The sequence below is a fragment of the Nerophis ophidion genome, linkage group LG21 (assembly GCF_033978795.1).
Source record: "Nerophis ophidion isolate RoL-2023_Sa linkage group LG21, RoL_Noph_v1.0, whole genome shotgun sequence".
Taxonomy (NCBI): domain Eukaryota; kingdom Metazoa; phylum Chordata; class Actinopteri; order Syngnathiformes; family Syngnathidae; genus Nerophis; species Nerophis ophidion.
In genome coordinates, this window is record NC_084631.1 from 19,532,134 (window position 1) to 19,604,222 (window position 72,089).

General features: G+C 38.7%; 4 protein-coding genes across 8 annotated transcripts in view; 1 reads left to right on the forward strand and 3 right to left on the reverse strand.

The window, feature by feature from the left end:
- Positions 1–5,974, reverse strand: part of LOC133539859 (tetranectin-like) — a 10,040-nt gene extending 4,066 nt beyond the window's left edge. Inside the window, exons 1-2 of the mRNA XM_061882112.1 lie at positions 5,815–5,974; positions 5,608–5,700 (exon numbers count right to left, since the gene is read on the reverse strand). Coding sequence (XP_061738096.1) covers positions 5,608–5,700; positions 5,815–5,911 — 190 coding nt within the window. The 5' untranslated portion in view covers positions 5,912–5,974. The remainder of the gene's footprint in view (positions 1–5,607; positions 5,701–5,814) is intronic.
- A 15,098-nt stretch (positions 5,975–21,072) lies between these two features.
- Positions 21,073–28,356, reverse strand: exosc7 (exosome component 7). Its single transcript, XM_061882116.1, has 8 exons — positions 28,201–28,356; positions 28,008–28,109; positions 27,807–27,901; positions 25,651–25,816; positions 25,492–25,562; positions 23,502–23,625; positions 23,259–23,414; positions 21,073–22,052 (listed from the first exon to the last, which is right to left on the reverse strand). Exons 1-8 carry the CDS (start codon positions 28,255–28,257, stop codon positions 21,948–21,950), a joined length of 876 nt encoding a protein of 291 aa, XP_061738100.1. The 5' UTR covers positions 28,258–28,356; the 3' UTR covers positions 21,073–21,947.
- A 2,993-nt stretch (positions 28,357–31,349) lies between these two features.
- LOC133539860 (palmitoyltransferase ZDHHC3-like) lies at positions 31,350–48,428 on the forward strand. 2 transcript variants are annotated; one of them, XM_061882113.1, is made up of 7 exons: positions 31,350–31,703; positions 33,245–33,576; positions 41,116–41,240; positions 41,793–41,889; positions 42,243–42,324; positions 42,408–42,538; positions 46,511–48,428. In XM_061882113.1, the coding sequence occupies exons 2-7, from the start codon at positions 33,274–33,276 to the stop codon at positions 46,667–46,669; spliced, it is 897 nt and encodes a 298-aa protein (XP_061738097.1). In that variant the 5' UTR covers positions 31,350–31,703; positions 33,245–33,273; the 3' UTR covers positions 46,670–48,428. The 2 variants fall into 2 exon arrangements, with proteins under 2 accessions (XP_061738097.1, XP_061738098.1); XM_061882114.1 differs by lacking the exon at positions 31,350–31,703 and adding an exon at positions 31,761–32,367.
- A 12,522-nt stretch (positions 48,429–60,950) lies between these two features.
- LOC133539862 (transmembrane protein 42) lies at positions 60,951–70,192 on the reverse strand. 4 transcript variants are annotated; one of them, XM_061882118.1, is made up of 4 exons: positions 69,838–70,190; positions 67,026–67,172; positions 65,115–65,259; positions 60,951–62,582 (listed from the first exon to the last, which is right to left on the reverse strand). In XM_061882118.1, exons 1-3 carry the CDS (start codon positions 70,093–70,095, stop codon positions 65,119–65,121), a joined length of 546 nt encoding a protein of 181 aa, XP_061738102.1. In that variant the 5' UTR covers positions 70,096–70,190; the 3' UTR covers positions 60,951–62,582; positions 65,115–65,118. The 4 variants fall into 4 exon arrangements, with proteins under 4 accessions (XP_061738102.1, XP_061738101.1, XP_061738104.1 ...); XM_061882119.1 differs by lacking the exon at positions 60,951–62,582 and adding an exon at positions 66,202–66,266 and having other exon boundaries at positions 65,118–65,259; positions 69,838–70,192; XM_061882117.1 differs by having other exon boundaries at positions 60,951–65,259.
- Positions 70,193–72,089: the final 1,897 nt, after the last annotated feature.

Below are 72,089 nucleotides of genomic sequence, written 5' to 3' on the forward strand. Positions count from 1 at the left end.
CAAAGTAGTTGGGAAAGGGCATGTTCACCACTGTGTTATATCACCTTTTCTTTTGACAACACTCAATAAACGTTTGGGAACTGAGGAAACTAATTGTTGAAGCTTTGAAAGTGGAATTCTTTACCATTCTTGCTTGATGTACAGCTTAAGTTGTTCAACGGTCCGGGGTATTTTACGCTTCATAATGCGCCGCACATGTTCGATGGGAGACATGTCTGGACTGCAGGCGGGCCAGGAAAGTACCCGCACTCTTTTACTACGAAGCCACGCTGTTGTAACACGTGGCTTGGCATTGTCTTGCTGAAATAAGCAGGGGCGTCCATGATAACGTTGCTTGGATGACAACATATGTTGCTCCAAAACCTGTATGTACCTTTCAGCATTAATGATGCCTTCACAGATGTGTAAGTTACCCATGCCTTGGACACTAATACACCCCCATACCATCACAGATGCTGGCTTTTGAACTTTGCGCCTATAACAATCCGGATTGTTATATTCCTTTTTTTTCCTGAAGACACCACGTCCACAGTTTCCAAATATAATTTGAAATGTGGACTCGTCAGACCACAGATCACTTTTCCACTTTGCATCAGTCCATCTTAGATGAGGTCGGGCCCAGAGAAGCCGGCGGCGTTCCTGTGTGTTGTTGATAAATGGCTTTTGCTTTGCATTGTAGAGTTTTAACTTGCTCTTACAGATGTAGCAACCAACTGTAGTTACCGACAGTGGTTTTATTAAGTGTTCCTGAGCCCATGTGGTGATATCCTTTACACACTGATGTCGGTTTTTGATGCAGTACCGCCTGAGGGATCAAAGGTCCGTAATATCATCGCTTATGTGCAGTGATTTCTCCAGATTCTTTGAACCTTTTGATGATTTTACGGACTGTAGATGGTAAATTCCCTAAATTTCCTGCAATAGCTCGTTGAAAAATGTTGTTCTAAAACTGTTCGACAATTTGCTTACAAATTGGTGACCCTCACCCCATCCTTGTTTGTGAATTACTTAGCATTTCATGGAAGCTGCTTTTATACCCAATCATGGCACCCACCTGTTCCCAATTAGCCTGCACACCTGTGGAATGTTCCAAATAAGTGTTTGATGAGCATTCCTCATGTTTATCAGTATTTATTGCCACCTTTCCCAACTTTTTTGTCACGTGTTGCTGGCATTAAATTCTAAAATTAATGATTATTTGCAACAACAAAAAAGGTTTATCAGTTTGAACATCAAATATGTTTTCTTTGTAGCATATTCAACTGAATATGGGTTGAAAATAATTTACAAATCATTGTATTTCGTTTATATTTACATCTAACACAATTTCCCAACTCATGGAAACGGGGTTTGTATGTGTATATATGTGTGTGTGTATATATATGTATATATATATATATATATATATATATATATATATATATATATATATATAATATGTGAGTGTGTGTGTATATATATATATATATATATGTGTGTGTGTGTGTGTATCTATCTATATATATATATATATATATATATATATATACATATACATACATACATATATATGTATATGTGTTATATATATATATATATATATATATATATATATGCACATAAATATACATATATGTATAGGTGTGTGTATATACAGTATTTATACATGTATAAATATGTATGTAACTATGAAAAAATTTAAAAATCAATAACGTAGTTTTAATTTAAAGTGCGTTCTGTATATAAGAGAGCATTGAAGTACAGAACAGTTAAAAATTAATGAAATTTTTTTTTTTTATAAACTAAATTGTGATTTATTTTTTTTAATCTGTTACGGTCCTTCCAGCATTTTGCAGGCTTTTTTTGTGATTGTTGCGAACTAAAATGTCTGAATTTGCAACAGCTTCTTCTGAAAGTTACGGCAAAATCTATATATTTTTTTAACTTATAACATAAAATCAACCTTTGATTTCAGGAAATATTTAAGTTTTAGATGTTCCTTGTAACCTTAACTTCATGACACACAGGGTTGCAACAACAATTGGAAAACAAATACTGCATTGATGATGATTGATAATGAAAAATTATAATTAGGCTTCTTTATTGTTCGCTATCTGCTCTGTTGTCTACATGTTGCAGACATTCTCCATGTTTATTTTATGCTTAAAGTTATTGTCCATCTTAAACATAACAAATTCACCCCCACACGGTTAGAACATTTATGAACAGTTGAGTGCAATCCATAGCGGTAATTTATGTTGGTAAATGAGAGATGATGAGAGATTATCATCACATGTCAACTACTCCTAACATGTAAATGCTTCCTCTTTGCTAGGTCAGCATTGTAAATGAGAATATGTTCTTAATGGTCTTACTCTGGGTAAATAAAGGTTAAATAAATACCTAAATACATGTAAGTAAGAAGTCAGGACGCTGGCTTTTGGCTAAAATGTTTATATACTACATTACCCAGGAGGCTTAGCGCCATACTTGCCAAACCTCCTGGATTTTCCCGAGACTCCCGAAATTCAGCGCCTCTCCCGAAAATCTCCCGAAATTCAGGCGGAGCTGGAGACCACACCCCTTCCAGCTCCATGCAGACCTGAGTGACGTGTATAAAGAGCGTGTCTCCCCAATGACGTTAGAACTGGAGAATGATCGAGGGCGAGTTCTTGGTTTCTTATGTGGGTTTATTGTTAGGCAGTTTCATTAACGTCGTCCCAGCGCAGTAAAACAACACACAACAACAGCAGTCCGTTTTTGTCTACCGTAAAGCAGTTCGTCTGCCAAACAGCAATGTTGTGAGGCTCTTAAACAGGACAATACTGCCATCTACTGTACATGCATATGGTTAGAAAAACAATGATGGACAATTCAACCCTTAACTCAACAATGAGTAGATGAGTGTTATGTGTGTGTAAATGTGTAAATAAAAGAACACTGAAATTCAAGTATTTATTTTATATACATATATAATAAATAAATACATATATATATCTATAAATATATATATATATATATATATTTATATATATATATATATATATATATATATATAGTTAGAATTCACTAAAAGTCAAGTATTTCTAATATATATATATATATATATATATGAACACTCGACTTGGTGAATCTATGAATCTAGCGGTAAATATACTCATCCCCTCTTAACAATGTCCCCAACCACGACCCGCACCCCCCACCCCCACCTCCCGAAATCGGAGGTCTCAAGGTTGGCAAGTATGCTTAGCGCTGTAAACGGGTACTAGAAGTCAGTCTAATGCTTCATTCCACTACGATGACAGGGGATGCAAAACAATAACAGTGCAATAGTTTTCCATAACATGGTCACTACTGCCTAGTTTCTCTTGTTATATTCTTATTTTACTGTTATATTTTTATTCTCATTGTTGCTTTTTATTCTTATTGGAATATATTTCCATTTTGTTTCCATTTATGCCCCCATTATTTACTTTTTACTTTTTAAATTGATCTCAGCTCTGTACGCTGCTGCTGGAATTTTAATTTTCCTGAAGGAATCAGTAAAGTACTATCTATCCATCTATCTATCTATCTATCCATCCATCCATCCATCCATCTATCTATCTATCTATCTATCTATCTATCTATCTATCTATCTATCTATCTATCTATCTATCTATCTATCTATCTATCTATCTATCTATCTATCTATCTATCTATCTATCTATCTATCTATCTATCTATCTATCTATCTATCTATCTATCTATCTATCTATCTATCTATCTATCTATCTATCTATCTATCTATCTATCTATCTATCTATCTATCTATCTATCTATCTATCTATCTATCTATCTATCTATCTATCTATCTATCTATCTATCTATCTATCTATCTATCTATCTATCCATCTATCTATCTATCTATCTATAATTTGCAGGGATTAGGGTAGTACGATATACCGGTATTAGTATAGTACAGCAATGCTAATGGATTATATCCAATAGTATACCGCCTCTAAAAAGTACCGGTACCAAAATATTGGTATCAGGACAACACTAGCAGGGATTGGATGATTTTACGTAAATTGCAGACGTTGCAAATTCCTGGACAGACGTCTGTTTTCATTGTCGTGTTTTGCTCTTTAATCTAAAGGTATTTTGACTCGCTTCTGCTACACATTCATTAGGATTGGACAACTTCCAAATAGTAGGATACATATTTTATTAAACCTTTCTCACTTTTCGGTTTTTAAAGGTTACACATTGTCAGTAGTTAGAGAACCATACCTTAAAATCCTATCTTTAAAGGCCTACTGAAATGAGATTTTCTTATTTAAACGGGGATAGCAGGTCCATTCTATGTATCATACTTGATCATTTCGCGATATTGCCATATTTTTTCTGAAAGGATTTAGTAGAGAACATTGACGATAAAGTTCGCAACTTTTGGTCGTTAATAAAAAAGCCTTGCCTTTACCGGAAGTATGTGCGCGTGACGTCACCGGTGTGAGGGCTCCTCACATCCTCACATTGTTTATAATGTGAGCCTCCAGCTTCAAGAGCTATTCGGACCGAGAAAGCGACATTTCCCCATTAATTTGAGCGAGGATGAAAGATTTGTGGATAAGGAAATTTAGAGTGAAAGACTACAAAAAATAAAATTTAATAAAAAATAAAGTAAAAAAAAAAAAAAAGAGGCGATTGCATTGGGAGCGATTCAGATGTTTTTAGACACATTTACTAGGATAATTCTGGGAAATCCCTTATCTTTCTATTGTGTTGCTAGTGTTTTAGTGAGATTTTATGGTACCTATAGTCGGAGGGGTGTGTCCACGGGTGTTTTGACGCCAGTCTCTGAGGGAAGTCGACGGCAGCTGCATGGACGGCGCAAGCTCAGCTGATCTCCGGTAAGAGGCGACTTTTTAACCACAATTTTCTCACCGAAACCTGCCAGTTGACAAGTGGTCGGGAACCATGTTCGCTTGACCGCTCTGATCCATAGTAAAGCTTCACCTCCGGGAATTTTAAACAAGGAAACACCGTGTGTTTGTGTGGCTAAAGGCTAAAGCTTCCCACCTCCATCTTTCTACTTTGACTTCTCCATTATTAATTGAACAAATTGCAAAAGATTCAGCAACACAGATGTCCAAAATACTGTGTAATTGCGCGATGAAAAGAGACGACTTTTAGCCTCAAACCAATAACGTCACAAACACGCGTCATCGTTCCGCGACGTTTTCACCAGGAAACTCCGCGGGAAATTTCAAATTGTAATTTAGTAACCTAAAAAGGCCGTATTGGCATGTGTTGCAAGGTTAATATTTCATCATTGATATATAAACTATCAGACTGCGTGGTGGGTAGTAGTGGGTTTCAGTAGGCCTTTAACTTTAACGAACTAAATGGGCCACACAAGCAACAAGTAAGATCCGTGTCAGTAGACCAGACTCCCCCTTTTTTTTTTGTTACATTAAATCAGCAAGCACTTTATTGCATGTCTGAAACTAATATAACATTTGGATTCGATTGTGCAACAAAAGGTAATGACACTATTAATTAAGATGTATATGTAGTCATGTGACCTATTACTCTCCGACTGTCAATGTAACACATCACAATGTCAAATGTAAATATATTCTTTACCTCTTTGCAAAGCCTGTTCTTCTTTCAGGCGGTCGAGGTCCTGCACAATGTCATTGATCTGTCTCTGCAGCTCCTCGATGGCCGCATCCTTTTCTAATCCAAAACACACAATATTCATAAACAGTCTGTAGCTTCAGTGGTGTTGCTTGGATTAGACCGAAAAGAGGGTGATCAACATTAAAGAAAAGGTAAATAAAAATGGTGTACCTTTTCGTACCGGCTTCTTCTTGGCTGGCGTCTGCTGGAGCGAACAGGTCACCATCATTAAGACGAGCATCAGCGTGCGCACACCTTTGCACTCCATGGTTGGACTTACTGGACTGATGACGGTCCAGCGTGCAGCCTTGCTATTTATTTTCTGCCTCAGAACCCTCCCCCTTGTGTGTGTGTGTGTGTGTGTGTGTGTGTGTGTGTGTGTGTGTGTGTGTGTGTGTGTGTGTGTGTGTGTGCGTGTGTATAAAATTACAAGATGGTGTAAACCTTGCTCAGTGCTTCAAACTGATGACATAACCATGTGCGGTTTTCATCTGCATATAAGAACAAATGTTTTACGATGCGTTCTCAAGAACCCAGACCTATTTGTGCTTTAAAAGGGTCATATTACGCAATACAAAACCCACTTTTTTGCCTCTTGGCACCAGTTTTTGTCTATTTGGGATCCCCATTAGCACACGAAATGTGAATTCCAACCATGGAGTAAAACAATTGAACATTGTACCCAACAAAGTATTGTATTTTTCAGACTATAAGGTGCACTTAAAATCCCTTAATTTTCTCAAAAATAGATAGTGCGCCTTATAACCTGGTGCGCCTAATGCAGTGGGTTCTCAAATGGGGGTACGCGTACCCCTGGGGGTACTTGAAGGTATGCCGAGGGGTACGTGAGATTTTTAAGAATATTCTAAAAATATCAACAATTCAAAAATCTTTTATAAATGTATTTATTGAACAATACTTCAACAAAATCTGATTGTAAGTTCATAAACTGTGAAAAGAAATGCAACAATGCAATATTCAGTGTTGACAGCTAGATTTTTTGTGGACATCCATCCATCCATTTTCTACCACTTATTCCCTTTTGGGGTAGCAGGGGGCGCTGGCGCCTATCTCAGCAACAATCTCACCTCATTGCAGGGCCAACAGAGATAGACAGACAACCTTCACACTCACATTCACATCCTTAATAAATATATTTATTGGATAATACTTCAACAAAATGTGAATGTAAGTTCATAAACTGCGAAAAGAAATGCAACAATGCAATATTCAGTGTTGACAGCTAGATTTTTTGTGGACATGTTCCATAAATATTGTTTATGTTTACATACTTTTTTTTTTGTGAAGAAATGTTTAGAATGAAGTTGATGAATCAAGATCAATCTCTATTACAATCCCCAAAGAGGGCACTTTAAGTTGATGATTACTTCTATATGTAGAAATCTTTAGTTATAATTGAATCACTTGTTTATTTTTCAACAAGTTTTTAGTTACTTTTATATCTTTTTTTCCAAATAGTTCAAGAAAGACCACTACAAATGAGCAATATTTTGAACTGTTATACAACTGAATAAATCAGAAACTGATGACATAGTGCTGTATTTTACTTCTTTGTCTCTTTTTTTTTCAACCAAAAATGATTTGCTCTGATTAGGGGGTACTTGAATTTAAAAAATGTTCACAGGAGGTACAGCACTGAAAAAAGGTTGAGAACCACTGGCCTAATGTACGGAATAATTCTGGTTGTGCTTACTGACCTCGAATCAATTTTATTTGGTACATGGTGCAATGATACGTAGATAAATACTTTAAAATGTATTATCGTAAATTATCGGTTTCAAGATTATCTGTAGCTGTTTCAAAAAGTTAAATTTATCACTTTTTAAAACGCCGGTATGTACACGGATGTAGAGAGAAATACAGAGCGCCAATAAACCTTTAAGGCACTGCCTTTGCGTGCCGGCCCGGTCACATATCTACGGCTTTTCACGCACACACAAGTGAATGCAAGGCATACTTGATCAATAGCCATACAGGTCACACTGAGGGTGGCCGTATAAACAACTTTAACACTGTTCCAAATATGCACCGCACCAAACAAGAATGACATACACATTTCGGGAGAACATCCGCACCGTAACACAACATAAACAAAAAAGAACAAATATCCAGAACCCCTTGCAGTACTAACTCTTCCGGGACGCTACAATATACACCCCGACAACCCCGTACACCCCCGACCCCCCCCCCCCCCCCACCCCCCACCCCAACCTAAACCTGCTCATGCTCTCTTAGGGAGAGCATGTTCCCAAATTCTAAGTCGCTGTTTGGAGGCATGTTAAAAAAAATAATGCACTTTGTGACTTCATTAATAAATATGGCAGTGCCATGTTGGCATTTATTTCCATAACTTGAGTTGATTTATTTTGTAAAACCTTGTTACATTGTTTAATGCATCCAGCGGATGCATTATATCGGAATCGGTATTTAAGAGTGTTACAATATCGTAATATCGGTTATCGGCGAAAAAGCCATTATCGGACATCTCTAATGATGAGTGTGACCAGTAGATGGTAGCCACACATAAGAGATACGTGTAGACTGCAACATAAACAAAACCAAAACTTAAAATTTTCCATTGAAAATAAAAAATCTGTCAAAATGTTTTAGTTCAACTTTGAAGCCGCACCGCTTGATGGATTGTCGGCCCATTACGGCTACCATAGTCAGGGATACAAGTATTATTATGGTATGTGTATAAGGACCGCAAAATGGCACCCATTAGGAGACATATTATCTGGCATTTTGTTTCACAATATAATGCAAAACCAACTTTTCTTACCTTCTGGTACCTGCTGATCTGTATTTGAGATCTACATAAGTCCTAAAAATGTGTGCAAATCCGCCACTGTAGTCTTTGTTGATCCCGTAGTTGATAAGCTTCTTCTTTTTCATTATCTTCTTGTTATTGGACATTCACCCTCTGCTGTTGCCATTTGTAATATAAAGTAGCGTAAAGTTCTAACTTATATCTCGCTATGGAAGCGCTAAAAAGTACCGGTGTAGTGGGTTTACATAATTCACCCACGGAACTTTAATTATTAGAGAGTTCCGGTCGGACAGTTTTTCATGGGGCACATTTCTGGCGTTGTTGCACCAGTGAGCCACGGATGAGAAGATGTTGCTCTGTTACTGGTATAAGTAAAGTCTGAATGTCATTAAAACAGTTAGCTCCATCTTTTGACACTTCTTCCACTCCCGTCCTTGCACGCTACACCGCTGCAACAAAGATGACAGGGTTGAGCAACGTAAATAAGAGCGCCCACAAAAGGGCGCATCCTCAAGCGACTGTCATTTTTGTCACAGTTTGACCAAGGAACCACCATTACATGTTATGAACACCTCAAGGAAATGTTTTAAATATAGAAAAAATCATAACATGACCCCCGTAATGTGCCTTTTGTATGAAAAAAGAGCTGTATAGACCCGCTCAGCGGCAGTGCGCCTTATAATCCGGTGCGCCCTATGGTCCAGAAAATACGTTATTTGAGATTTGCTCCAGCTTGTGACATCAGCAGATATTGTCCATATATGGTAAATGTTTCCTGCTTGCATGAGACCGTCCTTTTTGGTTCTCAAGCGGTGTTTGTAGTCCAAACCAATCCGTGTCCATGGTGCAACCTGGCAACCGAAAATGCTCTGCTATTGTTTTCATTAACCGGCACAGATCACACACTAAGTGACTAAACAAGTAAGAAGTTTACTTTTTGGTGCTTGTATGACAATGAAGTCTCTCAGTGTGCAGATTGATTGTCCTCAGAACCGATCCCATTTCCAGTCCTTGTCTCGTCTGATACTTTGACGATAGATGATAGAACTATAAAAGGTGTTTTAGCAAGTAACTAAAGTAAACAATAACACATTTGTATAAAATCGTACCTTACTCATGTAAAATGTACTAGCATTGTTGTACAAAACCCAAAACCGGTGAAGTTGGCACGTTGTGTAAAATCCTAAATAAAAAAATAATACAATGATTGGCAAATCCTTTTCAACTTATATTCAGTTGAAAAGACTGCAAAGACAAGATACTTAACGTTTGAACTGGAAAACTTTATTTTTTGCAAAAATTAGCCCATTTGGAATTTGATGCCTGCAACATTTTTCAAAAAAGCTGGCACGAGTGGCAAAAAAGACTGAGAAAGTTGAGGAATGTTCATCAAACACTTATTTGGAACATTCCACCGGTGAACAGGCTAATTGGGAACAGGTGGGTGCCATAATTGGGTATAAAAGCAGCTTCCATGAAATACTCAGTCATTCACAAACAAGGAAGGGGCGAGGGTCACCACTTTGTGAACAAATGCATGAGCAAATTGTCGAACAGTTTAAGAACAACTCTCTCTTTCTCAAGGAGCTATTGCAAGGAATTTAGGGATTTCACCATCTACGGTCCGCAATATCATCAAAAGTTTCAGAGAATCTGGAGAAACCACTGGACATAAGTAGTGAGGCTGAAAACCAACATTGAATGCCCATGACCTTCGATCCCTTAGGCGGTACTGCAGCAAAAAGCAACATCAGCGTGTAAAGGATATCACCACATGGGCTCGGGAACACTTCAGAAAACCACTGTCAGTAACTACAATTTGTCGCTACATCTGTAAGTGCAAGTTGAAACTCCACTATGCAAAGTGAAAGCCATTTGTCAACAACACCCAGAAACGCAGCCGGCATCGCTGGGACCGATCTCATCTAAGATGGACTAATGCAAAGTGGAAAAGTGTTCTGTGGTCTGACGAGTCCACATTTCAAGTTGTTTTTGGAAACTGTGGATGTCGTGAACAAAAAAGATGAAAAGAACCATCCGGATTGTTATAAGCGCAAAGTTCAAAAGCCAGCATCTGTGATGGTATGGTGGTGTAAAAGTGCCCAAGGCATGGGTAACTTACACATCTGTGAAGGCGCCATTAATGCTGAAATGTACATACAGGTTTTGGAGCAACATATGTTGCGATCCAACCAACGTTATCATGGACGACCCTCCTTATTTCAGCAAGACAATGCCAAGCCACGTGTTACAACAGCCTGGCTACATAGTCGAAGAGTACGGGTACTAGACTGGCCTGCCTGTAGTCCAGACCTGTCTCCCATTGAAAATGTGTGACGTATTATGAAGCCTAGAATGATTGTTGAACAACTTAAGCTGTACATCAAGCAAGAATGGGAAATAATTCCACGTGAAAAGCTTAAAAAAATTGGTCTCCTCAGTTCCCAAATGTTTACTGAGTGTTGTTTAAAAGAAAGGCCATGTAACACAGTGGTAAAAATTTCCATGTGTCAACTTTTTTGCAATGTGTTGCTGCCATTAAATTCAAAGTTAATGATTATTGGGGAAAAAAAGTTGTTTTTTCAGTTTAAACATTAAGTATCTTGTTTTTGCAGTCTATTCAATTGAATATAAGTTGAAAAGGATTTGCAAACCCAGGTATTCTGTTTTTATTTACGAATTACACAACATGCCAACTTCATTTGTTTTGTGTTTTGTAATTATGTCTCCCTGAGCGTGCATCCCTTTTTTTTTTTGAAGGAATCTTTTTTTATGTGAGCACAATCTTTTGCCATGTAAACACTGGGACACAGCTGCGGTAAAATCAGCTGATTGTTGATCAGTTAAAAAAGGCAACTATCGACCCCGGGACATGACTAGTGTGTAAACCACTTTGAGGACAGCAGTTTTACCAACCTATGTTGACAATATGCAGAAAATGTTCCCAGAAACTACATTTAATGACAGGGTCGGTGTTTACTATGTATGGCAGTAGTGAATACAATACAACAGCTTTCACTGTTATGCTGATGACACCCAACTCTACATGCCCCTAAAGCTGACCAACACGCCGGACTGTAGTCAGTTGGAAGCGTGTCTTAATGAAATTAAACAATGGATGTCCGCTAATTTTTTGCAACTTAACACCAAAAAAACGGAAATGCTGATTATCGGTCCTGCTAGACGCCGACCTCTATTTAATAATACGACTTTAACATTTGACAACCAAATAATAAAACAAGGTGACTCGGTAAAAAATCTGGGTATTATCTTCGACCCAACTCTCTCCTTTGAGTCACACATTAAAAGTGTTACTAAAACGGCCTTCTTTCATCTCCGTAATATCGCTAAAATTCGCTCCATTCTGTCCACTAAAGACGCTGAGATCATTATTCATGCGTTTGTTACGTCTCGTCTCGATTACTGTAACGTATTATTTTCGGGTCTCCCCATGTCTAGCATTAAAAGATTACAATTGGTACAAAATGCGGCTGCTAGACTTTTGACAAGAACAAGAAAGTTTGATCATATTACGCCTGTACTGGCTCACCTGCACTGGCTTCCTGTGCACTTAAGATGTGACTTTAAGGTTTTACTACTTACGTATAAAATACTACACGGTCTAGATCCAGCCTATCTTGCCGATTGTATTGTACCATATGTCCCGGCAAGAAATCTGCGTTCAAAAGACTCCGGCTTATTAGTGATTCCTAAAGCCCCAAAAAGTCTGCGGGCTATAGAGCGTTTTCCGTTCGGGCTCCAGTACTCTGGAATGCCCTCCCGGTAACAGTTCGAGATGCTACCTCAGTAGAAGCATTTAAGTCTCACCTTAAAACTCATCTGTATACTCTAGCCTTTAAATAGACCTCCTTTTTAGACCAGTTGATCTGCCGCTTCTTTTCTTTTTCTCCTATGTCCCCCCCTCCCTTGTGGAGGGGTTCCGGTCCGATGACCATGGATGAAGTCGAGACCCAGGATGGACCGCTCGTCGGGACCCAGGATGGACCGCTTGCCTGTATCGGTTGGGGACATCTCTACGCTGCTGATCCACCTCCGCTTGGGATGGTTTCCTGTGGACGGGACTCTCGCTGCTGTCTTGGATCCGCTTTGAACTGAACTCTCGCAGCTGTGTTGCAGCCACTATGGATTGAACTTTCACAGTATCATGTTAGACCCGCTCGACATCCATTGCTTTCGGTCCCCTAGAGGGGGGGTTGCCCACTTCTGAGGTCCTCTCCAAGGTTTCTCATAGTCAGCATTGTCACTTGCGTCCCACTGGATGTGAATTCTCCTTGCCCACTTGGTGTGAGTTTTCCTTGCCCTTATGTGGGTTCTTCCAAGGATGTCGTAGTCGTAATGGTTTGTACAGTCCTTTGAGACATTTGTGATTTAGGGCTATATAAATAAACATTGATTGATTGATTGAAATAGGGTTGTCTAGATACCAATATTTTGATAACGGTATCAATACTTTTCGATACTTTTCTCAATAAAGGGGGACCACAAAATGGTATAATTGGCTTTATTTTAACAAAAATCTTAGGGCACATTAAACATATTTTTCTTATAGCAATCGAAGAACAATTTTATCCTTAAATAAAACCGTGAACATACGAGACAATTTGTCTTTTAGTAGTAAGTAAACAAACAAAGGCTCCTAGTTTAGCTGCTGACATATGCAGTAACATATTGTGTCATTCCCAATTCTATTATTTTGTCAAAATTATTAAGGACAAGCTGTAGAAAATGTATTATTAATCTACTTGTTCATTTACTGATATCTGTGTACTCTCTCTTTCAACATGTTCAATCTATACTTATGTTAAAATATAATAAATGATAAATGATAAATGGGTTGTACTTGTATAGCGCTTTTCTACCTTCAAGGTACTCAAAGCGCTTTGACACTACTTCCACATTTACCCATTCACACACACATTCACACACTGATGGAGGGAGCTGCCGTGCAAGGCGCCAACCAGCACCCATCAGGAGCAAGGGTGAAGTGTCTTGCTCAGGACACAACGGACGTGACGAGGTTGGTTCTAGGTGGGATTTGAACCAGTGACCCTCGGGTTGCGCACGGCCACTCCCCCCACTGCGCCACGCCGTCCCTAATAATCACTAATAATAATAATCACTTATTCTTCTGTTGTTTGATACTTTACATTAGTTTTGGATGATACCACAAATTTAGGTATCGATCCGATACCAAGTAGTTACAGGATCATACAGTGGTCATTATTTAAGTCATCATGTGTCCAGGGATGTATTTCCTGTGTTTATGGATATAATACGAATTTAAAAGCATTGTGACGATAAAAAAATCAATGTAATCATAGTAGTACCGACTAGATAGGCTCTTGTACTTGGTATCATTAGAGCGGATGTTAGGTTTAGCTCCACCCATTTGTTTGGCATTTGTTTACATTCAGGGCCGCTAGCTTTTGTTAACGCTGACGCCGGTGAGCTGTTGTATTCTCGTACGGTGCGTAGTGAAGCATGTTTAGCTATTCCTCGTCCTGCAGGGATGATACTTGTAAGAAACTCACTTTATTTTTCGCCATGGAGGCGAGGATTAGTGATTTAGAAGTAGCTAAAACACTGCCGAATGCGGATGGATGTTAGCTGCTAGCTAGCTAGCCATGTCTTAAAGCACTTCTTCCTGAGGGCGTTTCAGTGTTATAATTTTACCTTTATTGTCAGTTTTTAGGCCAACTTGCGTCCGTTCTCTCTTTTCTGTCTACACACCGTGTCTGCTTGTAAGTACTCCGTGATTGTGCGCTGCCAGGCATGCTCCTCTACTCGTGAAAACAACAATGTCACGACATGACCTCATGCCCCGGGAACAGGTACTTTTCACACAGAGTATAGTACAGTTTTTGATTCATTAGGACCGCGATGCTAATACCGTACAACCCTACAATGAGGTCAGTAGATAGACCATTTGTAATGATATGTGCATTGGCCAATCAGAGGCAACTTTTTTTTTTTTTTGTTCCAAATATGACTAATTGCAGTGACAGGAGTGGGTTTTTGGAATAGAATTAGCAAATATCGTATTTCCTTGAATTGCCGCAGGGCATATAGTATGCGCCTGCCTTGAATTACTGCCGGGTCAAACTCGCTTCGCAAAATATTTAGCGCATGCTTAGTATTACCGCCTGGTCACACTCGTGATGTCACAAGTGACACTTCCCCTGTAATCATTTTCAAAATGGAGGAGGCTGATTTCAATACCGGTAATTTGAAATCGCATAAAGGGAAGAAGATTAAGAGCTATTCAGTAGGATTTAAGGTCCAAGCTTACAGCACACTCAAATTTTTACTGCAAACCTTTGGTAAGTGCCGGAGTGAGAAGAGGTTTTAAAATAATTAGCGCATGCTTACTTTTACCGCATGCCTTTGGTAAGCGCAGGAGTGAGAAGAGGTATTAAATTAATTAGCGCCCCGGTGGCAATTCAAGGGAATACGGTATATGAAATATAACATGTTGAAAAAATGAAATGAAATTGAGTGATTCAACAAAAAAAAGTTACTTTCAAAAAATATTTTAGGTAACATTAATTTAGGTAAACTTTAAAGAAAATAAACTTAAAGTATAGTTGGGATAAGGAGTAACACAAATCTAATATTTCGGAAGGATTAAAATGATTATATTTAATGGTGTACTTTTACAAAGAATGCTATTTTTCCAGCTTTTAAGGGAGTTTAAATTCATCTTTCAAATTGTATCTAATAATCAGATCAATGTGCTGGACACTGCTTAAAAAAATAAATACATTTTGCAGTAGTTTTTTTTCATGCATTTATACATTTTATTACCTGGGGACACAAATGGCCCATAAGCTTTTGGATATTAGCTAACTTTCCTATCCTGACACACTACAAGTACGGCCTGGCGCAGTGGAAGAGTGGCCGTGCGCAACCCGTCCAAAGGCAAAACCCAGTAACTCAATTTTGGTCAAAACTGAGCTGATAATAATTTTGGAGTTACTAGGTGATATGCTTTACATTAGTGTATGCGATGTTGTAATTTGTTCCGTAAGTAAGCTGTTACGCGCATGGCAGGACCTAGCAACTACCACTAGGTAGATACAACAGAAAAACCTAATATCTCAAGGGTATCTCTAGAAGTGAGTTACTAGGTTCTGCTTTTGGACGGGAGACCTAGTACCAACCTCGTTACGTCCGTTGTGTCCTGAGCAAGACACTTCACCCTTGCTCCTGATGGGTGCTGGTTAGCGCCTTGCATGGCAGCTCCCTCCATCAGTGTGTGAATGTGTGTGTGAATGGTTGAATGTGGAAATAGTGTCAAAGCGCTTTGAGTACTTTGAAGGTAGAAAACCGCTATACAAGTAAAACCCATTTTGGGAAGTCACGTGACAAGCACTCCAATAAGTTCCCCACATGTCACTTACGGATTTTATGAGTTAAAGTCGAGCACAAAACAACAGTGTGAGGTTCATTTCAGGACATTAAAAGTGGATTATTGCGTGTTAAATAACCTGCATGAATAACTGGCAATGAAAAGATAAATATATATCATGAACGTTGACTTTTGGGGATGAAGAAGTAAATAAATTATGAGTGGCTCTTCAGCTGTTAGTGTGAAATGCGACAGATTTTTGCAAAACTTTTCCCTCAAAAAGGGGACAAATACTTGAACGGGTTTCAAAACCTGCAGGCCAGACCAGCAAGCGGTTTGTTTTTGGACCTTCCTGCCCTCAGACTTTGGAGCGTCTGGGAGACGTCTGGAACGATTTCTTCCCATCTGGTCCCAATTTACTGCCTGAGCCTCCGACACGTGGCAAAAGCAATATGATGGAGAAATTCTAGAATCTTCCCTCAACTGGGTTATGTCATCAAAGCCTTGATATGGAAGAAACGCAAACAAAATATCACTTCTTTTTAAGGTAAATTTACCACTGGTAATAGTTATGCACAAGAAGAGGTAACCCTTATCGTAACCCCGATTCACCTCAACTCCAACCCAAGTTAAGATGTCGCCAGAAAACATTTACAAAGAACCACTCTAATGCAGCGCTCTAATTTTACCGCGGCGTTTGCCGAGACCGCCGTCGTCATTTGCTGTAATGGCCAAAAAATTCACCAACATTTGCGGCAAGAACATGCCGTGACCGCCCTTGACTTTTTACTTGTTAATGGACAAGGGATGTAACAAAGCCAGTAAAGTTGGCACGTTGTGTAATTCGTAAATAAAAACAGAATACAATGATTTGCAAATCCTTTCCAACTGATATTCAATTGAAGAAACTGCAAAGACAAGATATTTAAAGGCCTACTGAAATGAGATTTTCTTATTCAAACGGGGATAGCAGGTCCATTCTATGTGTCATACTTGATCATTTCGCAATATTGCCATATTTTTGCTGAAAGGATTTAGTTGGGAAACATCCACGATAAAGTTTGCAACTTTTGGTCGCTAATAAAAAAGCCTTGCCTTTACCGGAACTACCAAACGATGACGTCACCGGTGTGAGGGCTCCTCACATCCTCACATTGTTTATAATGTGAGCCTCCAGCAGCAAGAGCTATTCGGACCGAGAAAAGGACAATTTCCCCATTAATTTGAGCGAGGATAAAAGATTTGTGGCTGGGGATATTGATAGCAAAGGACTACAAAAAAAAAAAAAAAGGCGATTGCATTGGGACGGATTCAGATGTTTTTAGACACATTTACTAGGATAATTCTGGGAAATCCCTTATCTTTCTATTGTGTTGCTGGTGTTTTAATTAGATTAAATAGTACCTGATAGTCGGAGGGGTGTGTCCACGGGTGTCTTGACGCCAGTCTCTGAGGGAAGTCGACGGCAGCTGCATGGACGGCGCAAGCTCAGCTGATCTCCGGTAAGAGGCGACTTTTTACCACAATTTTCTCACCGAAACCTGTCGGTTGACAAGTGGTCGGGAACCATGTTCGCTTGACCGCTCTGATCCACAGTAAAGCTTCACCTCCGGGAATTCTAAACAAGGAAACACCGTGTGTTTGTGTGGCTAACGGCTAAAGCTTCCCACCTCCATCTTTCTACTTTGACTTCTCCATTATTAATTGAACAAATTGCAAAAGATTCAGCAACACAGATGTCCAAAATACTGTGTAATTGCGCGTTGAAAAGAGACGACTTTTAGCCGCAAGTGGTGCTGGGCTAATATGTCACCTCCAACCAATAACGTCACAAACACGTCATCATTCCGCGACGTCACCAGGAAACTCCCTGGGAAATTTAGAATTGCAATTTAGTAAACTAAACCGGCCGTATTGGCATGTGTTGCAATGTTAATATTTTATCATTGATATATAAACTATCAGACTGCGTGGTCGGTAGTGGGTTTCAGTAGGCCTTTAACTTTAACGAACTGAATGTGCCACACACGCAACTTATACATGTAAAACAAAGCAAGTAAGATCTGTGTCAGTAGACCAGACTCCCCTTTTTTTTTTGTTACATTACATCAGCAAGCACTTTCTGTGGCTAAAGGCTAAAGCTTCCCACCTACATCTTTCTGTACAGATGTCCAGAATACTGTTTAATTGCGCGATGAAGAGACACGACTTTTAGCCGCAAATGGTACTGCGCTAATATGTCCCCTCCAACCCAGGACGTCACGCGCACGCGTCATCATTCCGCGACGTTTTTAACAAAAAACTATGCGGGAAATTTAAAATTGCAATTTAGTAAACTAAAAAGGCCGTATTGGCCTGTGTTGCAATGTTAATATTTTATCATTTATATATAAACTATCAGACTGTGTGGTGGGAAGTAGTGGGTTTCATTAGGCCTTTAATGTTCGAACTGAGAAACATAATTTTTTTTGCAAATAACCATTAACTTAGAATTGCAACACATTGCAAAAAAGTTGAATTTTTACCACTGCGTTACATGGCCTTTCCTTTTAACAACACTCAGTAAAGTGTTGTTGATAAATGGCTTTCGCTTTGCATAGTAGAGTTTTAACTTGCACTTACAGATGTAGCGACACACTGTAGTTACTGACAGTGGTTTTCTGAGGTGTTCCTGAGCCCATGTGGTGATATCCTTTACACATCGATGTCGGTTTTTGATGCAGTACTGCCTGAGGGATTGAAAGTCACTGGCATTCAATGTTGGTCTTCGATCTAGCCGCTTACGTGCAGTGATTTCTCAAGATTCTCAGAATTTTTTGAAGGTATTACGGACCGTGGATTGGGAAGTCCCTAAATTCCTTGCAATAGTTTGTTGAGAAATGTTGTTCTTAAACAATTTGTTCACAAAGGGGTGACCCTCAACCGAGGGCTGGGCAACAGGTCCTTTTTAAAATATCTCGATATATTTAGGCCATGTCACAATACACGATATATATCTTGATATTTTGCCTTAGCCTTGAATGAACACTTAATGCATTTAATCACAGCAGTATGATGATTCTATGTGTCTACATTAAAACATTCTTGTTCATACTCCATTAATACATGCTCATTTTAAACTTTCATGCAGAGAAGGAAATCACAACTAAGTCAATTGACCAAAAGTGTATTTATTAAACAGTTATTAAGCAGTGGCACAAACATTCATGTCATTTCAAAACAAAGTGCAAGATTGTCAGAGACATTTTAAAACAAGCTATGAGTGCACTTTTGTGCATGATGTCACTAAGATGACATATCAAAACAACACTAAATTAAAGTGAAATTTTGTACAGAACGCCACTACAATAGTTTGAAACACGTAAAGTGCACTTTTGTGCATGATGTCACACAAGATATTTCAATAAGTGTCAAATAAAAATGAGCTGCATAATAGGAAATCAAATCGCTATGTGGTAGGTCACTGCGGACATTATATCCTTATGTTGTTGACTATTATTTTTTTCATACGGTGTTGATATGGAAACGGTTGCCTCTGCATTTTGTTGGTGTGGCACTGAATGGAGATGGTGACATGTGGAGTAAGCACTCTTCATTCTCTAGCAGGTGACTTTTCAAATGATGCTACATATTAGCCGTAGTGCTACTTTTTGTAGCAACGCTTTCGTCCCACACTTGACAAAATCCGGTTGTCTGTTCAACATATTCCCGCTTGAAGCCAAACCACCGCCAGACGATGGACCCCCTGCTGTTTTTCTTTGGAATCAATTCTTCCTTCATTTGTTACCAGATTTGCACCTTCTTTCTCTCGTATTACCACAGCTAACATTACCCATGCTGCTACCTCTCTGCTCCGCGAGGGCGTATACATATGTGACGTATGTAAGAAGGTGCGCTTGCTGTCTGTGAGAAAGAGAGACAAGAAAGCGTGGGAAGAGCCTATAGTGTAATGCCAGCAGCTAAAAGCAACTGCGTGAGAACGTATACTTGAATATCACGATATAATCATTTTCTCTATTGCACAGAGACAAACCCGCAATATATTGAGTATATCGATGTATCGCCCAGCCCTACCTCAAACTATTCTTGTTTGTGAATGAACATTTCATGGAAGCTGCTTTTAGACCTAATTTAGGAGCGGCATGGCGTGATGGGTAGAGCGGCCATGCCAGAAACCTCAGGGTTGCAGGTTCGCTCACTGCCTATTGACATCCAAATCGCTGCCGTTGTGCCCCCGGTGCCGGTCACACTGGTGAATGAATGATGAATGAATGATAGGTGGTGGTCGGAGGGGCCGTAGGCGCAAACTGGCAGCCACGCTTCTGTTAGTCTACCCCAGGGCAGCTGTGGCTACTGATGTAGCTTACCACCACCAGGTGTGAATGAATGATGGGTTCCCACTTCTCTGTGAGTGCTTTGAGTCTCTAATAGTATAAAAGCCCATCCATCCATACATCCATCTTCTTCCGCTTATCCGAGGTCGGGTCGCGGGGGTAGCAGCCTAAGCAGGGAAGCCCAGACTTCCCTCTCCCCAGCCACTTCGTCTAGCTCTTCCCGGGGGATCCCGAGGCGTTCCCAAGCCAGCCGGGAGACATAGTCTTCCCGACGTGTCCTGGGTCTTCCCCGTGGCCTCCTACCGGTTGGACGTGCCCTAAACACCTCCCTTGGGAGGCGTTCGGGTGGCATCCTGACCAGATGCCCAAACCACCTCATCTGGGTCCTTTCGATGTGGAGGAGCAGAGGCTTTACTTTGAGTTCCTCCCGGATGGCAGAGCTTCTCACCCTATCTCTAAGGGAGAGCCCCGCCACACGGCGGAGGAAACTCATTTCGGCCGCTTGTACCCGTGATCTTATCCTTTCGGTCATGACCCAAAGCTCATGACCATAGGTGAGGATGGGAACGTAGATTGACCGGTAAATTGAGAGCTTTGCCTTCCGGCTCAGCTTCTTCTTCACCACAACGGATCGGTACAACGTCCGCATTGGTAGAAAAGCGCGATATAAAAAAAAAAAATCTAATCCATTATTATTATTATTATTATCATAGGACCCACCTCTTCCCAATTAGCCTGTTCAACTGTGGGATGTTCCAAATATGTGTTTGATGAGCATTCCTCAACTTTCTCAGTCATTTTGCCCCTTTTGCCAGCTTTTTTGAAACATGTTGCAGGCGTCAAATTCCAAATGAGCCAAAAATAACAGTTTTCCAGTTCGAACGTTAAGCATCTTGTCTTTGCAGTCTATTGAATTGAATAAAGGTTGAAAAGGATTTGCAAATCATTCTATTGTTTTTATTTATGATTTACACAACGTGCCAACTTCACTGGTTTTGTACATGATATTTAAGTTTTTTATTTTTAATACATTTGTAAAAAAATACAATAATTTACATGATCATCATAGGATATTGTGTGTATAATGTTGAGAACAAATATAATGTATTCCATTTTGGAAAAAGGCTGTAACGTAACAAAATCTGGGAAGGGATGTGCTGTGAATACTTTTTGAATGCATGCGTGTAGGTGGACAAAACAAGTGTCCGGGACTCCTGAGTGTGCTCTTTTAAAAACAATAAAATAATAATTTACACGTCATGATACACATATTGAGCAAGGATTTTGTGAATATCAATTATGTGTTTGTAGTTTGCGCTTGTTCATTGTTACCCACCAGTGGTTGTGTTAACTTACTGTACCTGTTAGCAGGTTAGGTTAATTTGTTGAAAAGTAAGAATGTAGTTGTTGATGACTCGTGCAAAGCAACAATGCCATCTGATGTCTGCAGTTGTAACTACAAGCCACTCGGACTCCCTTATGTGTTTGTGAGCGAAGACGAACAAATAGTGTCAAATCAAAAAAACCTTTTAAATACAATTACCAAATCTATTCTGTAACAGTTCAAATTTGTCTGTAACAGACCGCAACAAATACATTTGTGTTAAGGAAACACGGACAAAGATTTATTATACAGTATACAATGACAAAATTACAAATCTTTTCTGTTTTATTTTTTTAAACTTTAGTCAAATTATGAAATGATGAGTCATTGAGATACGTACTTTATAAAAGCATACACTCTCATGAAAAAGACATTTCACATAATTACAGATGATATATTATGACAAATGCAGACGGTGACATCAACCTAACCGAGGAAACCAACTTTCTGACGTTTTGCTCCCAAACTTTCTTCTTCCTGCAGCAGCTTCATGAGAGGCATGTGAAGAGCCTTTCCGACACGTTTTCCTGTCTGGAGAAAGTAAAACAAAAAAAGCTTTGGTTAAATATTCCACTGGTATCAGTCGTATTGTAACTTCATAATAAACATTTCATACAATATCTCCAGCAAAATATAGGATATTGTCTCATGTAGTGTTAAGCGCTAGCATTGCTGCAAATATTAGGCTGTGTCTGTTTCAGTTTGTGCACTTTTATAATTACATTGCTTTTTAGTGTTCACAAAATAGGCTGATTAACAAAAAAATAAATACTAATCAAATTTGAGGGACTGCTCCATAAAAAAAAGCACAAAATTAAGTATTAAAGATAAATTAGGGGGTGATCACATAAATAATTTGAATATAACATATTAATGAATAATAATTTACTTCAATAAGCTGTCAATACATTTGAAGAGCAAATAAAAAATACAGCCAAATTTATACATTAATTTGATGCACTGGTTGTGTGGTCTATATTTTGTTACTTGTATTATTTTTTGTTAACCTATTAAAATTGATTAATCTTGTTTTTAATACCTTGCACTGTCAAGTCAAGTACTAATATATTATGAGAAAATTGTGCCATTTTGGAGCCAACAAAATATATTATGTTAATTTTGTCTTCTTATTGAATATATTCTACTCTTTTTCAGACATGCTGAACTGTGCAAATGTAAACATGGGATACATTCCTATGTCAATTGCATTTTTGAAATTAAAAAAACAAACAAAAGACCTATAGAATATCTTGGTGTAGATCAGCTTTGAGGACGAAAATAGAAAACTCATTTGGACACAATAGGACATTTTCTGTGTCTAACATTGTAAGATTTACAATACATTTACAAGAAAATTTTACATAATGAAAATAATGAATTCAATAAATAATGAAATATTAAAATGTGATTTTACATTAAACTTTTTGTGTGGCTGTAAACGCATTAGTGGCTGAGTCTATTGAGTGTGTGTGTTGGCAAAAGTGAGAAACAGAGAGCGGCTGCTGTTGATATGAAAGATGACAAACAGTTGGTTTTGGCATGATTTGTATGACAGAAAAGGACCAGTTTTGCGAGATATTTGTTTTTCAATAATGTTTGCATTGCGAAATCCTATAGAAAAAAAATTATGTGTTTGTTTTGTTCAAAGTTCAGATGGGATTTTTTTTTGCTCTGCACAGCGGACAGTGCGAAATTGCACAGGCACGTACCTTAGCAGGAACGTTGTCGTTGACTCACCTGTGTCATTTCAAAGATGCTCTCAGGGTCCAGGCTGCCTCCTCCCATCTTTCTCACACAGGTGACCGTTCCCTTGTTCGTTACAGAGATGATCAGGCTCGCCACGGAGCACGCCTTCTCCTGCAGAGTGGCGTCCACCACGTGCCTGTGGCCCACCTGGCCCGTGTCAGAGAAACAATGTTTGGACTTATTTGTACTCTTACTATTAATTCTTGGTTTGTGTGAGTCAAATGTGGAGCTTGCCTTGCACAGAGTCACTATACAGGGAATACTCTCCACATTGAGCCTCATGCAGTCGTAGGGATCGTCAGACAGCTCGATTTCCTTCCCCCCTTCTTCATCATATGACATATTTACTTTGGGAATTCTGTCAGGTGGAGCAAAACGAGTTATACCGGTACTTTCAGTGACTCAACTCTGAAATATGAAACACTATACATAAGTAGTGTTGTCCCGGTACCAAAAAATTTCGATACTTTTCTAAATAAAGGGAACCACAAATAATTGCCTTATTGGCTTTATTTTAACATAAAATCTTAAAAATGTTTTTTTATTGCAAGTTTGTCCTTAAATAAAATAGTGAACAAACAAGACAACTTGTCTTTTAGTAGTAAGTAAGCAAACACAGGCTCCTAATTTAGCTGCTGAGGTATGCAGCAACATATTGTCATTTTCCATTCTATTATTTTGTCAAAATTATGAGGGACAAATAGTAGAAAATGAATTATTTATCTACTAGTTCATTTACTGTTAATATCTGCTTACTTTTCTTTTAACATGTTCTATATACACTTCTGTTAAAATGTAATAATCTAGTATTATTTTGTTGTTTGGATGATACAGCACATTAAGGTATCGATCCGATACCAAGTAGTTACAGGATCATACATTGGTCATATTCAAAAGATATTCAAAGTCCTCATGTGTCCAGGGACGTATTTCCTGAGTTTATAAACATAATTTAAAATAAAATAAAAATGAAAGAAGATTTTGAGATACTAAAAATATTGATGTAATCATGGTAGTATCGACTAGGTATGCTCATGTACTTGGTATCATTACAGTGGATGTCAGGTGTAGATCCACCCACGGCATTCGTTTACATTCAGGGGTGCTATCTTGCTGTTAGCAGTGAGCTATCGTGTAAGAAATGTACTTTATTTGTTGCCATGGAGGCAAGGATTAGTGATTTAGAAGTAGCTAAAACACTGGGATGGACTTTAGCCGCTAGCTAACTAGCCATGTCTTAAAGCACCTCTTCCTGAGGGCATTTCAGTGTTGTAACTTCACCTTTATCTTTAGTTTTAAGCCGTTCTCCTTTTTCTGTCTACACACATTGTCTGCCGGTAAGTACTCTGTGATTGTGCGCTGCCGAACACGCTCCTCTGCTCGTAAAACCAGCAGTGACACAACGTGACGACCGGGGGGCCGCCGACCGGTACTTTTTAGAGCCGGTATAGTACCGAATATGATTCAGTAGTATTGCAGTACTATACTAATACTGGTATACTGTACAACCCTACTCTAAAGTATATATATCTTAAGTATACAGTAGTATTAAAGCCACATTGGAAAATATATTGACAACAATAAAGTTTTCAATTTTGGGGGGAAAAGGTGAATAAAGTCTTCAAAAAAATAAAAGGCTCTGATTTAAATAATTTGGGTTTGACCTTGAAGCCATCCTGTGACCAGGAACTTCTTTCCTCAGTTTGTATATAACAAAAATGACAAGATTTTTTTTGACACAAAAAATATTTACTTTGTATTGTTACTTTCGATATTTGTATCGATCCACCCACCTGTTTAGATTCAAAAGCTCTAGCTTTGTGGTTAGGATAACTCCCTACGATGGGTAGTGTAGCATGTTTCGCCATTTATCGTCCTCTGGGGATACTTGTAAGAAGTGTTTGATTGCCGCCATGTAGGCAAAGATTGCGGACTTAGAAGTGGCTTTGCACTGTGGCGCGATGTTATCCGCTAGCTTACAAGCGAGGACGCTACATTGTGTTGAACACATCCAGCTAGAACCTGTCATCAACATGTAATTATTACAATATGACTATAGTATTAAAAGACCTATCGTTGCCGAAATGTATTGTCTATCGCGCAACCGTACTACGAAAGGTATCCATCAATTACATCTGCTGGAACTGGAGCTATGTGAAAAATAATGTTGTTTCAAAGACGTTATAGATAGAAAATGGTGGTTGCATCGATGTTCATGACTTACTTTGTGCTGTAGAGGGCTGCCTTGATCGCTATGGAGATTGCATCATACAGGTTTCCATCACACTGCAGGAGCTAAGGAAGCGGAACCAGACATTGTCTTATACATATGTAGCACTTTTTAGCATTTTAAAAGTTTGCTGCAAAAGGTGCATTCCCTTACCAGCACGTCCACATAGAGCACCCAGCAGTGTTCACCCTCAATGATGCACAGGCTCTTTAGGTCGACACTGCGCTTGTTGTTGAACACTTTGTAAAGCGTGTTGCTTAGCTCCGTCCCAAGCTCCTCCCCTCCTCGACCCTCAAACTCTGGGGTTGCGTTGGCTGAACTAGCAAAAGGAGAGAGAAATAAAAGCAACTTAACGCCTTATCTTATTTTAGTCTGCTTTGTTAGTAGTTGATTACTATCCATCCATTTTCTACCGCTTGTCCCTTTTTGGAGCCTATCTCAGCGGCATTCGGGCGGAAGGCGGTGTACACCCTGGACAAGTCGCCACCTCATCGCAGGGCCAACAGGCACATCGCAGGCAAACATTTCCACATCAACACCGTATGAAAAAAATTGAATCTAATAACGTCCGTAGTAACCTACCACATAGCGAAAGACGAACACTATTTGATTCCTTATTATGCAGCTCATTTTTATTTGACACTTAAAATGTCTCTGACAATCTTGCACTTTCTGTTTTGGAAATGACATGAATGTTTGTGCCACTGCTTAATAACTGTTTAATAAATACAGTTTTGGTGAATTAACTTAGTTGTGATTTCCCTCTCTGCATGAAGGCTTAAAAGTAGCATATATTAATGCAGTATGAAGAAGAAAGTTTTAATGTATACATAGAATCATCATACTGCTGCGATTATAAGTATCAAGTGTTCATTCAAGTCCAAGGCAAAATATCGAGATATATATCGTGTATCGCGATATGGCCTAAAAAAATATCGAGATATTAAAAAAAGGCCATATCGCCCAGCCCTATGCACAATTAAAGGCCTACTGAAATGAGATTTTCTTATTTAAACGGGGATAGCAGGTCCATTGTATGTGTCATACTTGATCATTTCGCGATATTGCCATATTTTTGCTGAAAGGGTTTAGTAGAGAACATCGACGATAAAGTTCGCAACTTTTGGTCGCTAATAAAAAAGCCTTGCCTGTACCGGAAGTAGCAGACGATGTGCGCATGACGTCACGGGTTGTAGAGATCCTCACATTGTTTACAATCATGGCCACCAGCAGCAAGAGCAATTCGGACCGAGAAAGCAACGATTTCCCCATTAATTTGAGCGAGGGTGAAAGATTCGTGGATGAGGATAGTGAGAGTGAAGGACTATAAATAAATAAAAATAATAATAATAAAAAAAATAAAGAGGGCAGTCGGAGCGATTCAGATGTTATTAGACACATTTACCAGGATAATTCTGGAAAATCCCATATATGCTTATTGTGTTTTAGTGAGATTATATAGTCGTACCTGAAAGTCGGAGGGGTGTTGCCACGGGTGTGGTGACTGCCAGTGTCTCTGAGGGAAGCCACGTTTCATGACGAGGCGAAGCGAAGGCAGTCGTTGGGGCTTGGCTGAGTTTTTCTTCCCCCTCCTCGAGCGTGGAAGCATCCCACGTTCGGGGGCAGCCGGTCGGAGGAGGCAAGAGAGTCCGCAGCTGCCTCTTTGACAGGTGCACGAGGAACGACGCAAGCTCTGCTCATTTCTACTGCAAGAGCCGACTTGTTACCACAATTTTCTCACCGAAACCTGCCGGTTGACTTGTGGTAGAGAACCATGTTCGCTTGACCGCTCTGTTCCATAGTAAAGCTTCACCTTCGGGAATGTAAACAAGGAAACACCGGCTGTGTGTGTGTTGCCAAAGGCGGCCGCAATACACCGCTTCCCACCTACATCTTTCTTCTTTGACGTCTCCATTATTAATTGAACACATTGCAAAAGATTCAGCAACATAGATGTCCAGAATACTGTGGAATTATGCGATTAAAGCAGACGATTTATAGCTGTAATCGGGCTGGAACAAAATGTCCGCTACAATCCGAGACGTCAGGCATAACGACGTTTTCAACAGGATACTTTGCGCGAAATTTAAAATTGCAATTTAGTAAACTAAAAAGGCCGTATTGGCATGTGTTGCAATGTTAATATTTCATCATTGATATATAAACTATCAGACTGCGTGGTCGGTAGTAGCGGGTTTCAGTAGGCCTTTAATTTTAGACCTGACACCAAAAAATATTTACTCCAGCAGTGGTTTTAACTGCATTTTTTGTATCTACCATCAACACATTGGCCCACTCATCCCACTTACCAGTCAGCAAAGAACTCGAGATAGCCTTCATTTGGAGCCATAGGCCGAGGTTTCCCGATTTCTGCTTTAACTCCAACTAGGACTGCTGTATGTCCCTGCAACACAAATACATGATTAAGCTTTAGAAAACATGCAAAACACAAAAATGTTACCTTATAAATATGTAAACCTCAAAGCTATATTCAGCGTGCAGTGTCTTACCAGGCAAACTTTGGCTGAGCCATCTGTATTGGACACCACGTCCGTCTCTATCTCCATGTGTCTGTAGTCCTCACAGCCTCTTCCGTCCACTCGCAAGTCATCCTGATTTTTTTTTTTTTTCAACAAACTCAATGAGTTACAACACTAGTGCTTTTTTTTGCTTTAGTAAAACATTACCGCTACCAACACTTACCCGTATACCGTGTAAAATATACACTTTCTCCGCCTCGCTTACTTGTACTGTTGCCATTCTGAACGAGCGCGAATTTGTGTCGCGTACATTCTACGTCATCAATAGCGGACTTGGAATTTTGATTAGCATACTTTACCGCTCTCTTACTAACTGTCCTCGTTGTTTTGACATCAAATGGCTTAATGGGTTGCGTGAAGTATAATATGTGCGACAACAGCTGAAAAATATAACATTTTTTTAAATCAAAATTTGCAGCGTCCTCCAGTCCTACTGGAATGTAAGAGCGAACTGATGGATCCAAATTGCAATAGCATCGATACCAATGGTAGTCTGATTGATACAAATGTGAAGACAAGATCGTCTCTGTTTATTTTTGGTTGAGTTGTTCAAATTCTGCGATAAGGTGGCGACTTGTCCAGGGTGTACACCGCCTTCCGCCCGATTGTAGCAGAGATAGGCACCAGCGCCCCCCGCAACCCTAAAAGGGAATAAGCGGTAGGAATGGATGGATGAATGGATGGAGTTGTTCAAATTAGTACATTGTCAATATTTTTATAAGGAGTAAAGTTTACAAACTCAGAGAATACATGATTTTATAAAAGCATGTATAGACTGAGTTTGTAAACAACAATAACTTATAAGTTATTGTTGCATGATGTACATCATTTTGCTCAAATAACTACCGTATTTTTCGAACTATAAATCGCTCCGGACCGGAGTAAAAGTCGCACCGGCCGAAAATGAAAAATAAAGAAGGAAAAAAACATATATAAATCGCACTAGATTATAAGTCACATTTTTGGGGGGAATTTATTTGATAAAATCGAACACCAAGAATAGACATTTGAAAGGCAACTTAAAATAAATATAGAATAGTGAACAACAGGCTGAATAAGTGTACGTTATATGACGCATAAATAACCAACTGAGAAGGTGCCTGGTATGTTAACGTAACATATTATGGTAAGAGTCATTCAAATAACTATAACATATAGAACATGTTATACAAACTCAGAGAATACACACTTTTAAGTTATTGTTGCATGATGTAAATTATTTTGCTCAAATAACTACCGTATTTTTCAGACCATAAATCGCACCGGCCGAAAATGAAAAATAAAGAAGGAAAAAAAAACATATATAAGTCGCACTGCAGTGTAAGTCGCATTTTTGGGGGAAATTTATTTGATAAAATCCAACACTACGAATAAACATTTGAAAGGCAGTTTAAAATAAATAAAGAATAGTGAACAACAGGCTGAATAAGTGTAAGTTATATGACGTATAAATAATCAACTGAGAAAGTGCCTGGTATGTTAACGTAACATATTATGGTAAGAGTCATTCAAATAACTATAACATATAGAACATGCTATACAAACTCAGAGAATACACACGTTTAAGTTATTGTTGCATGATGTACATTATTTTGCTCAAATAACTACCGTATTTTTCGGACCATAAATCGCTCCGGAGTATAAGTCGCACCGGCCGAAAATGAAAAATAAAGACGGAAAAAAAAAAACATATATAAGTCGCACTGGAGTGTAAGTCGCATTTTTGGGGGAAATTTATTTGATAAAATCCAACACTACGAATAGAAATTTGAAAGGCAGTTTAAAATAAATAAAGAATAGTGAACAACAGGCAGAATAAGTGTAAGTTATATGACGCATAAATAATCAACTGAGAAAGTGCCTGGTATGTTAACGTAACATATTATGGTAAGAGTCATTCAAATAACTATAACATATAGAACATGCTATACAAACTCAGAGAATACACACTTTTAAGTTATTGTTGCATGATGTACATTATTTTGCTCAAATAACTACCGTATTTTTCGGACCATAAATCGCTCCGGAGTATAAGTCGCACCGGCCGAAAATGAAAAATAAAGAAGGAAAAAAAAACATATATAAGTCGCACTGGAGTGTAAGTCGCTTTTTTGGGGGAAATTTATTTGATAAAATCCAACACTACGAATAAACATTTGAAAGGCAGTTTAAAATAAATAAAGAATAGTGAACAACAGGCTGAATAAGTGTAAGTTATATGACGCATAAATAACCAACTGAGAAGGTGCCTGGTATGTTAACGTAACATATTATGGTAAGAGTCATTCAAATAAATTTAAAATATAGAACATGCTATACGTTTACCAAACAATCTGCCACTTCTAATCGCTAAATCCCATGAAATCTTATTTCTTTGTCGCTTCTAAACAACTCTGCCAACTCCAAACGTAAACAATGCGCCGCTTCCTCTTCCATCGGTATGTCTAGTCTCTTTTGTAAATGAGATGAATAATATTATTTGATATTTTACGGCAATGTATTAATCATTTCACACATAAGTCACACCCCCGGGCCAAACTATGAAAAAAACTGTTATGATCAGAAAAATACGGTATATAATAAATAAATAAAAAGTGTTGTTATAGTGTCAAATGTATCATTAGTTAAAGGGCTCACCGATACGTTTATGAATTAAAAAAAGCTTGCCTAAAATTGTTTGCCTAATTCCTCTGCGGTATTCATGAACAAATAAAACTGAATTCACAAACTCCAAAGTTAAAAAAAAGAATGTATATCTTATGGGGTTATATTCGTACCTTAGTTTTGAGATCACAAAGAAAGAAAATAATATATTTTGCAAGTACTTGTATGCTATTTTGAAAATAAATCAAACTTAAGTGAAGAATAATGTATTTTGTGCTTCTAGTTAATCTGTCTACATATATGTCAATCACCGTTTTATTGTATTTTCCAATTGATTTTATTTTCTTCTCAAAAAACAGGTTAATGCTTGCGAATTTTTCTTCTAAAAATATACCTTTGCGACTTCAAAGTTCAGACACAAATACAACGCTATTGTATCTGATCGATACTAACATTTTAGTATCACCTATTACCCTGGTAGAACTGGATTGGATTTTACCCATTAATTTGTATTTCAGGTTTTAAAAAGTATGGGAATAATTTAGCACATTTTTTCAAAATAACGCAACCATATTTTTTTGCTAAGTGGATATTTGGATCTTCATCGTACATTATTTTAGGTTTTATATCCGCGTGTCTTACACTGTGGCAGGATCACCGCGGGAGAAAGTTGCACCTTAGAGACAAAGTTGAGGACACAGTAGTCCGAAATGTGGACATCAGTATCACGTACTTCCTGGTTGGCCCTGTTTTATTGTACACGGTCTGTGGAGAATTCCTCAGACCGGACCCGAAAGAGAATGAAATACCGAGTTAGCTCGGTAACCGAGAGAAACTATTGTTTTATTTAACCCACAAACATGTCAGTTAACATCATGTTGACGCCACGGCCTCAGTGAAAGTGTCAACGGGCCGGGGGAGAGTCGCAGTCCTCCTGCAGGTGACGTTAGCTGGGAGCGCGCTAACGGGCGGAGACCTTCTCGGTTTGATTTATTTGAACTTTCAAAAAACTTGAAACAACTCGAGGAAATGTTTCGCCACAACCACAAGAGAGGGAATGAGGTAAGATAAGCCAGAGAATATGATAAATACAAGTTGGGAAATCACGTTTTACTCGAGTTGCATTCTCATCCGGGATATGCAGCTGTTTACTCCCTACTTCCGGTTTGTTCTCGTCAAACTTAAAGGCCTACTGAAATGAGATTTTATTATTTAAACGGTGATAGCAGGTCCATTCTATGTGTCATACTTGATCATTTCGCGATATTGCCATATTTCTGCTGAAAGGATTTAGTAGAGAACATCGAAGATAAAGTTCACAACTTTTGGTCGCTAACATTAAAGCCCTGCCTTTACCGGAAGTCGCAAACGAGGACGTCACGGGTTGTAGGGCTCCTCACATTGTTTATAATCATAGCCACCAACAGCTACAGCGATTGGGACCGAGTAAGCATCAATTTCCCCATTCATTTGAGCGAGGATGAGGATAATGAGAGTGAAGGACTAGAAAAAAAAAAAAAAAAAAGACGAGGGCAGTGAGAGCGATTCAGATATTTTAGACACATTTACTAGGATAATTCTGGAAAATATCTTATCTGCCTATTGTGTTACTAGTGTTTTAGTGAGATTATATAGTACCTGAAAGTCGAAGGGGTGTGGTGACCGCCAGTGTCTCCGTGGGAAGCCACGCAGCAGCAGCAGGACGCAAGCTCCGCTGATGTCTATGGTGAGAGCCGACTTATAACCACAATTTTCTCACCGAAACCTGCCGGTTGACATGTGGTCGGGAACCATGTTCGCTTGACCGCTCTGTTCCATAGTAAAGGTTCACCTTTGGGAATTTTAAACAAGGAAACACCAGCTGTGTTTGTGTTGCTAAAGGAAGCTGCAGTGCACCGCTTCCCAGAAGTGAGTGATAATTACATTTTAACAGAAGTGTCGATAGAAAATGTTAAAAGAGAGAGTAAGCAGATTTTAACAGTAGATGAACAAGTTGATCAATAATTCATTTTCTACCGCTTGTCCTTAATAATTTTGACATAATAATACACTGGAAAATTACACAATATGTTACTGCATACGCCAGCAGCTAAATTAGGAGCCTTTGTTTGTTTACTTGCTACTAAAAAGCAAGTTGTCTTGTATGGTCATTATTTTATTTATGGACAAACTTACAATAAGAAACATATGTTTAATGTACTGTAAGATTTTTGTTAAAATAAAGCCAATAATGCAATTTTTTTGTAGTTAGTCCCCTTTGTTTAGAATAGTATCGAAACGTATTGAAATACATTTTGGTATTGCTACCGGTACCAAAAAATCTGTACCGGGACAACACGAATACTGAGTTGTAACGACAAGTTGCGTTCACCCTTAGTCCCATCATAATGTGTGTACAAGTGATGGTGTGACATGAATCACAGTTGTGACGGTGGAAATGTATTTGTGGCGGGCTGCCACAAACAAATGAATGTATGGAAACACTGATTATGAAGCTCTTACAAACTCTCACTAAAGTATTGTAATACCCGGTATATCAGATTGTGGTCATTACTCTCACCTCATTTCCTATTTCCCCTTTTTTCCATGATGGCGCCTCCCAGTATGTGGTTAAAGCCACAGCTGTTTTAGAATGAGGAGCCCGTCTCATCGCACCAGGGACATCGAGCGTCAGGCTGGCTACCTGAAGCCTGAACACTGCGCCCCTCCCCCTCCCCAGGGCAGCTCCGGCACCATGTGGTTCATCCGCGACGGCTGTGGCATCGTGTGCGCCGTCATCACCTGGCTGCTGGTTTTGTATGCAGAGTTTGTGGTCGTGTTCGTGATGCTCTGGCCCGCCAAGAGCCTGGCGTACAGCCTCTTCAACGGCGTGATCTTCAACAGTTTGGCCTTCCTCGCCCTCGCCTCGCACGCCAAGGCCATGTGCACTGACCCGGTAAGTGGATGATGACATCAGATGTGCTGGATTTGTTGACATACGGAAAATTCAAGTCAAACCAACTTACTTCTAATCAGGTGTGTTGCTGAGCTTCCAAACATTTTCTTACATATAGGTTTTATTCCCCTGACGTCTCGTCCGGCTTGTTACATTAATGTGAGGCTCAAAGTGGTGGTCAAGCGAGCGTCTGTTGTCAAAGCGTTCTCAGCGGTATTTTACTTCTCTCAAAGAAAAATGCCCTGTGCTTGCGTTGTTTTAGGCCAGTGGTGTCAAACTAATTTTAGCTCAGGGGCCGCATAGAGAAAAATCTGCGCACTATCAAAATCATGGCATTAAAACTTAAAAAATAAACACAACTTCAGATTGTTTTTTCTTGTCTGTCTTTGTTAAAAAAAAATAGCACAAACAAATTCTGAAAATATTACAATAAAAATATTTTTTAAAATACAGACAACAGTAAAGTTTAGATCTGTGAAGGAAAGAAGAACATGAATGACTGTTTATAACTGAATACATTTACATATGCATAAAACATAATTTTCTTTTGTATTATTTTTTTCTATTGAATTAAGTAACGTTTATGATAACCTTTTTCCAAAACACAATATAGAATGTGAGATATAACAGGATAATGCATACATTTATCATTTGTTTGCCAAACGGTTACAAAAAGTGGGAACCCAAAAAATTACTGTGGGACCCCATTTGTATGACTTGATGGGGTCACTGGGACCCCATTTTGAAATTTGCTAGCGCCAACACTGATGGAGTATTGGTGCGTGCAAAACAGCAGCAGGCGGCTGTGGCTTGCGGGCCGGTTCTACAAACTCATTTTCCATATGAGTTGGGAAATTGTGTTAGATGTAAATATAAACAGAATACAATGATTTGCAAATCCTTTTCAACCCATATTCAATTGAATGCACTACAAAGACAAGATATTTGATGTTCAAACTCATAAACTTTATTTTTTGGGGGAAATAATAATTAACTTAGAATTTCATGGCTGCAACACGTGGCAAAGTAGTTGGGAAAGAGCATGTTCACCACCGTGGTACATCACCTTTTATTTTAAAAACACTCGATAAACGTTCGGGAACTGAGGAAACTAATTGTTGAAGCTTTGAAAATGGAATTCTTTCCCATTCTTGTTTTACGTAGAGCTTCAGTCGTTCAACAGTCCGAGGTCTCCGCTGTCGTATTTTACGCTTCATAATGTGCCACACATTTTCGATGGGAGACAGGTATGGACTGCAGGCGGGCCAGGAAAGTACCCTCCCTCTTTTTTTATGACGCCACGCTGTTGTAGCACTCTTCTTGCTGAAATAAGCAGGGTCTAAGCAGGGTCGTCCATGATAACGTTGCTTGGATGACCACATATGTTGCTCCAAAACCTGTATGGACCTTTCGGCATTAATGGTGCCTTCACAGATGTGTATGTTACCCATGCCTTGGGCACTAATGCACCTCCATACAATCACAGATGCTGGCTTTTGACCTTTGCGCCTATAACAATCCGAATGGTTATTTTCCTCTTTGTTCTGGAGGACACCACGTCCTCTGTTTCCAAATATAATTTGAAATGTGGACTCATCAGACCACATAACCACCTTTCCACTTTGCATCAGTCCATCTTAGGTGAGCTCAGGCCCAGCCAAGCTGGCAGCGTTTCAGGATATTGTTGATAAATGGGTTTGGCTTTGCATAGTAGAGTTTTAACTTGCACCTAAAGATGTAGCGACCAACTGTAGTTACTGACAGTGGTTTTATGAAGTGTTCCGGAGCCCATGTGCTGATATCCTTTACACGCTGATTTTTGTTTTTGATGCAGTACCGACTGAGGGATTTTTCAAGATTCTCTGAACTTTTAGATTTTTTTACGGACTGTAGATGGTAAAATCACTTAATTTCTTGCAATAGCTAGTTGAGAAATGTTGTTCTAAAACTGTTCGACAATTTGCTTACAAATTGGTGACCCTCACCCCATCCCTGTTTGTGAATTACTTAGCATTTCATGGAAGCTGTTTTTTTTTTACACCTGTGGGATGTTACATATAAGTGTTTGCTTAGCAAACCTCAACTTTATCAGTTTTTATTGCCACCTTTCCCAATTTCTTTGTCACGTGTTGCTGGCATCAAATTCTAAAGTTAATGATTATTTGCAAAAAAAAAAATGTTTATCAGGTGGTTCGGGCATCTGGTTAGGATGCCACCCGTACGCCTCCCTTGGGAGGTGTTTCGGGCACGTCCTACCGGTAGGAGGCCACGAGGAAGACCCAGGACACGTTGGGAAGACTATGTCTCCCGGCTGGCCTGGGAACGCCTCGGGATCCCCCGGGAGGAGCTGTACTAAGTGGCTGGGGAGAGGGAAGTCTGGGCTTCCTTGCTTAGGCTGCTGCCCCCGCGACCAGACCTCAGATAAGCAGAAGAAGATGGATGGATGGTTTGCGTGGCAGCACTTTGCTAAGAGAAAATTTCCCTTTTTTGCCCAATTTTTATCTTTTTTTCTCAAGCGTTGCTCACATTCCTGTTATTTAGGAACACTTTATTACCTCCTCCAGGAGGTTGTGTAATCCTTACTTTTGTTTTGTCTGTCAGTTAGTTGGCAAAATAACCAAAATGTTAAAGACACATTTTTATGAAACTTACACAAAATGTTCAAAATGGGATAATGAACAAGTGATCACGTTATTTCTTTACGTTACCTTGCGTTTACGTTATTGTGTGTATGTTAGCGGGCCCACAGAGACAAGAGTGTTCACTTAATTTCTTTTATTCTGCTATAGATGGCTCAAAAAATTACATAAAGTAAAGTAAGATTTCCATCCAATTTACAGAAAATGTCCAAATGGGGAAAAAAATACATTACTTGTCAGGGCTGATCCTGATCATTTCTACCAGTTTACCTTCTGTTTACATTACAAGCTTCAACTTATGTGTGTGTTTATGCTAGCGGCCCAGCTCCAATCACACAACAAAGACAGTGGATGACTGACAAGAGGCTTTCTTTTATAAGCTATAAATGGCTCCAAAAGTTATGAGTTAATTTTGATAAAACTTTTAGAAAATGGGACAATGAACAAGTGATTACATTTTGGGGGTGATCCGGATCACAATCGGTATTCAGGACTTGAAGTCTTACTTACATGTGATTTTGGTCAGAGTCATAAGGGCCATTTCACTGAATCAGCACCAATCGCTTGTTGTGACTTCTAAAATAAACCTACATATTTGTGTTTTTTCAACTCCAAAGCTGATAATACATTCATTGAACTAGGCAAAATTTGTATTAGCCCATCTCAGGAAACTTTATTTCATTTTTGTACAATGTTTCTTATTAGGGCTCCCCTTTTACAGGGCAAAGTCCTCTCGGGCCATTTTGGAGACTAGAATTAAAGATCGACAATTTATTCTACAAATGTAGTAAGTACAAACCGTAGCAATACCAGCACCGCAGAGAAGGCTGTGCCCTACAAGGTCTGGCACGTTCTCTCTTGATTGTCCCTCTGCTCACATGCTTTTGTCCTCCTTTCCGCTCCTCCCTGGTGGAGTTGTTTGGGCATTGTCCAATGAAACAGAAAGTTAACTTATTTTGGACACACACACACTAGGGTTGTATGGTAAACCGGTATTTGTATAGTACCGCAATACTAATTAATCATATTCGGTACTATAGCCCCCCACCCTTAACTTAAATGTAAGTTATGTTTATAAACTCAGGAAATGTATGTTCCTGGACACAACAAGGACTTTGAATATGACCAATATATGATCCTGTAACTACTTGGTATTGGACTGATACCCAAATTTGTGTTATCATCCAAAACTAATGTAACGTATTTTAACAGAAGTGTAGATAGAACAAATTAAAATAAAAAGTAAACAGATATTAACAGTAAATGAACAAGTATATTAATAATTAATTTCCTACCACTTGTCCTTAATAAGTTTGACAAAATAATAGAATGACAAATGACACAATATGTTACTGCATACATCAGCAGCTAAATTGGAAGCCTTTGTTTGCTTACTTACTACTAAAAGACAAGTTGTCTCGTAGGTTCACTATTTTATTTAAGGACAAAATTGCCATAAGAAACATATGTTTAATGTACCGTAATATTTTTGGTTAAAAATAAAGCCAATAATGCCATTTTTTGTGGTCCTCTTTATTTAGAAAAGTATCAAAGTACCGATTAAGTATCAAAATACATTTTGACACAGGTACCAAAATATTGGTATTCGAGACAACACTAACACACACACTCTTCTCTACTCTCGCTTGGTCTCGTTCCTTACATTTCCCCTCACCATTAAAACCAAATAAGATGTGTTTGGGTGTGTGTGTGTGCGTGTGTGTTTTGTATGTGTGTGTGTGCTTACAGTTCTTGAACCGAATGAAGTAAATAGAGATTGAGACTCCCTGTGCATTCCACTCTGCTTTAAGGTGGAAAATATTCCCTTAACATACCTTAACCGAAAATGACTAATTTGAGTAACTGGTTGGTAAGGGTACTGAATTCGATACTTTTAAGGGATTACGTTTTGGGGGTGATTCAGAATTCTAGTTGTCATTGTAGACGAGACATACAGCGACGTTGCGCTGCCACAGCAAGACCATTCTTGTCGGTGCATGTAGAGGATAAATACTTTAAATCAGGGACCGAACCCTCAGACTAGAGCTGTCCCATCTAAGTCTGTGCACATGAGCTGATGACTCCTCTTCTGTACAGTCCAGTTCAGCGCTTGTTGCAGGTGGTTGAGTTAGCATTAATGTAGGACCAAAATGAGCCGCAGATTGCTACTTATCTTTTCGGTCTGGTTAATACAGTTCTCAGCGTTGGTGTCATCATGGAACGGTACTCTTCTTCTCTACATGTAATGTCACACATGTCGGTGGTTTTGAATTGAGAAGTTATGAAAGGCTTGATGCAAAGTGGACTGGAATGCATTGCTTTTTATGTTCTGTAATGTTTTGTACAACTGCGTTCGTATATATTTAATAAATGTAGTGTTTGAAAAAAAAAAAGGCTGCGATAGTTTATGTAGCATTTTTCCGACGGAGTACAAAGATCAAAGGCCAAATTAGGACGTGACTGTTCAAGTATTGTTCAAAAAGGAAGTCATTGTGGTTAATGGTCACATTGTTTCTATAACCATTTTTTATACACCCCTTTTTACAAAAAAAAATTCTCCTAATAAATCTCATATCTTCTTACTGGAACCTTACACTATTCACTATATGCATGCATTAGGGGTGTAACGGTACACAAAAATTTCGGTTCGGTACGTACCTCGGTTTAGAGGTCACGGTTCGGTTCATTTTCGGTACAGTAAGAAAACAACAAAATATAAATTTATTGGTTATTTATTTACCAAATTTGAAAAATCTTCCACCAAAAATATTTTTCTCAGTGGAATATTTGATGTGAAGTATTTGGAAACTTGGATAGGTCAATAATTCATAATTACATTGATTTTGATTCAATATTATAGAATAGAATACAATCGGGCGCCTTCCGCCCGATTGTAGCTGAGATAAGCACCAGCGCGTCCTGCGACCCCAAAGGGAATAAGCGGTAGAAAATGGATAGATGGATGGATAACATATATAATACATTATATATATAATATATAAATAATATAAATATATTCTACATATACTACATATACTCTACATATGTTTATGTTTTGAGCAATGACAGTTTTTAAGAAAAAATACAGAAAAACGCTTTGTTTTATTAGTCAACATTGCAACTTTTTCTAAATTACATTTAACTTTTAAGCTTTTTTATTTCACTGTTATGTTTTTGTTTATTTTAGTAGTATTTTTAGAATATGCCGTGGGCCTTTAAAACATTAGCTGTGGTGCTGCAAAACGCCTCCAGGGCATACCTTTGACACAAAAATTAAATCTGATAAATCTATTGATAAAAAGCAGACGCATGCGCTCTCCCTGTCCCTCCCCCTCCCTCACGAATGCTGCTGCGCTCGCAATTTGTTTTGTTTTAACCTTCTTAACACCGAACGTACATTGAAAATACACGCAACCATAACTCGACATGCCAGACATTTGGGGCGTTTGGGGGGCTCCGCCCGGGCGGCCCCGTGGGGGGCGGCGTTTGTGTCCGGTAAGGGGAGGACGTGTGGTCAGGACCTAGCCAGGGTTAGGTCATAGACTGACCATACGTCCTCTTTTCACCGGACATGTTCTCTTTTGCGTAGCTGTCAGTGCGGAGTTTCTTAGAGTATTGTTTACACGACGTGCAGTAAGCTACTTAATATGTCCGTGTGGATACTCGTTTGGTACACCTTCGCACCGAACCGAAATACCCGTACCGAAACGTTTCGATAAAATACTTGTACCGTTACACCCCTAGCATGCATTCCTTCATTCATCTGGAGAGTTCGCTTAAAACATACTGTTTAATCTAAAGCTGAGCTGGGCAAATTTTCCCTCCAATTTTTCAAATGTGTGCGCAAACGCCAAAACTCCTTGAGCATTCAGTTGCGCACATGTGAGCGATGGCCGACGTGCACACTGTTATGCGTGTGTCTTTTTATTCGATTTTGGGCGCGGCTTAGATTTGCCGTGCGCAGAGAACGCGTGAGCAGTGTGCAATTGCATAGGTGCGTACCGTAGAAGGAACATTGCTCGGGGGCCACATTGAGAGAAAAAATGTGTCTGGGGGGGCCAAGGTGAATGTGTGTATATATTATACATAAACATTTATCTGTAAAAATCTGCTGTACTGTATTTGTGTTGGATCCCTTTTTTCAGGAACACTGCCGAGTGCAGCTGAGATAGGCTCCAGCGCCCCCTGCGAACCCGAAGGGAATAAGCGGTAGAAATGGATGGATGGATAATACCAAAAGAAGAATTCTAAAAACAGACCACTTAAAAAAAAAAAGAATTACATTTTACAGTTTTTTACTAAATGGGACACTTAAAATGTACATGAAAAAAAGAAAGTGGGATTTACAATATTAACAATGAACAATAAAACACTGAATATTAACAACGTATGAACATTAATACTCTTTTATTCCCCGATAGACATATTTTACAATCAAGCAAAACACATCAAAAATGCAAAAAACAGCAAAGCGTAATAAACACCTAAAGTATGATACATGATCACTTTTATGCAAAAATCGTTTTGTATAAATTTGCTTCCGCATCTGTTACTGACACATGCGTTTGGGGCTGGCTGCTCTATAAAAAAAAAACTCCGCCCACTCTGCTTTGTTCCTTGTCTGAGCTGCTGTGATGTAGATTACCCTAATAACTCAGAAGCGCAGATTTCAACCATTGAAATACTTTCTATAGTTTAAGACTTAAGGTCATTCAAAAACAGCGCTGCACATCATGATGGCGGCTACAGTTTGAATGTTCAAGGTGTAAAAAAAATTATGTAGAATGTGGGACCCCAAATATAGAAATATAGAATATCGAAAATCTTTATTTTACCCAGGTCTGCTCTAAAGGTTTATAAATTATTGTTGTATGTCTTATCCAGTCATCTCTCTCACTAGGGAGCTGTGCCCAAAGGAAACGCAACCAAAGAATTCATCGAAAGCCTCCAGCTCAAACCAGGACAGGTGGTCTACAAGTGTCCTAAATGCTGCAGCATCAAGCCTGACAGGGCTCATCACTGCAGGTACACAGTCCAGTATGCACATCTATATTTGACGCAAAAAAACATTTATTAGGTGATGGAAATTTCTGAAAAGTACAAAAAAAAGTAAAATATAATTGAATCGGGAAGACAATCCGATCATATTCAAGTGTGGAACAATTGGAACTGTAATTGAATGCAGCAGTGATGTTTTCAATGTAGTGAGTCCCTGACACCGACTGGTAGCAATTTCTGTGGGTCCCCTGGGAAGATGAATAGTTGCCTAGTTAAATAAAAAATACATATTTTTCATTAATTGTAGCATCAAACTCCTTGATTATGGTATAGTATGCTATGGTAATGTACTGATTGTATTAGTATTGACAATGAATGCCGTTGTTATGTCACTTCCTGGTGAAGACCACACAGATTCACCACTGTTTCTATTCATTACAATTACAATCAGCTGGAAACCCACGGATGGTGGGAAAAATTGTCCCAGAGAATTTGAATTCTGAACAATTTTAGACCGTAAGAACTGATGAATATTTTTTTCCAAAATGTTTCTCCCCATTCCCGCCTGTCTGTCTGCAGTGTGTGCAAACGTTGCATCAAAAAGATGGACCACCACTGTCCTTGGGTCAACAACTGTGTCGGGGAGAACAATCAGAAATACTTTGTGCTCTTTACGGTGAGTCAACAAAAATACACTATTTTGACAACCAATTATGAATAACATGTTACAAAACAGTGAGCATATTGGATATATATATATATATATATATATATATATATATATATATATATATATATATATATATATATATATATATATATATATATATATATACATATACATATACATATACATATATATATATGTATATATATATATATATACATACATATATATGTATATCTATATGTATATGTGTGTGTATATATATATATGTGTGTGTATATATATATATATATATGTATGTATGTATATGTATGTGTATGTACAGTATGTATGTTCTTACAAGTAACTTTTTTTTGTCTTAGCTGTACATCGCGTTAGTATCCTTCCATGCATTGGCCATGGTGGCGTTCCATTTTGTTTTCTGCTTCGAAGACGATTGGTCAAGTAAGTAGTATCTTGCCTTTTGGTTGAAGTAGCAGTAAAAATATCAATAAATACTGTAAGACTGATCTCACTTCCTTCACTAGAGTGCAGCACCTTTTCTGCACCAGCAACTGTCATTCTGCTCATCCTGCTGTGCTTCGAGGGGCTTCTGTTCTTAATCTTCACCGCCGTCATGTTTGGGACACAGGTTCACTCCATTTGCAGCGACGAGACAGTAAGTACTGTTTTTATGCAGTCTCATCAGAATTTAGTAAGAGTAATGTTTAAAGTAGTTTTTTGTACTCACTAGTATTGCAAACGAGGAAGTGAGACTTGTAAACATGGATAATTTTTTTGCCGATGGCCCCAAATCTATTTGTGGCGGAGTATCACAAATAAATCAATGTATGTAAAACAAAGAAAAGAAAATAATAAATCATTCAATAAACGTGTGAGAAAAACTGAATGATCTGAGCAAGTAACTACAGAATAAATCCCTTTTATGCATTAGATAATAAAGCAACAGTGTTTCTCACAGAGTTCCAATCTAATAGTGGCAGTGGGAGTGTGGTCAGGGTGTGGTGGGGTCAGTGTCAATATGATATACTTGTAGAATTTGCCTTATTGGGAATGACACATGTATTTTGTTTGAAGAAGGCTGAAAAAAATGTGTACCGTATTTTCCAGACCATAAGGCGCACTGCTGATGATTCAGGTTTATTTACATAAAAAAGGTGCACCGGATATAAGGCGCATTAAAGGGGTCATACTATGATTTTTTTTCTAAATTGAAAACACTTCCTTGTGGTCTACATAACATGTAATGGTAGTTCTTTGGTCAAAATGTTGCATTGATTGTTTTACAGACTATTTTCAAGCCGCTTTTTGACCATCTCGATAGGACACGCCGTTTGGTTGGCGGTCTTATTAACGTGACTCACCTTTGACAGCGTCTTCTCCCCGTCATCTTTGTTGTAGTTGTGTAGCATGCAAGGACGGTAGTGGAAGAAGTGTCAAAAGATGGAGCTAACTATTTTAATGACATTCAGACTTTACCTAAATCAATAACGGAGCAGCATCTTTTCATCCCTGGCTCACTAGTGAAGCAACAACGCCGTAAATGCGTCCTGTGAAAAACCGTCCGACCATAACATTCTAATAACTGTATTTCCATTGATGAATTATGTAAACTCACTACACCGGTAGTTTTTAGAGCTTCCATAACAAGTCTACTGACGGATTTAACTTAAAACTTTACGCTACTTTTTATTAGAAATGGCAACATTGAAGGATGAATGCCCCATAACAAGAAGAAGCTTATCAACTACAATGTCACCACGGACTACAAAGGCGGACACGTGCAAATTTTTAAGACTTATCCAGATCTCATATACACACGTCAGCAGGTAACAGAAGGTAAGAAAAATTGGTTTTGCATAATATTGCGAAACAAAACGCCAGGTAATGTCTACTAATGGGTGCCATTTTGCGGTCCTTATACACACAGCATCATATTACTTGTATCCCTGACTACAGTAGCCGACAATCCATCAAACGGTGCAGCTTCATTGTTTACCAAAGTGGTACTAAATCATTTTGACAGATTTTTGAGCGCTGTGTGTAATGTTCTGTTTTCAATGGAACATTTTATGTTTTGGTGTTGTTTACTGGCATCATACTGCAATATTCACATATCTCTTATGTGTTACTGCCATCTATTGTTCACATTCGTCGTTACACCATGTGCCAAATAAAATTGCTTCGAGGTCGGTAAGCACAGTCAGAATTATTCTGTACATTCGGCGCACTGTCGATTTTTGAGAAAATGAAAGGATTTTAAGTGCCCATTATTGTCTGAAAATACGGTACATACAGTATGTTTAAAGACAAATCTGTGTTATTAGTATGAACTTTTTCATATTACATTGAATTGTTTTGTTCTATTTTTCAATTGTTGCTGCTTATTTTGCTCTTACAATGTAACACCCCCCAGGTTTGTTTACATATATTGTTCTGCACTCCCTGAATGTTGAAATTTAGTTTGGCAGATACTGTATGTAAACTGTCCTTTGATTTAGAAATTTAAAAAAGTTCAACTGGAGGTTGTTTTATTTTCTCCACGATTAAGTTAAAACTAAGTACACAACACATTGCCCCATACTATTTGAGGAGAACGGAGTTAAGCTCATGACTCATTAGGTTGAATGATGTGGACACCTTTGTTACTGGATAGTGTCTAACACGTCTTGTAGACTTTGTATGTGTAAGTAATATGCAACTATAATTATTTCACACTTGTTAATAATGATAAATGTGCTATTTTAGAATGCTATATTCTTATATTAAGGACGCTAATATGTATGTCTCACCAGTGTGCTATTGTTTGCTTAGCTGTTGCGAAGCCTGTAGCTTGCCATGTTTACAAACCCCGTTTCCATATGAGTTGTGAAATTGTGTTAGATATAAATATAAACGGAATACAATGATTTGCAAATCCTTTTCAACCCATATTCGATTGAATGCACTACAAAGACAAGATATTTGATGTTCAAACTCATAAACTATATTTTTTTTGCAAATAATAATTAACTTAAAATTTCATGGCTGCACCATGTGCCAAAGTAGTTGGGAAAGGGCATGTTCACCACTGTGTTACATTATCTTTTCTTTTAACAACAATCAATAAACGTTTGGGAACTGAGGAAACTAATTGTTGAAGCTTTGAAAGTGGAATTCTTTCCCATTCTTGTTTCATGTAGAGCTTCAGTCGTTCAACAGTATGGCGTCTCCGCTGTCGTATTTTACGCTTCATAATGCGCCACACATTTCGATGAGAGACAGGTCTGGACTGCAGGCGGGCCTGGAAAGTACCCGCACTCTTTTTTTCTACGAAGCCACGCTGTTGTAACACGTGCTGAATGTGGCTTGGCATTGTCTTGATGAAAAAGCAGGGTCGTCCATGAAAAAGTCGGCGCTTAGATGGCAGCATATGTTGTTCCAAAACCTGTATGTACCTTTCAGCATTAATGGTGCCTTCACTGATGTGCATGTTACCCATGCCTTGGGCACTAATGCACCCCCATACCATCACAGATGCTGGCTTTTTAATTTTGCGTCGATAACAGTCTGGATGGTTCGCTTCCCCTTTGGGCCGGATGACACGATGTCGAATATTTCCAAAAACAATTTGAAATGTGGACTCGTCAGACCCCAGAACACTTTTCCACCTTGGATCAGTCCATCTTAGATGATCTCGGGCCCAGAGAAGCCGGCGGCGTTTTTGGATGTTGTTGATAAATAAATGGCTTTCGCTTTGCATAGTAGAGCTTTAACTTGCATTTACAGATGTTGCGAAGAAAAGTATTTAGTGACAGTGTTTTTTTGAAGTCTTCCTCAGCCCATGTGGTGATATCCTGTAGAGATTGATCGTTTTTTGATACAGTGCCGTCTGAGGGATAAAGGTCACGGTCATTCAATTTTGGTTTCCGGCCTTCCCCCTTACGTGGAGTGATTTTTCCAGATTCTCTGAACCTTTTGATGATATTATGGACCGTAGATATTGAAATCCCTAAATTTCTTGCAATTGCACTTTGAGAAACGTTCTTAAACTGTTTGACAATTTGCTCCCGCAGTTGTGGACGAAGGTGTGTACCTTGCCCCATTCTTTATTTTGAAAGACTGAGCATTTTTTGGGGAACCTGTTTTTATACCCAATCATGTCACCCACCTGTTCCCAATTAGCCTGCACACCTGTGGGATGTTCCAAATAAGTGCTTGAGGAGCATTCCTCAACTTTATCAGTATTTATTGCCACCTTTCCAACTTCTTTGTCATGTGTTGCTGGCATAAAATTCTAAAGTTAATGATTATTTGCAAAACAAACAAAAAAAAAAGTTTATCAGTTTGAACATCAAATATGTTGTCTTTGTAGCATATTGAACTGAATATGGGGTGAAAATGATTTGCAAATCATTGTATTCCGTTTATATTTACATCTAACACAATTTCCCAACTCATATGGAAACGGGGTTTGTACCTTTTGGTAAAAGACTAAAAAATAAAATAAAAGATCAACTTTGTGTGATTATTGGTGGACATTTATATGTTAACTGTCCAGCGTTGCACAAGTAAACACACTGTATCGGGAACATTTCAGATGCATGCTGATATCATCTGATATTTCTCTCTGTCATATTTGACCTAAAAGGGCATCGAGCAGCTAAAAAAAGAGGAAAGAAGATGGATCAAAAAGTCCAAGTGGATGAACATGAAAGTGGTGTTCGGTCACCCGTTCTCCCTTGCCTGGCTGAACCCGTTTGCCACACCTGACCACGGCAAGGCGGACTTGTACCAGTACATCGTGTGACCAGTAAGAACTCTTCATACGGTGACTACTCTGCTCCAACCATATTTACCAATGACATTTCAAATGAAATACAATTTGCAAAAACCCGCCACTATGGTACCTCCCTCTTGCTGCCGCACGCCATCAGTGACGTTTATTATTGGGAAGCTGAAGATTATTGTCTTAAAAGTCATCCACTTTCTCTGCGACACTGATGTATTAGGACCAGTGGTTCGATTTGAGTAAAGGTGGTCCCCAGATTGTAAAATGTAGTTTATTTTGGGAACATTTGAGTATTATGGGGGTCAGCAGATGCAAGGATGCTGCTGTTTCAAACTAAAGTCATGAAGAAGTAAGCACATTTCTGGTTAGCAGATGCTTGTTAACTAAGTTTATTAACAAAAAGATGTGATAATGTGATGTTGACCTAAGAAAGGAAACAATAGCTCGATTGTTCTTTTCTTGCTGGAAAGGAAAAAACAAACTGGTGAGAAACAGGATAATGTCGCTCTGTTTTTGACAGTTGGTGAAGTGTCAGGCAACATTACCTTTGATGTATGAGTGTCCCCGTGCGAGAGTATCTCGGTAATCCTCCCTAAGGCCTTAAGAGTCGCGCTGGACAGGTTGTTTTTTGTTCATCTGCTTTGCCTTGCACTTTTGCCTCTCAATCTGTGCACCTTGGTTCGTAAAAATGAGGGCGGATCCAGGCGGGTTACCTTAGCAACGCTGTAATGACCACATATTGACCACTGACTACAGCAATGAGTCCCGCCAAGTAAGCTGTAGTGATGGGAAAATGGCGCCTCGATGAGCGTGTGGTACACTCACTAGCTGTATTGACAATGTGTTGCTGTTTCATACTGGCACCATTTGCTGGATTAAAAACACTACATATGACTTGCAAATAAAATTAGGAAATATATTGGTTTTTTTGGGTTTTTTTTTAGAATAGCTGCCAGAAAGAAGTACGAAACTTGCAACTCTGGTCAATGAGCCAAAAAGTCAACGGGAAAATAACTTATTCGGTGTGATAAGATTAAACTGATCCCGCATTTTGGAATTTTTCCCAACATCTAGTACGCAGTTTGGCACCTCAGAGTCTAATGTAATGGTCACAGTTTTTTCTTAAAGTGACACAGATCGTGGTATCATTTGACACCGTGTCACTCCTAGTGTTTTAGAATGCTTCGGTATCATTTGAGTCATCGCTAAGCAGGCCACTTCCTGCGCCATGGTGCTGTGAACGCACCTTTAGCACGAGCCTGAAGTTCCCTGACTTTTTTTTTTTTTTTTCACAGTAATTGAATTATTTACAAATGGGAGTAAGCACGCCACCAATTAAAGAGTTGAGACCGAAAAATATGAATAAATGATATCAGTATGTGATCACGTGATCTTAACCAGGCGGAACAAGAAGCCTTACCGCTTAAAATACGTCAAGTTCAGACTGAAATGTTTCTGTGTGATTTGACTGAGTACACGCCATTTGAAATATGATCATGTCAAAAAGTGGAACTTTTGTTATTTGAACTTGCTTGTTGCCAACTTTTGAGTGTTTTATATATGAAATAAAGTGGACGGCAAAGTAACTGTCTCGGTTTCAGTGTAGACCTGTTTTCCAAAAGATAATGTTTGGTTTTAAATGAGGAGTTTATGCATCTGCAATATTAACACCAGCTGTTTTCTTCATTCAGTATATTATGTCAAGAATTCTATTTTAATACTTTATGTAGGAATAGCTTTTATAATGTATTGAGAAAATAAAGTCATGTGGAGACTGTGTAATTTTTTATTATTTTGGAGAAGTGTTCATTCGCATTTCATTTCCATAACGATTACAGATATTTGTGTGTGTGTTGAGAAAGATAATTTTTACCGTTAACGACAATTTTATTAATAAATTATAGCAATCAATCCTTGGGACGGTGGGCTGAACATAGAACAATATGTGCCATTCCACTAAATTGATGCTATTTGCTTTATAATATAATTAATTTGTCATTTTTTTCAACTCTAAATAAATAAAACACATGTTGAACCTCTCTAAATGTGTGTTGGTGCACCTCAAACAACTTTATTTAATTTTTGGACAAGGGTCCTCTGGCGATGATGATTCATTTGGGTAGCAGAATTGGAATTTTAGTGAATGCATGACTAAAATAGACATTTTGCCTGCAGATGTTGCAACCTCCTGTGGAATATTCCACATTTTATGTGTGGTAACTAAGTGAAACCCGGATTTAATTGTGACTTTTAACTTAAAAAAAAAAAAAGGAGAGGGGAGGAGAAACCTATATCATAGTTGGGTCAATAAAACAAATTATAACTTCTCTGAATGTTTTAAATGGTCATATTTCATGATAAAATCGGGAAATTAGGAAGCGGGTGCAGGAAAATCATGCAGTGATTTCAGTGATCAAGGTCATTTAAATGAGTCTTTTAAATGTTATTGATCAGATAAGCAATCAGATCAATGTGCAGGAAATGTGGGTTTATAAGAAATAATACGAATACTTAATTGTGCATTTTTATTTCCCGGGGATTCAAACGGCATGATTTGTAGGAATGGCCCAGATTTAAATCAAATAATCCCTTAAATAATAATAATGTGGCGGACCCATTTTCAATGGCGCCTATAAAATCTGAAGGCGTAGTACTGGGTTTGACGTTGGAAAGGTTTGTAAATGTATATTTTCAGGATGAAAAATTTGTTATTTAAGTAGTAAAAAAAAACTATAAACTCTTCGACCTTTTACTTGCCAACCGACAACCTCAAAACCTTCCTGATTTGAAGAGTATTTGTTACCCTGCTTGAGATGTGTGCAACCCCGGTGAATAAGCGTCTTTTCGTGTCGTCCTCGCCATTTTTGGATTAAACCTTTTTTCTTTTTCTTTTTTTAACCATGAATTGGTTTTAGTACAAAACAAATATATAGTGTGATCAAAAAAGAAGTACAAATTATTTTACATTGACAAAATATAAATATGAAATTCTCTGGACATCAGCATTTGTAATAACTGTCAACATTAGCATTTGAAAATAGGAAATTGTTCTGGAAAATGAAGTCGTTTTTACATGGATTATGTCAGTCCGGTAAAAAGAAATGTTTTAAAACAATAAACAATTTCTCAAAGCTCAGTCACAAAACTCACATTTTATGTGGCCCGCAAAAAACTGGAAAAAAAATATTTGGCATTAAAGTACTTTATCTTTTCTTACTAAATGTATTTGTTCTTTTCATTTTACTAGAAAAAAATACATATATTTAAAACTTTTAAATCAATTAATATGTTATAAATATACGCTAAAATGTTTGTTGTTCCATCCATCCATCCACCCATCCATCTTCTTCAGCTTATCCGAGGTCGGGCCGCGGGGGCAGCAGCCTAATCCCTCTCCCCAGCCACTTCGTCTAGCTCTTCCCGGGGAATCCCGAGGCGTTCCCAGGCCAGCCGGGAGACATAGTCTTCCCAATGTCTTGTTAAACTAAAACTAATTTTCTTCATGAGGATGATGAGACAATCTTCATTTAAATACACCGTGGAACACACCATAGAAACAACTGTAGATTTTAAAGTGAAAAACTGGCAGCTCATAATTTTACCGTTAAAAAAAACAGTGCTGTAAAAAAAAAACCAGTCAATTTTACAGTACAATTCAAGAGACTGAATCGCCAGTTTTGACCTAAAAATCTAAAAGAAAATTTGTTTTACTTTATATGTAAAAAATGCATAAGAAATTGTATAGTATATCATGAGGTGAATCCTTATATATTTATATTCACATTTATTCACTGTTACAAGCGGCCATAACTGCCACGTGGCCCTCAATGAAAAGGAGTTTGACACCATACCTTTCTTTTAGCAGTGTTTTCTGAGAGTTTTGAGCTGAATCTGAACCTACAACCTCATGGCTGTGCGGCAGACTTTGCTAAGCACACTTCCAATATAGGCCAGGTCTTGGCAGAGAAGCCTTTGTGAGGAAGCGCAGATGTCTTTTTGGCCACCGAGGTTACACACATCTTAAGCCGGGTTTCGGTTCCATTTACAGATACCCCTAAAATCCGGAAGGTTTTGAGGCTGTCGCTTGACAACTGAAAGGCCCAGAGACCAGAGCTCGACCGCCAGACCTCATGTGGTGCTGGTTGGTGGATTATTGCAGTGGTTCTCAACCTTTTGTCAGTGATGTACCCCATGTGAACATTTTTTTAATTCAAGTACCCCCTAATCAGAGCAATGCATTTTTGGTTGAAAAAAAGAGATAAAGAAGTAAAATACAGCACTATTTCATCACTTTCTGATTTATTAAATTGTATAACAGTGAAAAATATTGCTCATTTGTAGTGCTCTTTTTTTAACTATTTGGAAAAAAATATATAAAAATAACTAAAAACTTGTTGAAAAATAAACAAGTGATTCAATTATAAATAAAGATTTCTACACATAGAAGTAAACATCAACTTAAAGTGCCCTGATTGTGGATTTCTCATAGAGATCCATCTGGATTAATGAACTTATTTCTAAACATTTCTTCTCAAAAAAAGAAATCTTTAACATCAATATTTATGGAACATGTCCACAAAAATATCTAGCTGTCAACACTGAATATTGCATTGTTGCATTTCTTTTCACAGTTTATGAATTTACATTAATATTTTGTTGAAGTGTTATTCAATAAAAATATTTATAAATGATTTTTGAATTGTTGCTATTTTTAGAACATTTAAAAAAATACTCACGTACCCCTTGGCATACCTTCAAGTACCCCCAGGGGTAAGCGTACCCCCATTTGAGAACCACTGGGTTACTGTGTTCATGGTCCATGGTCTTCTGTATTAGACTCTCAATGTGGTGAAGTCCTTCTGTACTCTTTGAAAAGAAACCGCCTGAAAGTACAATGTTTCCATACAAAGGCAAATATTTGTCGTAATAAACGTGGCTGATGTGAATACATCTTCATACATTTAGGCACCAAATATTTACAGAATCAGAAGCATCAATTATTAAATGTAGTGTGGGAAGGTATTTATTTCTAAACAATACAGAGCAGTAACTGGTGGCAAAAAAAATAAATCCCAAGGTAGCATTTGGTATTGCTTGTATGTAAAGAAAACATTTTTAAAATGTTTGCTATGGAGACAGAAAGACAAACTCATAAAATAACATTAAAGTGACCTACAAATTATTGTGAAATATGTGAATATGAAATTGACCGAGCGGTGTTAATTCAAACTTACTTGACTTTTTTATTTATTTTATTTGCTATTTTAATTCTGTTTCTACTGTATCATGTTCACATTGATAGGGATGCATGCACAGTAAATCACACGAAGCATACTGTAACCTGCAAGGATGCATTTGTGCAAAATGCATGTTGATTATAGCTAACTTGATGCATTCTCATCCTAATCTACAGCAATATCAAATCAAGTCATTCTTTCGTTTGTAAACCGTGTTATTGTTTTGATACTGTTACACACCAGAATTATAATAGCATACGTATTATTGCATTCTAAACCCAGTGATGCAGCTTTTATGTGGCAATGCACTCTATTTCCTCATATAATAGCTCGTACTCACTCAACTGCAACGAGTACCAGGCGTTTATCGGACATCCCATCGGAGAGCATGTTTGATGAAATACCATATTCTTATTATTGATTTGGAATACAATACAACCTTAGGTGACGGAGTGTACAGGCCAAAAGTTTGGACACTTTCTCATTCAATGTGTTTTCTTTATTTTCACGACTATTTACATTGTAGATTGTCACTGAAGGCATCAAAACTATGAATGAACATGTGGAGTTATGTACTTAACAAAAAAAGTGACATAACTGAAAACATATTGTGTATTCTAGTTTCTTCAAAATGGCCACCCTTTGATCTGGTTATTGCTTTGCACACTCTTGGCCTTCTCTCCATGGAGCTTCAAGAGGTAAAAGGTAAATGGGTTGTACTTGTATAGCGCTTGTCTACCCCTTTTTTAAGGAGCCCAAAGCGCTTTGACAGTATTTCCACATTCGCCCATTCACACACTGAAGGAGGGAGCTGCCATGCAAGGCGCTCACCAGGGCCCATCAGGAGCGAGTGTGAAGTGTCTTGCCCAAGGACACAACGGACGTGACTAGGATGGTAGAAGGTGGGGATTGAACCAATAACCCTCAGATTGCTGGCACAGCCACTCTACCAACTTCGCCACGCCGTCTCCTGAAATGGTTTTCACTTCACAGGTGTGCTTGGAGCTTGAAGTTTGTTAAGTGCATTCATAGTTTTGATGCCTTCAGTGACAATCTACAATGTAAATAGTCATGAAAATAAAGAAAACACATTGAATGAGAAAGTTGTGTGTTCAAACTTTTGGCCTGTACTGTGTATACATGTATGTATGTTGTACAAACCCCGTTTCCATGTGAGTTGGGAAATTGTGTTAAATGTAAATATAAACGGAATACAATGATTTGCGACTCATTTTCAACCCATATTCATTTGAATATGCGACAAAGACAACATATTTGATGTTCAAACTGATAAACATTTTTTTGTTGTTGCAAATAATAATTTCCTTTAGAAATTGATGCCAGCACCACGTGAGAAAGAAGTTGGGAAAGGTGCCAATAAATACTGATAAAGCTCATCAAACACTTATATGGAACATCCCACAGGTGTGCAGGCTAATTGAGAACAGTTGGGTGCCATGATTGGGTATAAAAATAGCTTCCATGAAATGCTAAGTAATTCACAAACAAGGATGGGGCGAGGGTCACCACTTTGTAAGCAAATTGTCGAACAGTTTTAGAACAACATTTCTCAACAAGCTATTGCAAGGAATTTAGGGATTTTACCATCTACGGTCTGTAAAATTATCAAAAAGTTCAGAGAATCAGGAGAAATCACTGCACATAAACGATGATATTACGGACCTTTGATCCCTCAGGCGGTACTGCATAAAAAACCGACATCAGTGTGTAAAGGATATCTCCACATGGGCTCAGGAACACTTCATAAAACCACTGTCAGTAACTACAGTTTGTTGCTACATCTGTAAGTGCAAGTTAAAACTATACTATGCAAAGCCAAACCCATTTATCAACAACACCCTGAAATGCCGCCGGCTTGGCTGGGGTCGAGATCATCTAAGATGGACTGATGCAAAGTGGAAAGGCGTTCTGTGGTCTGACGAGTCCACATTTCAAATTATATTTGGAAACAGAGGACGTGGTGTCCTATGGAACAAAGAGGAAAATAACCATCCAGATTGTCATAGGCGCAAAGATCAAAAACCAGCATCTGTGATGGTATGGGGGTGTATTAGTGCCCAAGGCATGGGTAACTTACACATCTGAAGGTACCATTAATGCTGAATTGTCCATACAGGTTTTTGAGCAAGCTACGTTATCATAGACGCCCCTGCTTATTTCAGCAAGACAATGCCAAGGCACGTGTTACAACAGCGTGGTTTCGTAATAAAAGAGTGCGGGCACTTTCCTGGCCCGCCTGCAGTCTAGACCTGTCTCCCATCGAAAATGTGTGGCGCATTATGAAGCGTAAAATACGACAGCGGACTGTTGAACGACTGAAGCTCTACGTAAAACAAGAATGGGAAAGAATTCCACTTTCAAAGCTTCAACAAATAGTTTCCTCAGTTCCCAAACGTTTATTGAGTGTTGTTAAAAGAAAAGGTGATGTAACACAGTGGTGAAAAGGTCCTTTCCCAACTACTTTGCCACGTGTTGCAGCCATGAAATTCCAAGTTAATTATCATTTGCAAAAAAAATAAATAAAGTGTATGAGTTTGAACATTAAATATCTTGTCTTTGTAGTGCATTCAATTGAATATGGGTTGAAAATGATTTGCAAATAATTGTATTCCGTTTATATTTACATCTAACACAGTTTCCCAACTCATATGGAAACGGGGTTTGTATATGTATACATTTTAAAGAAAGAAAAACAGCCTACATGTCAGTTTTGTTTTATTAATTAGGGTGCATGATGAATATTGGGCAGATAATTATCAAAATACCGAAACCACACCTAGTGTGTGTGTGTGACAATCATTTTAACTTTAAAATTTTTTGACTAGAGACTACCTATATTGTGCTTTAGGTGGGTTACAGTGAACGAATTAAGCTCTCCTTTCCCCCTACTTATGTCATAAATTCCCCCCATGGCGTTGATCGTTTGGGACTTCTTCACTGTTTCAGAGGAAGATTTTCGCGTTTTACGATCTTTCTGCCAGCTGGAAAAAAAACATTGCACTTCAACACATCAAACCTTATCAGTGAAACCCCAGAGTCGATAATGCGGTGTTCTGGAAGTCTACCGCCAAAGAAGCTTCCCCGAAGCCAACCGCAAAGAAAGTACTTCACTGTGGTGCTTTTTTAGCTGTAGTTACTACAGCTAAAAAAATAATAGATATAAAAGAATGAATCAGTATTATTCTTGAGAACCATGGGCCGTATTCCTAAAGATTCTTAGTGTAACCAATGTTATTTCAAATGTTTTAATTTCACCATAAATACATTTTTGTCCCAAATATGTACATTTATGTTCCTATATGTACCATTTTTCAGTATTCTTTATTTTTTTTCTTTTTCATAGAATTTTTATAAAGGTAACTTTAACACTCTGTCATTTCCTCTTCCTGTTGCCTTCGCGCGCTCTTCTTCAGTCGCTGCCTGTCTGTCCAAGAGGTAGGCTGCCCCTGTGTTTAATGTGATATTCTTTAAAAATGTGCATATATAACCTGCATTGTGCACTTTATTTTATATACATTACTTTAGTACAGCCCATGAAAATTATGTTTGTCGAAATGATTCATCTTATGTAGTTACTTTTGTCCTTTAAGCGGTGTGTGACAAACATTTGCTCTACTAGCCTGTATGTCGTTAACAGAAAATAAAAATGCCTCCCCCTGGTGGTCGGCAAGGGTGCTGCTCCTTTTCTCCTTTATTCAGTTAGACAGGCTGCATTAGTGCAAAGATTTGCTCCTAGTGGCCTAAGAAAATTGTTAGAATGATGTTTCCTTAGAATTTGCCCTTGAAGGCCTACCGAAATGAGATTTTCTTATTTAAACAGGGATAGCAGGTCCATTCTATGTATCATACTTGATCATTTCACGATATTGCCATATTTTTGCTGAAAGGATTTAGTAGAGAACATTGACGATAAAGTTTGCAACTTTTGGTCGCTCATAAAAAAGCCTTGCCTTTACCGGAAGTATGTGCGCGTGACGTCACAGGTGTGAGGGCTCCTAACATCCTCACATTGTTTATAATGTGAGCCTCCAGCAGCAAGAGCTATTCGGACCAAAAAAGCGACAATTTCCCTATTAATTTGAGTGAGGATGAAAGATTTGTGGATGAGGATATTGATAGTGAAGGACTAGAAAAAATAAAATAAAAAGTGACGGCTCCGGGCGGCTGCAGTGTGAGTGTTTCAGATCTAATTAGACACATTTATTAGGATAATTCAGGAAGATCCCTTATCTGCTTATTGTTTTAATAGTGTTTTAGTGAGATTGCAAAGACATACCTCAAAGTCGGATGGCTGCGGTGAACACGCCAGTGTCTCAGAGAGAAGCCGAGGAGCCAAGCTCACAGCTGCCTTTTTTGACAGCTACTGCAGGAGGACGCATAATCCACTGATGTCTCCGGTAAGATATATATCACAATTTTCCCATCCAAAAACATGCTGGTTGATGTAGAGTAACATGTTCGCTGTGTTAAAGCTTCACAACAAACAAAGAAACACCGGCTGTGTCTCAGTGCTAAAGACAGCTGGAATACACCGCTTTCCACCAACAGCATTGTTCTTTATAGTCTCCATTATTAATTGAACAAATTGCAAAAGATTCAGCAACACAGATGTCCAAATTACTGTGTAATTATGCGATGAAAGGAGACGACTTAGCCGTAAGTGGTGCTAAGCTAATATGTCCCCTCCAACCAATAACGTCACAAACACGTGTCATCAGACGCGTCATCATTCCGCAACGTTTTCAACAAGAAACTCCGCGGGAAATTTTAAATTGTAATTTAGTAAACTAAAAAGGCCGTATTAGCATGTGTTGCAATGTTAAGATTTCATCATTGATATATAAACTATCAGACTGCGTGGTCGGTAGTAGTGGGTTTCAGTAGGCCTTTAAAGTAATAAGTAGATCCCAGCAAAGATAAAAGCTATTACTAAAGAATCCTAGCTCTTAGGAGTGAGTGCTCCTAAGGTGAGATCTGTTTAGAGAAGGAAAGAGCACTTTTAAGCGGCTTAGGAGTTCCCTCAGCAGAAGACGGAAGAGGCAAGAGAAATATTCTCCAAAGACTGGATGATTGGATTCAAGATTGGATGCTACAGGAAATAGTTTGCGGTTAATCTCATTAGAGACGCACTTACTTCTCCAACCCAACGCCACAATGCAATACCATTCCAAATGAAAGCCAACCCACACAGCTTCACTTAGGCCGGTCAGCAATCGCAGAAATTGATGAAAGCTGAGCCAGTTTACACTTGTAAATATCCAATTGAGTTCAAATGTTGAAATACCAGCACGGCAATTAATATAAGCAAATAAATTTAACTATCACAATGTCAATAATGTGCAATTGGGCCAAAGTTTTCACACATTTCGTAGGATAATTTTAAATAGCTTACTATTCATTTAACGGATATATATTCCTGTTTGTAAAATATTATTTACAGTACATTACACAGTCTACATAACATATTTTATGAATAAGTTGATTGATTTTAGGGTCTATCCTTTGCCCTTTATCACCAAAAGTATGTTTAGCTTTTAGGATCAACCAATCACAGTTTTGAAATGTTGACTCATTCCTAGCAACAAGGTCAACCGCACTTCCTCATTTAGATTTGACTTTCTGTCCATACTTTGTTCAGAGGTCTCTGAAAATACTATGGAATCACTCCTAAGATAAGACTCCTTGCTAGACATTTTTAGGTTAAGATAGGAGCTCTTTGAAAGGATTCTCAGAAACTTTAGAAATACGGGCCCCTGAGGTTATCTGCTTGAAAGAAATACATTGTGCATCCTGAGTTTTTTTAGCGTCAACATTTTAACTTTTCTCTTCCACATTGTAGTGTTTTTTGTAAGAGTGTTTTTTAGAATACGGCGGGTCGTTTAGAAAATGTGCTTTGGACACCCATGGTCTAGTGCAGTGTTTTAAAACATTGGTGGGCCGCAGGCGCCTTCTCAAAGGCTGCCAAAAAATATCTACTCGGTTGTTTTGATTTTTACGAGTAAGACTGCGTAGAAAAAGAGAACCGTGTGTGTTCTTGTCTTACTTTGGGATTGTGAATGGTAAGTAAATTTCCAGAATAAAGTGCAAAAATTATGAATAAAATGGTGAGGCTCTATTTTCATTTGCATTTACATTTTAATGGCAGTTTAGTTAAGACACATATTCATTAATTTAATTTATAGTACAATATAGTTGTATTTTTCATCAGTTATTTGAGTTATTTTTTATATTTCTAATCAGCCTGATCTAAGCATATTATTCGATAATCTTTGTGATTAACACATGCTTTTATAATTTATTTGACAATGTTGTTGAACTCCAAGTAGGTTAGATATCCCGTATTTTCTGGACTTAAAGCTGCTACTTTTTCCCCCATGCGTTAAATCCTCCATCCATCCATTTTCTACCGCTTATTCCCTTTTTTGGGGTTGCGGGGGGCGCTGGCGCCTATCTCAGCTACAATCGGGCGGAAGGCGGGGTACACCCTGGACAAGTCGCCACCTCATCGCAGGGCAAACACAGATAGACAGACAACATTCACACTCACATTCAAACACTAGGGCCAATTTAGTGTTGCCAATCAACCTATCCCCTGCAGCTTATAAAACCGTGCGGCTTATTTATGATTTTTCTTCGCTGACCGCCATAATGTTTGTATTCAACAAATTGTTCATAGAACACCGACCGAGACACTGTAAAGGTGTGTTATTGTTTGTGCTATGGCGCCATCTTTTGGAGAAGTTTGCTCACTACAGGTGTGCGGGTTAAAAATGTACTGATTTCTTGCCTTGAACCGGAAGAATAATCCTGTACAGCGGTTCTCTTCGAAAGGATTCTACATTTATCACTCCAAGCAACGTTTTTAAGTTTTACAATGTCACTGAAACAAGTCTTATTTACTAAATACTGTAGTTCCATGCGTAATGTCTGTGGAGTGTGTTCATTTATATTTGAACGTGCTATTGTAATGTAATCAAGCTTGCGTCTTTAGCCTTAGCAGAAATGCTAATACGTGTGTTATTATTATTATTAACTTACAATGGCATTTCTTTTGTATTGTTTCAGTTTTGTAAATTCACCAAACGTCACTGTGGAGTTATTGAGTCTGTTTAGCTGATTGTAGTGCTTGCTTCCGCAGCTAGTGGGTCCATGACGATGACTTTTGTTTTGTTTGATCAGCCGTTTTACTGTTGTGTGACGGACACCATTTGGAAACAAATAAAGGTATGTAAATAAAAAATTACAAAATATTCCGTACTGATATATATCTACGGCTTATAGTCTGGTGCGGTTAATAAATGTAAACATGTATTTACTCAAAACTCTGGTTGGTGTGTTAGCCCCAAAAATAGGGTAATTATTGAATATGATTAAAATCATGTGTAAAAATACCAATTCAGTGTTAATATTAAAGGGCCTCCTGAAACCCACTACTACTGACCACACAGTCTGATAGTTTATATATCAATGATGAAATATTAACATTGCAACACATGCCAATACGGCCGGTTTAGTTTACTAAATTACAATTTTAAATTTCCCGCGGAGTTTCCTGTTGAAAACGTCGCGGAACGATGACGCGTGTTTGTGACGTTATTGGTTGGAGGGGACATATTATCCCAGCACCACACACGGCTAAAAGTCGTCTCTTTTCATCGCGCAATTACACAGTATTTTGTACATCTGTGTTGCTGAATCTTTTGCAATTTGTTCAATTAATAATGGAGAAGTCAAAGCAGAAAGATGGAGGTGGGAAGCTATTAGCCTTTAGCCACACAAACACACGGTGTTTCTTTGTTTAAAATTCCCGGAGGTGAAGCTTTACTATGGATCAGAGCGGTCAAGCGAACATGGATCCGACTACATGTCAACCGACAGTTTTCGGTCAGAAAATTGTGGAAATAAGTCGCCTCTTACCGGAGATCAGCGGAGCCAGCGACCTCCTGCAGCTGCCGTGACTTCTCTCAGAGACTCTGGCGTCAATACATCCGGGGCCACACCCCACCGACTTTAAGATACTGTTTCACTCACTAAAACACTAGCAAAATAAGCAGATAAGGGATTTTCCAGAATTATCCTAGGAAATGTGTCTAATAACATCTGAATCGCTCACACTGCAATCGCTTTTTTTTTTTTCTAGTCCTTCACTCTAAATTACCTCATCCACAAATCTTTCATCCTCGCTCAAATTAATGGGGAAATTGTCGCTTTCTTGATCCGAATTGCACTTGCTGCTGGAGGCTCACATTATAAACAATGTGAGAAGCCCTACAACCAGTGACGTCACGCGCACATCGTCTGCTACTTCCGGTAAAGGCAAGGCTTTTTTATTAGTGACCTAAAGTTGCGAACTTCATCGTCGGTGTTCTCTACTTAATCCTTTCAGCAAAAATATGGCAATATCGCGAAATGATCAAGTATGACACATAGAATGGACCTGCTATTCCCGTTTAAATAAGAAAATCTAATTTCAGTAGGCCTTTAGGTGGGCTCCATGCACCTGTGTTGTGGAAAAGTGGGGCTCCGAGGTCAAAAAGTTTCAAGACCCACTGGTCTCAAAGTTGACACTCGGTAAAAACGGTCGTTTGTACAGGTGGTCCTGAAATTAAGAACGTGTTCTATTTCTAGGTAACTATTTCTGAGTAACTCAAGTCATAACTCATACCTAAAACAACACTGAAGTCGCTCACAGTGTAAGTAAGTGAACTCACAAAGTATGTCAAATGCTGTACCAAAACACTGAATACAATAATTTACTGAAACCGCAGTACAGTAAATAAAATTTTTTACTGATATTTTATCCTGGTTCTGATCTCAGCCAAAGGGCTGCTTTATCATCCCCACCAGCAGCTTCACTTTGAACTTTAAGATTATTCAAATTAGCACAAGCATTAAAGTGCATAAATCATCCCTGACTTCACTTTCACTTCCTTCGCACTTTTTTCTTTTCAAGGTTTCCAACAATTGTTTCTTTTATCCTTCTCTCACTGGGATACAGCATTGATTCTCCTCTTCCAGCCAAAGCACTAGCAACCTTTCCATTGTAATAATGAGACACTATGCTGCTTATTTTATTACTTTCGCTTTCATTAGAGCAAAACCTTTAACAAGCTCAAGCACATCTTTATCCTTAATGATGGTCAAGACAGTCGAGCGGAGGAGAAAAAACGTGAGGAAAATTTTAGGACAATAAGCTTTGTACAATTTACACTTCCATGGTGATGTCTGTCCTTTTCTTTGGCGCACTGCCACCAGGAGAGACACAAAAAGACGTGCCAAAAGTGAATAGGTGATGTTGTCCCTCCTCAGTGTCGCTGCAGGTGAAGCACAACTCCCGCAATAATGGGCTAGTTATCGAATGAGTCGTATTTTCGGACCACAATTAGGTTTTAAATTAATTTATGCCAGCACATTTGTTACCACAAAGCATCGAAACACAGAACATGTTGACATGAGGACCAGCTGCATTTGAGATCGAATTCAGCTGTGTGCTACGAAATGGATAGATGGGCTGATGAGTGCATTTTGTTGCAACTGTGGCAAGATCCAGGTTAATACTGCCATGCTTTTATTTTGAAGCTTACTTTGCACTGAACAGGAAGTTACTTTGCGTACGTCTTAAAATGATTAATGTTCTCAAACTGTGCTATGTGTACCCCTAGTGGTACACCAAAGAATCACTTGATTGAAATACTGTGTTTTCTCCTATATTTTAACACAATGTTACTGTTTAAATTGTGTGTAATGTTACAGTGGCCAGAAAATATTAAATATACTTGTTACATAAAACCCCTGCTTTGTTTTTATGAATAATTCAGCCTACTACGCTACTGTATTTTAATGTTAGTTATTATGATGTTATTAGGAAAGCCAACTTTTTTCTGAGGTGGTACTTGGTGAAAAAGGTTTAAGACCCCAATGGGTCGCAAATTGTGTGTTGACGTCAACTTAAGCGGGTACAGTTAGTACTGGTAAGGACACCCTTATATAACATGTTATAGTTACTTAAATGAATGTAACAAAACTTTGGTAACCTGATGGTTTTACCAGATATGATACACAGGCTGACATGTCTGTGTTATGCATCAGTTTTTGATCTGATGCATAAAACGACCAAAGACTTGATGATAAAATGTATACCTTTTTTAGATTTATTAACAAGATGGACAACTCACTGGCCTCTTTCCCCTGTCAACCTAACAGTGACAGAACTCCAAGATATCATTACAACAACAACAAAACAAAAATCAGACTAGTTAAGCTAAGATAACATAAGCTCAGGGCTCCTCAATACAGTGTCTATAAAACACAGAAACCTACTTGTTTTTGCTAAATTCAACTAATAAGTAAATAGTTAGTTCCTAATACATGGTTCACTTTTAAAGTTGCATTAATTGTAAGGGTAAGCAAATCGATCCAAATGGTATTGATTCCTTTGTATAGGATCGAGATGAGCGTGATGATATCCACATTTTTAACTGTTTATTTTTACAAATATCTGTGTTTGATTTTGATGTGTTAAATACTTTGACATGAAGGGAGTTCCATCCATCCATTTTCTACCGCTTATTCCCTTTTTTGGGGTCGCGGAGGGCGCTGGCGCCTATCTCAGCTACAATCGGGCGGAAGGCGGGGTACACCCTGGACAAGTCGCCACTTTTGGGGGAAAAGTCCTGGGGAAAAAACGGAGTAGTTATATTACTTTGTTAATAATTTTACATGATCTTATATTGTTGTATAGCAGTACCTCAACCTATCCTGACTTAAAAATGTTTTGAGATAAACGCTGTCATTGGGCTAATTGTTATGCTTTAAGCTGTAAGCAAACATTTGAGTAACAAGCATCCCTGCCATTAGTTGGTGTAGTGAATGTCACAGTGAACCCTGTAAGATCCGTGTAAAACATTTGGTTTTACTTGCTAGTGTTAGCTTATAACTAGAAATGGACATAACTTTGTTTTCCAATAATGGGAAGGAAGGAAGTGAGTGTGAAGGACAGTGCTGAAAAGAAGGAATGGATGATAGTCACTGAATTAAAGAAATATATAATCAGAAACAGGACAAAGCGTGTCACTTAGCGAAGCAATACGAGCATAGTCTGCGTCATATTGAAGCAGAATAAGTCTACCGCCAGCCAAAAATGTTAAAGTGATATCTAACTGACAGAAATGTATCAATGAAAATATGGAAAAGCTGTTGATCGTGTGTTTGACGGAGAAGCAGCCGTAAGAAGATACGTAGAAATCCACTCTCCAATGTAAATGCTGTACATTGTTATTATTAAACTATAATACTGTTAGTAGTACAGTCTATTATTGTATTGTTTATATCCAATATTTCTTATCTAAAAGTTAGTTTTTCTTTTTAAAGGCATGTTACATTTGTGCTGTTTTTGGGGTGACAAGTAGGGCTGCACGATTATGGCCAAAATAATAATCACAATAATTTTCATCAATATTGAAATCCCGATTTTTAATCCCGATTACTTACTGTTAATAAAACATATTTTAAAACTACCAGTATGTAAATATTGCTTTTATTTCAAAATGAAACTATAAAAATCAATGCAAAAATATAAAGTAAAATTTAAAAAAAAATAAATAAAAAGGGCTAAAATAGATATGTCATTGCAGAGTGCAATCATGAAGTGCAAACAAATGAAAAAATAGATTATGCATGAAACTAACATACAAAAAAAACATTCATTGTACTGCTCACATTAAATATAGGACGTATAACTTTGGCCAAAACAACGCTATTACAGCCCACATTTTGGCCAGTCTTTGAGAGGTGGATGGATACAGGGATACAGGGTCCGTCGGGGTACAGTTGATGTCACGCTGGTCTGTATTTTGGGAACTCCCGCTTTTGTAGCTGTTTGTCGGCGCTGAAACGATGGCGGTTGAGAAAAGAAGGAAAGTGTTGTTAACGCTTAACGTGTCCCCGCATCTCGATAATTTTCGGGTTTCAGGAACCGAGCGGGAGTGTCTAGAGAATGGCAAAACGTGCAATCGTGTTTTGGGGATTAAATTGCGTGTCTGTAGGTATCTCTGCGGGAGGGAAAGGCACTGATGTAATAATGCATTTATTTTTCCTAATAATTTTGGGAACTACTGGCTGATCTACATTCAACCTTTGTTGTCACTCTCTCAAATCAGCCCACATTTTATTGGTCGCCTCCTAGTGGTTGGCTGACTGTTGGTTGTCAACGTGCTTGGTTTGAAATGCAGCGAAGCCAGTTTTTTTAAATGTTAATATCGCCGACGATCACCTTCATTTAATCGCAGCGGGCAAAATCGTGATCACGATTAAAATTGGATGAATTGTGCAGCCCTAGGGCGAGCACCAATTACTTTGATTTCAATTCATTTTAATGGAAGGTTTGAGATACAAGTATTTTGAGCTAAGACCGCTGTCACAGAATCAATTGAGGTACTACTGTTTAGTGTTTTGTTGTTGTTTTTTAAATCGTTCACAAATAGGTTTAAGATTGTTTTGTTTGTGTACCTAAAACATTTGTCCTGTGTTTTGTTCTGGTTTCATAATGTACACAGTAAGTAAAAGGTAGTGGCCTTGGCATCAGTTTAAATAATAAGGCAATACTGGACCTGTATTTATTTTGTATCGGATTGATGCACTACCAAAATTTGCATTAGCACTTACCCCCAGTCGTAACTTTGTCACTCAAATAACAACTTTCTCTCCATTCATTTAGCCGTGTTGCTCTTTTGTCACATTGTTGTCGTTTTAAAGAAAAAAAACACAAAAAACCCCAACTATTCTGGGCCGTAATGCTGGTCAATACTTTGGACACCCCTGCTTTAAAGGTTACACTAGTATCATCTTCATTGACAAAGCTAAAAATCATTTTAGACCAGATGATAGGTTGAGCCATAGTTAACATCAGCTTATTGTTATTGTTAGACCAGTAATCTACAATTTTAAGGGATTTGCTCAGCCAACGAAACGGTGACATTTACATTACTTACAAAAATAAACCAATTCAAACTATTTCTTTTAAGAAAAAAAACAATTCTGAATGTAATTTTGTCTTGTCCCAACATTCCTACCTGTGTTCCATAATTGTCATAAATCTACACCAAATAATGTGTCATTTTTCTTTGGCGGGATGGAAAATCAGAACGATTGAAAGAAAACCTGGCGCAGCAGTCTGAAAAGCATAGCTTAGCAGAGACGAAACATACAATATCATTCATCCTTGACGGCGTCCTGATGCCGTTCCTGCGGAGAGACCCTCTGCAGGACCAGCAGACCAGAGAAAGTCAGGGATATCCCGACCCACCACAGTGTTATCTGGGCCTCACCAAAGATCAGCTGGCCCAAGAAAGCCTTTAGAGGAAATAAAAAAACAATAAACTTCCAGGACTCAAATGGAGAAAATCATTATCGTACAGTACAACTCATTTATATCAAAATAGCCTTTGCTTGCACTAACATTGTCACCAACATTTATAAAATAAATGTGTGCATTTTGTTAGTTGCTGTGGTAGAATCTTGGTTATTACTGCTGCTTTTAATTTTAAGACTTTCTTCGCTTTACAGAACAGGGCGTCACGTGTGCACGTTTTAATGCTGGGTAACGAGACAGCAATTATATTGCAAAACATTTCAACATAAACAGACTGATTTTTCCCAAAACTTCAGGGCAACCTAATCTACAGAACACTCATTGTACGCACTTTTAGATTTCGTTCACAGACTAAATAAGAATATGCTTTGTTGGAGGAACCTTATTTCATTGAACTGTCAGACCTGGACAAGGATTGTTTGTGCTCCTTCGACGCAGAGGGATTACAGCAATGGTCCCCAACCACCGGGCTATGGCCCGATTGGTACCGGGCCGCAGGAGAATTTTTTACAAATTTTTATAAAAACAACATAAAAAACACAATATACACTTACAATTAGTGCAGCAACATCAAAAACCTTCCTTATTCATGACAAAAACGTCCCTTTTTCATGACAAAGAAAAAAAAAAAAAAAAAGGATTTCCACCCCCCACCCAGGCCGCGGGACAAATTATTAAGCGTTGACCGGTCCGCGGATACAAAAAGGTTGGGGACCATTGGATTACAGGACGAGCCAGGCGTGAATTCAGGTACATGTTTTTTTATTTATACTCAAAATACAAAAAAAAGGCAAAACAAAAAGTGCGCTCGATGGCGGATAATAATCTATACTAAAACTTAGAACAAAAACAGCACAATGGCAATACTATCTACAAACAAACAAAAGATACTATCAAAGGAAGGAATACAAACAAAAACTTACTTGGCGTGGATGAATCGAAAAGCATGGCATGAAGTATGAAAGGCAATGAAAGCGAAGTTCCCAGACTGGTGAACAGAAAGAAAATTACTTAAATACTGGCTGTGATAATCAGAAACAGGTGCGGGACTGAGGGCAGGGGCGTGACAAGGTGGGAACTAATGCGTTGACATGGTAACAAAAGCAAACCAGGAAGTGCAAAATGGAACAAGAGTCCAGAAAACAAAACAAAACATGATCAAACATGAAACCAGATTTACAGGCGTGACATGAACGAACGTTTCATTCACACATTTTGTGCCCAGCAGCACATCCATTGTTACTCATTCAGTCAGCACAGCAGAGTGCGGCTTATATCCTGGTGTGCTCTATAGTCCGGAAAGTACGGTAATTTGAACAGAATCGTTGCAGCGACCGGCAAATATAAAAGTTATGCGTATATTCAGCACTGAATTGCGGAATGTCAACGGCATGTCGGTGCCATTTCGCAGGCGCTGGAAAGGGACACATTGACTTGAATAAAACGGAAAAAGTCTGCCGCCGTGGCAACGACGTTCCGCATCCTGTGGAAATCCAAGGTTAGACACTTTGCTGTTGCTGCATCTGGGAGGTCAACTCTATTTTTTTCCTTCACTTTCTGTAGGTTTGATAATAACCGGGTATCCCAATATGTGTATAGGTATTATAAAATACAGTGCAATCCATTCTCTGGTTGCCTATCAATGCAGCTGCTCAGACAGTAGCTATTGTTGAAACAATCTTCAAATGGCAAAGTACGATACTATTCCATATATGTGTTTGTGTGAGAGATAGAGGCTTTGACTCACGGAAGATACAAAGTTGGAGGCAGTGGTGGTCACAGTGGTTCGGGTGGAAGAGGAGGAGTGCCTGAGTGCTTTGGCAAGGAAGGTCCACATCACAGCATTGCAGGTAAAAAGCAGGCCGCCACAGAGCAGCCTCAGCGGGATGTGCAGCTAAAAACATGACATCATCACAATAGGTTCAGACTGCAGCGGAACCAATTCCTATGTCACTCACTGTGAAAGTCATGGCAGCATGTTTTGTTAACAGCTAGATTTTACAGCGCTTAAACGTATTTGAACACTTACAGTTTGAAACAAGTGGCTTTTTGTTTTTACTATTTGAGATTATCAGACGTTCACTTCTTTTCTAAACTTCTATGAAAGATTGTTCCAATTAAGGACGTGCATGATAATTGATTTTTAATAAGTGCAATAATAGGGCGTCTGCCTCACAATACGAAGTTCCTGCAGTCCTGGGTTCAAATCCAGCTCGGGATCTTTCTGTGTGGAGTTGGCATGTTCTCCCCGTGAATGCGTGGGTTCCCTCCGGGTACTCCGGCTTCCTCCCACTTCCAAAGACATGCACCTGGGGATAGGTTGATTGGCAACACTAAATTGGCCATAGTGTGTGAATGTGAGTGTGAATGTTGTCTGTCTATCTGTGTTGGCCCTGCGATGAGGTGGCGACTTGTCCAGGGTGTACCCTGCCTTCCGCCCGATTGTAGCTGAGATAGGCGCCAGCGCCCCCCGTAACCCCGAAAGGGAATAAGCGGTAGAAAATGTATGGATGGAATAGGGGAGGACATCAACAATGGGAAATTGAGCTACTGTACATACATTAAAAGTGTCCAAAGTCCGGCATTGGGGCCATTTGTCCCGCGGCATATTCTGAACATACAATAAAACTTTTTGCTTTGTCAAGATGCCATCTATTTGGGCTCCTGTCCCGCTCATTTTTTGGATCCAGTGGTAGACTATAGTAAGTTTTTTAATGAAGTACTCCATAAGTCTCAAGTTGCATACAGGGTAAATCTGCATGCTACTCCTCTTGGCCATATTACACAGCCTCCTTCCCCTATCATGCCTACTCTTGATTAGTCAGGGGTAAGGTTGTGCGATATACGATATAAATGATACCAATGTGGCTGCTTTTAATACGGTCGTGATAATGACGCATTCTGGCTGTGTCCTGCAAATCTGACAGCGGCAAACCTCCACTCTAGCGGCTAATGTCCCTCCACAGCAACATTTAAGTCTGCAACTCTCTCCTCCACGGCGGCAATTAAACAACATTTCCTACAAATTAAATTATCACTGGAGGACGAGCAATACCACCGAGGAGGATATGCTAACCGCTAAGATAAAGATTTTGACTGTAAACAGAGGCGATACAAATATTGACGATATCGAGTATCAGGATGTGGTTGGTACTACAGTGGTTGCATCAATATTTTTTATTATAAAAAAAAACAATAACTTATTGTTTTTGTTATGGTTTACAATATTTCATGTGTCTCGTAAATAAGTCCCTGGACACAGGAAAGCTTTTATGGTAAATAATAGTAAAAAACAATAAAAAAATGCAATTGATATTGTTACACCGCCATCTTGTATTTTTGTCAGATTATAATTGTGATCAAAATTAAAAAATTGAATAATCTTGAAAATGTTAAGTATCGGTATCCAAAGACATGCACCTGGGGATAGGTTGATTGGCAACACTAAATTGGCCCTAGTATGTGAATGTGAGTGTGAATGTTTTCTGTCTGTCTATGTTGGCCCTGCGATGAGGTGGCGGCTTGTCCAGGGTGTACCCCGCCTTCCGCCCGATTGTAGCTGAGATAGGCACAAGCGCCCCCCGCGACCCCTAAAGGGAATGAGTGGTAAAAAATGGATGGATGGATGATGGGATATGTGAGCTGCTAAATCAGGAGCCTTTGTTTTGAAATGGTTCTGTTGCCAGTCATACGCCAAATAACATATTGTGATCCATGTCGTTATTGTAGGAGGCTGCAATATATATTACAATATATATATATTGGCCTTATCGACCATCTCTAGTTTGGGGTCAATGTCCTGGAGTCTGATTGTGTCAATGTTATGGGAATATATGAAAATAATGACAACAACATAAAGGGTGCCTTTTCTGTATTTTAAAATATGTGTGATTCTGATCATGTTTGCATCTATAGAAAGTCCATTCATTTTCTACAGCTTATTCCCCTTTGGGGTGGCGGGGGCGCTTGTGCCTATCTCAGCTACAATAGGGCGGAAGGCGGCGTACACCCTGGACAAGTCGCCATCTCATCGCAGGGCCAACAAAGATAGACAGACAACACCCACACTCACATTCACACACTAGGGCCAATTTAGTGTTGCCAATCAACCTATCCCCAGGTGCATGTCTTTGGAAGCGGGAGGAAGCCACGTATTCACGGGGAGGACATGCAAACTTCACACAGAAAGATCCCAAGCCCGGGATTGAACCCTGACTACTCAGGACCTTCGTATTGTGAGGCAGACGCACTAAGATGCTGAATTTGTTTAACTTTTCCTGTTCAAACAAAGGACAAATGATAACATATTGCATTACAACATAATGTAATATGCCTTGTGTGGGGGGATATCTCACGTGTTTGGCATCCTCTATTAGGTCAAAATTGAAGCAAATAGTTCAAATAATGAATCAATTAACCTTGAGTAAACGTGACGTAGGATACGCACGTGAAGGTCAAAAGAGAAAGCCACGCGCGGAAACAACGCTTTGATGCCAAACATCGCGATAACACACAGCTGCAATGTCACCCATTGCGTGAGTGCATCCGCAGCCTCTCACGTCGTCTTGGAGCGGTGCTGAAGCTGAGTGAGCCGGCGGAAATGTTAAGTAAGCCGACTTCACCTTCCCGGCTTCCCTCACCCGGTCACAGGCGGTAGTCTCGTCCGCTTGTCTAAATTTCCGCTGCTCGCCCCACGTCCGGAGCCCCGTCTCGCACACTCCCTTCAGGTAGTCCGCTCCGAGGGACAGCTTAGCCGATGACGACGCCACGGCCGCCAGGAAACCCGCCAGCAGTGCATAGAAAACTCCGGGAAACATGTTGACAGGGCTTGAGGTCTACTCCATATTCACATCTCTGTCGCCGCTGCTCCTCTGTGTGTGTGTGTGTGTGTGTGTGCGCGCGTGCGTGTGTGTGTGTGTGGTGAATTTCCTTCTCATAGCCGTGTGGTGGCAGTCTCAGCGCCTGCTGCTCGTCTTGGACAGCCCACGTGGCATTGTGGGTAATGTAGTTATTCTGCTGAAATCCTTCTGGGCACTTCCCGCGACCCCGAAAGGGAATAAGCGGTAGAAAATGGATGGATGGATGGAACATTGGTCGGCGGTCTTAAAATATAAAGAAGTGAATCTCACGGCAGTTTTAGTAAACCAATTCGGATCATTAGCATTGTATGTAGATTTAATGCAAGATCTTTTTTTTAAAAAACATTATAGGGAATAAGCGGTAGAAAATGGGATGGGGATTTTTGTATTAGGGTTTTACAGACATACAATTGACAAAAGTAAACACAAATACATCAAATGCTGTTCACCCCCCACAAGTAAAATAAAATAAAAATACAAAAACCTATGTGTATGTACGTGTATATACATATGTGTGTGTGTTTGTATATATATATGTATAATCATATATACATACACACACATATATATATATATATGTATATATATATATATATATATATATGTACATATATATATATATATATATATATGTGTGTGTGTAAGAATACCGTATTTCCTTGAATTGCCGCCGGGGCGCTAATGAATTTAAAACCTCTTCTCACTCCTGCGCTTACCAAAGGCATGCGGTAAAAGTAAGCATGCACTAATTATTTTAAAACCTCTTCTTACTCCGACACTTACCAAAGGCATGCAGTAAAAATTTGAGTGTGATGTAAGCTTGGGCCGTAAATCCTACTGAATAGCTCTTAATCTTCTTCCCTTTATGCGATTTTCAAATTACCGGTGTTGAAATCAGCCTCCTCCATTTTGAAAATGATGACAGGGGAAGTGTCACTCGTGACGTCACGAGTTTGACCAGGCGGTAATACCAAGCATGCGCTAATTATTTTGTGAAGCTAGTTTGACCCGGCAGTAATTCAAAGTAGGCGCATACTATATGCCCTGCGGCAATTCAAGGAAATACGGTAGGCTAAACTGCCCAAAGATAGGTGTGCCAAGCTTGTGGCATCATATTCAAAATTACTTTAGGCTGTAATTGCTGCCAACGGTGCATCAACAACGTATTACACAAAGGCTGTGATTACTTAAGTACTGTACGTGTTTGTTTGTTTTTTAATTAGATTTTTTAAAAACATTTACAAAATAAAAAATATAATTTCTTTGTCATTAAGGGGTATTGTCTGTCAAATTTTGAGGACACTGTCAGTAGATTTTTGAGGACACAGATTAATTTATTCCCTTTTGGATTTAGATTTTAACATGAAAAAATGGGGAAATAATGAAGCACAGTGAATACTTTCTGGATGCACTTTACCTCCAACAATAATGTTCCTATGTTTGGGTATTATTGTATTTTTTAAATTATTTTTATTTTACTTTTAGCACCCCGCAACCCAAAAACGGACAAGCGGTAGGAAATGGATGGATGGATATTATTATTATTTATTACAACAATTATTTTGTTATTATTATTTTATTGTGTATTGCATTATTCTTCTAGAAACTTTGCTTTTTGAGTGAACGCTTAAGAGGATTTAGACATGTGCACCAAAACTCTTTATTTTCTTTAATTAATGTTATTGTTACAATGTCAAGGGGAGAGTCACTCTGTAAGCAGGTGGAAGAGCAGCACACTCAGTAATCAATGGAGAACAATCAATGCTAATGTCCTTGAGTATGAGTGGATGGAGTCCGTTTAGAAGAAAGCATGATTCACTTCTTTCCGACAGAGCTGAACCTCATCCCCATTAGGGTACTCATTAGCGGCCGGTTTACTAACATTTGAAGTTTAAGTGGAAGAGGCAGGAGACTCATAAAGAATACTCACATGGTTCCCAGTTCTCTCCTTT

Excerpts from the sequence above, each read along its gene's own strand:
- LOC133539862 (XM_061882118.1), bottom strand. The coding sequence starts at position 70,095 with ATGTTTCCCGGAGTTTTCTATGCACTGCTGGCGGGTTTCCTGGCGGCC. Across the intron at positions 67,173-69,837 it reads CAGCACCGCTCCAAGACGAC|CTGCACATCCCGCTGAGGCT; the intron begins GTGAGAGGCTGC and ends TCATGTTTTTAG. Across the intron at positions 65,260-67,025 it reads CCTCCAACTTTGTATCTTCC|GCTTTCTTGGGCCAGCTGAT; the intron begins GTGAGTCAAAGC and ends TTTCCTCTAAAG.
- exosc7 (XM_061882116.1), bottom strand. The coding sequence starts at position 28,257 with ATGGCAACAGTACAAGTAAGCGAGGCGGAGAAAGTGTATATTTTACAC. Across the intron at positions 25,817-27,806 it reads CTCGAGTTCTTTGCTGACTG|TTCAGCCAACGCAACCCCAG; the intron begins GTAAGTGGGATG and ends TCCTTTTGCTAG. Across the intron at positions 22,053-23,258 it reads GCATCTTTGAAATGACACAG|ACAGGAAAACGTGTCGGAAA; the intron begins GTGAGTCAACGA and ends TACTTTCTCCAG.
- LOC133539860 (XM_061882113.1), top strand. The coding sequence starts at position 33,274 with ATGAGGAGCCCGTCTCATCGCACCAGGGACATCGAGCGTCAGGCTGGC. Across the intron at positions 42,325-42,407 it reads CTTCGAAGACGATTGGTCAA|AGTGCAGCACCTTTTCTGCA; the intron begins GTAAGTAGTATC and ends TTCCTTCACTAG. Across the intron at positions 42,539-46,510 it reads CCATTTGCAGCGACGAGACA|GGCATCGAGCAGCTAAAAAA; the intron begins GTAAGTACTGTT and ends TTGACCTAAAAG.